We start from the raw sequence: 60,948 nt of genomic DNA on the forward strand, positions 1-60,948 counted from the left end.
ATTAAAAATAAAATAAAATCATCTTGAGATGATACATACTAAAGCTATTCCACTGGTACTCCAACAAAGTCAGTGACCTTCTCGGACACTCAGAGGCAAGCACACCAGTAGAGTTAACTCATGGCAGAGTCTGTGACATGCTGTAGGTGCCTATAACAGGCTGCAGAACTGTAAGCAATCCCTAGAGGGAGGTTTGCCAGCAAAACAGGATTCCTGAACAGCCTATTTATATTTAAATTTCTGCTTAATGCATTGCTTAAAGCTGCTGGTTTTTAGGCCACCACTCATGGTAGGTTACATTGGAACCCCCTCCCATGGAGGCAAAAATAAACTATTAAACAGTTGATTTTTAAGGAAGTTGCGGGACCGCTTTTTTAAAATTCTTTTTTTTTTAACTAGATTTTATGAGCGTATAGTTGTTTTACAATGTTGTGCTAGTCTCTACAAAGTGAAACAGCTATACGTATACATATAACACCTATTTTTGGATTTCCTTCCCCTTTAGGTCACCACAGAGCACTGAGGAGAGTTCCCTGTGATCCACAGGAGGTTCTCAATACTTCCCTATTTCATCCATAGTATTAATAGTATACTTATGTCCATCCCAGTCTCCCAGTTTGTCCCACCCCTCCCTTTTCCCCTTAGTGTCCATATGTTTGTTCTCTCTGTCTGTGTCTCTATTTCTCTTTTGCAAAGAAGATCATCTATACCATTTTTCTAGATTCTACATAGATGTGTTAACTGTGGGACTGCTTCATTGGTAAAAGTAGCCACCGCACAGTCCTCCCTTTCTAGATTTTCTCAAGAAATTATTTAGAGACAGGGCATGCAGAGAATTGTCCCCCCATATCTTTAAACCCACAATTCCCTGATAGAAATTTCCATGTTATTTGGACTCATAGACTTGGAGAATGAGTCCTAGTTTTCCATCCTCCTTCCCATTACCTGTGGCCACGTGTGAGTTCTGGCCAGTGCATTGTAAGCAGAACTGCTGTGTGCAGCTTCTAGAAGGTGGTCTTGGATCCTTCTTTCTGCTTCCTCTTTCCTGCTGATGGAAGGCAAACATGAAAGCTGGAACTCCAGCAGTCAGATTGGACCTGAGAGGTAAGAACAACGTTGAGGCTACTGCAACAAGATGGGAAAAGTCTGAATCTCTGACACAGTTAAACACCATATCAGCTCCAGGCTTCAACGCAAGAGAGAAATGAAAGTTTGTCTTAGTGAAATCACAATTGTTCTCAGGGTTTTCTGCTTCTCACAGCTCAGTCAATCCGAACCAATATATACAGCATCTCTGGTTCACAATGAAAACAGAACAAGAGTAACTCATGGAAATATAAAACGGAGCTCTGGATGTATATATCACCCTCAGTCATCAGATACAGTCCCAAGGCAGAACCCTGACGAATGTCTCTCTCGGCAGTTTATCTGCGCGGTAATCACACCTCACTTGGTGCCTTGTCAGCAAGACACCCTCCACAGTGCTTGTCAGTAAAGAGCAAGGGAGGGTCTGTGAGCCCTGAAACTGCGGCTGACGGGATGGAGAATGAATCTCAGATGCTGCTGTGTGGGTCTGTGTGCATCTATTGAGCTTGGTGCCATCTCAAAGGATTTGAGAAAGGACCCGGTGTAGATTTCTTTGTGGTAATTAATCAATAAGACCATTCAGCAACTGTTATGCTTTCCAGTATTCCATGTTGCATCCTCATCTGCCAGGTAGGAGACTTAGTATCTTCAAAGTATTTGCAATAGCCATAAAATCAATCTTTAAAAACATAACAGGTGGAACTGGTTATTTCCACCACTAAGTGGTGTCAGGCTTTCTAAGGCAGCTTTTCTTTCATTCAGCTGTTTGTTTTGGCAGTGGGGGGTCTTTGTTGCTGCCCATGGGCTTCCTCTCGTGCGGTGCAGGGTCTTTTCTTGTGGAGCACCAGCTCTCGGTGCAGGGCTTCAGTAGCTGCACACTGGGCTCAGTAGTTGTGGGGCATGGGCTTAGCTGCTCCACAGCATGTGGGATCTTCCTGGGCCAGAGATCCAACTGGTGTCCCTTGCATTGGAAGGCAGATTCTTAACTCTGGACCACCAGGGAAGCGCTAATGCAGCTTTTCTTTTTCGCCCAACGTCATGTTTGACGGTGATATTAACAAAAGCACGACAGCTATAACCAAAACATGTGTTATACTCTAGCCAAAGAAATTCACCCAGTGATGCCATCTCTCGCTGACTTGATGACCAAGCAGAAGCAGAGTTAGGGAGTCCACAACCTTCTGGGATATGTAGTGCTCCCAAGTACAGTTATCTAAGTGGTCCAAATTTTACAGATTGTTCTTTTACCATAAGCCCCTGGTAGCTCAGTTAGTAAAGAGTCTGCCTGCAATGCAGGAGACCCCAGTTCAATTCCTGGGTCAGGAAGATCCCCTGGAGAAGGGATAGGCTACCCACTCCAGTGTTCTTGGGCTTCCCTGTGGATCAGCTGGTAGTAAAGAATCTGCCTGCAATGTGCAAGACCTGGGTTCGATCCCTGGGTTGGGAAGATCCCCTGGAGAAGGGAAAGGCTGCCCACTCCAGTATTCTGGCCTGGAGAATTCCATGGACTGTATAGTCCATGGGGTCACAGAGTTGGACATGACTGAGCGACTTTCACTTTCACAGATGCCACAAATATCAGCTTAAGGCTAAGAAGCAGTCCAAAGTGTGGCAGACTAGAGGACCCATCCCCAGCATTCATACTATATAGTCTTACTGACTTCCCTACTCCAAGTCCCCCCTTCCTAAGCCTGCCAACCTGCTGTTGGCTGTGTGCCTGTGTCTGGAACCCTCACACCCTCCTCCAACCTGGGGGATGAGGGGAGTTGCCTGCAGACAACTCCATCAAAGCACGTACAGTTCCAAATGCCATCAGTAACTCCCTCTTCCTTATTAGGTTCAAGTTAAACCCTTTTGAGAGGCAGCCAAGACATTTCAGAACCCAGGCCCTCCTACAAGAATTTAGGTTCTGACTCAACCAAACCCAAATTCACTCCCCAGGTTTCTGTTTCCCCGTATATATCTCCTCATCACCCCATCTAGAAGCCTCCACCGCCCACAAGCCACTGAAGGTGCCGCCAGCACCCACGTGTCCAGATGCCGGAACACTTGCCCCACCCATGCCCAGCCCCACCCATGCCCAGCCCCACCCCGAAACTTCCACCTCTGAGCCCTGCCCTTGAACTCCCCTCATCCTTTCTTAGAGCCAGGCCCCAGCTTGCTGCAGGGGAACGAGAATCCCCACCGCAAGCAGAGAACTGTGGTCCTGGCGTCCTCGCCTGCAGCTTGGCACGGAATCGCTCATAAAACTGTTATACGGGGTTGCTTGGCATACTAGTTAAAATAGGCTTTTGTGGATTGGCCTGGGGACCTAACCGCCGTGTATAAATGTTATTGGAGTAAATACATGGCTTTGTTTCCTCGGAGAAAAGCCCTCTGAGCTCAGAGCATCTGACCAAAAGTGACCTTTGGGGACACTCCCCTTTGTGCTCCGAGGGCGACCTCTGCGGTTTGGCTCCAGCTGCAGAGAAAGCTCTGGAGAAACCTCGGCTCTGGCCCCAGCTTGGCTGGGAGTGGGTGCGGGCGGGCAGCGTGGGGAGTGTCTATTTAGGTCTAATCGTCTCTTCAGCCGAGGCCTGGGGTTCGGGGGGGCGGGGAGAGAAGGACGTCTGAAGCCGTTGAGATGGAGACGAGAGCGTGGGTGATCCCAGAAACCACATCCATCGCCTGACCCCAAACAGACGGCGTTCAAGGGCTTCCGCCCTTGTGCTGTGGGAGTGAGAGCTCTGCTGGTGACTCCGGAGGGGCGGCGGGCAGGGGTGTTTTGGGGGCTCGGAATCGCTGCGCTTGCGCGCGGGGGCGCCCTGGGCGCTGGCACCAGGGGGCAGCAGAAGCAGAGACGCGCGCCTCCCGGGCGCCCGCGCCGAAAGGGGTCTACACCTGAGCCCGGTTTTCCCGCGCGCCCGCCGCCGCGGCGAGGCTGGGCTTCTGCATGGCGGGGCGCCCTGGGGCTGAGACCGAGCCAGCTCCGGCACTGCAGGGTTTCAGGGATCCGGGCTCTGTCCTCGGGGGCGGGGACGCGGTCCAGGCGGCGTCGTCGGGGATCCCCGGGAGGAGGAGCGAGGGCGCTGCCTCCCGGAACTCCGGCTCGGGGGTGCAAGGCAGCCCCTCTACCGCCGGCTCCCTGGGGTCTGCGGACTGGAAGCCAAGACGCGCGCACACGTGCAGAGGCTCGTACACGCGTGCCCCTCCCGCGCCTGCAGCCGGACATCGGGCGAGGAAAGTGGCCTCGCGACCCGGAGGTCCCGGAAGCGTTCGTCTCCTGCCCAGACGGGCGGGAGGCGGGATGCGCAGCCCGGGAGCCGCCAGGGATGCTCAGCGATGCGGCCAGCCCTGAGCAGAGGGGACACCTGGCCCGGAAGGCTCGGAGCTGCTGAACAAGCCTCGGGATGGTGGGGGTAGGGCGCCGGCGCTGGGGGGCGGCCCGGAGTCGGAGGAGACTCCAGCCGAGCCCTGTGCGTCTTGCCATGGCAGGAAGCCTGGAGGAACGTGAACGCTGATACCCACGAGCCTGGGGAGCCCCGGCCGCAGCCCTGGCTATTAATGACGGGGCAGGCAAGCCTGCACCAAAGGCAGGGGCAGTAAACGCCATCGTGAAAGTCAGCCTCGGTCTCCTCATTCGCAAGGAGCTCAGACCAGGCATCTAAGGCCCCTTCCAGCCTCGAGGGTCCTAAAGGTCTGGAAGGGGTGTCCGTTAAAACCAGGGAGGGTCAGGCGCCCTCACTCTGAACCGCTCAGGCACCAGGGTCACACAGAACCCTGGGCTCCCACCTGATGTCGCTAGGTGGTCTGTTATCAACTCTCTCTGCATCCTAGCACCTCAACAGGACAAGTCCTCCAGGAAACGGATTAAGCCATCCATTTCTGATAACAGCTCAGCCAGGAGTAAGGGGCGTGGTGGGAGGGGGGTCCGGTGAGGATTGAAATAACAACACAAGCAGCAGGCACATACACCCCAGGAGGAGACAATCACATTTTTTAACCACCAGTCAGAGTGGACGCAGATCATAGTGCTGGACGAGGTCCTGGGAGTCCCTTCCATCCAGATCGCATGATAACTGAAGGATCAGGAAGGGTGGGGGTATCCAGGGCAAGGATGGGGCTGGCCAGGATGTTGGTGGGATGCTCAAGGGACTCAGGGCCACCGTGGTTTCCCAACTAATGTGGAAGAATCTCAATATTTCAAGCATCTGCTGACCACTGGCCCTGCACACACCCCTCACTATTCCACGTCTCCCCTGGGGGAGTAGCCGGGTCCCCAAGTAACAGGCGTTCCTGCAAGACCCCAGACTGAGAGAAAGACAGCAGGCAGGCAGGTCAGGGAGCCAGACACCCAGTAGGTAGAGATGAGCGAGCCCCACCTGGGCAGAGAGAGGCAGAGCCCTGAGACAAAGGAGACCGTGTATTCCAGCGTTCACAGTGGGTGCTGCAGGTGGGTGTGAGGGAGGCGGGGGTCGGCCCCCAGCCCCCCACAGTCACTGAGGAAAGCCCTGAGGCAAGGAGGAGGGTGCTGGGGCTCGCCCCTGGAGAGCCCCGTCTCCAAAGTCCGCTGATTTTTGTTGGCATTTCTCTCTTTATCTTTTTTGTCATTTTGTTTTCCACGCTTTAAATAATTAATATAATTACTTTTAAATACAAAATACACAGTGTCCTTTCTCTTCTCTTCCACGTGTTTGGGGTGACTGGGAGGTAAATTTTAAATAAGGGTCTCGGCTGTCGAGCAGGGCCCAGGCTCCAGGGGGGAGGGCCGCGAGGCCCGGGGCGCCCCTCCCCTGCTTTGCCCCTGATGGGGGACTCTCAGTGCCCTGGCTGGAGGCCCCCAGATGGTGAGAAGCCCTCCTTCGAGGTGGCACAGTCCCACGCTGTGGGACTCCAGGTGGGCCTGGTGTCGGCGGACAGGGTCAGATGGAGGAGAAGGTCCTAGCCCATGAAGCAGACAGGCCCCAGCAGCACCCCGCCCCGCCTCGGAGGGGCCCCCAGTTCTGAGAAGGAGGCGTCCAGCACCGGCAGCTGCTCCAGTACAGGCGTGCGAACCTCCAGCACCGTCCGGCCTTGCTGGGTCTTGAGGAGGGGGAGAGACACAAGAGCAAGAGGAGTGAGCGTGGGAAAGGCAAGCGGGAGCCTGGGCCACCCAACCGCAGGCCCAGGCCCCTGCTCCTTTGAGCGCCGCCATGATCCCCTCATCTGCGTCACGAGTTCAAACTGTGCTACATTTCCTTTCTAAAGTTTCTTCCAGAGAGTCAGGACTGGGAAAGCTGGGAAAGTTGGGTGTGTGTGTGTGTGTGTGTGTGTGTGTGTGTACACACATGTGCGTGCGCTCTTGAGCCAATCTGGACAGCTGTGGGTTTGTTTTTGAGATTATCCGTCTGTAGTGGTTTGTGCGAGCTCGTGTGACTCCACAGGGATGTGTGTACCTGTGTTTGCGGCTGTGTGTGATGACAGCCAACATGATTCCGCACGTGTGTGTACCTGTGTGACCCTCTCCAGGCAACTCTGGAGACGCGTGTACAGATTGGGGGTGTCCTCCCTGGGGAGTGAGCAGTGTTAACAGCCCCATGTGTGCAAAGGGGAAAACATGTAAATATGCTTACGAGCCTGCATGCCGGGCTTTGAGTGAATCCGTCCTCCACTGCCCAGCCTTCCTGCCCTTCCCGACACCAGAAGCAGGCTTCCTCCTGCTCAGCCCAGCGCCCCTGCCCCTCCAGCCTGAGTCCGGGCCCACCCCCATCCAGCTCTCCCTGGTGCCCACCTGGCAGCCGTCCCGGATCTCCTTGATGTAGGGGCTGGTCTCCGGGCTCAGCTCGTCCTCGTTGGCCCCCCGGAGCTTCAGGGGGCTGTCCTGGGCCTCCCCAGAGCACGGGTAGGAGATGTTCTGGCGGGCTGAGACGCTGAGCAGGCGCAGGAAGGTGAGCTGCACCACGCCCACTGGGGCGCCCTCGGAGTCCACGTAGGAGAACTGGGGGAGAGGGGGGCTGCGGTCACAGGCAGGGCCGGGGCCAGGGTCACGAGAGCGGAGTGAATGGGGAAGGGCCGGGGGAGAAATAGGGGGCAGGGGTCAAACAGAGGGCAAAGTTTTGCTGCAGGTGGTCAGGGGCAGGAGACGAAGTTAGCAGCAGGAGACTGCCGAGAAGGAACAGAAGCGTCAGCCGGCTCCACGGGGTCAAAGGCCAGGGGACGTCAGAAATCCAGGAGCCTCTAGACCCAGAGGGGGACTGCACAGGGTCAGGGCGGCCAGGGGCCAGCTCTCACCTGAGTGACATCGTCCCTGGGCGTCACACAGGTTTCCCCTCCAGCCGTAAAGTTGCAGAAAACCCGGAAGGCATCCCGAGCACATCCTTGGTTGGGGTCGACCCAGTACTCTCCTGTCAAGTGAGGGGGGACGGTCAGGGCGCCTCGGCCTTGTACGCAAGAGGCTCTCTGCCCCACACGTCCATCTGCGGCTCCCACCGGCCGCCCCCACCCGCCCTGTCCCCCAGGCATAGCCCGCCTCACTTCAGTCTCCCTCGTCACTTTATGCCCCTTCCCGCAGCTGCCACCCCTCCCCCGGGCAGCACCCCAGGCTGGCAGCTGGAGTTGGTAGGAGCGCTGACACCCCCACCCTGGTACAATGTGTGGTCACAGGCTTGCACACGTGTCTGTGTGTGTGAATGCCAGCATGTTGTCCACGGGTGTATGTTTATCTGTTCCTGTAGACACTGGGCAGACGGTGAGCTGACGACCCTGGGAGGACCGTGTGTGTGCGTGTGTGCGTGTGTGCGCGCGCGCGCGTGTATGTGTGCGTGTGTGTGCGCGTGTGCGTGCGCGTGTGTGTATGTGTGCATGTGTGTGCGCGCACACGTGCGCACTCAGTCGTGTCTGACTCTGTGCTACCCCGTGGACTGTAGCCTACCAGGTTCCTCTGTCTGTGGAATTTTCCAGGCGAGAATACTGGAGTGGGCTACCATTTCCCACTACAAGGGATCCTCCCAACCCAGGAACTGAACCTGCATCTGTTGCGTCTCCTGAATTGGCAGGCAGATTCTCTATCACTACCGCCTGGGCAGCTCTTTAAAAACCCTTTCTAACAGTAGCCCACGACCGAATGAGCTATTTTGCGTGTCTGTGATCAGTCACTCAGTCCTGTCCTGCTCTTTCCCTTCCTTGGACTGCAGCCTGCCAGGCTCCTCTGTCCGTGGGATTCTTCAGGCAAGAATACTGGAGTGGGCTGCCGTTTCTTCCTCCAGGGGATCTTCCTGACCCAGGGATCAAACCTGTGTCTCCTGTATCTCCTGCCTTGCAGGCAGATTCTTTACCCACTGAGCCATCACACCAGTTGCTAAATATTGAAATGCTTCTTATCTGGTTGGTAAGAGCTGCCGCCCCAAGCTGGCCCCCCACCTCATCCCCACCCCGACAGCTTCCCCAGGCCTCCCCGACAGCTTCCCCAGGCCTCCCCGACAGCTTCCCCAGGCCTCCCCGACAGCTTCTCCAGGCCTCCCCGACATCCATGCTCCTTGTTCACATCGGTGCTGTGGTTCACAAGCCAAGCTCCTGAGGCTAGCACTGACCGTCAGGCAGCTCTGGGTGGCAGAGCTTCAGGTCCTGGCAGGTGCGAGCAGGGCTGTCCTGGGTCCCCATGGGCCGCCTCATTTGCTCGATCTCCTCCCGCAGGGAGTCCAGGGAGCCAAAGATCTCCTCCAGGCCCCCAGGACTACCCGGGGCACCCCCAGTTGGCACAGCTTCATCTTCCTGCATCAGGCGGCTTCCGTCCACTGAGCGCCGCGTCTTCTTGGGCATCTGGATGGGCAGGGGCTGGATCACCTCTCCAGGGGGTCCCTGGGTGAGAGATGAGGTCAAGGTGAGGGAGACGCGGAGAAATACCCAGACAGAGAGGGGCCAACAGAAACGCGGGCCCTGCCTCGTGACTCACCGGGTGTCCCGGAGGGCCCTGGACGCCCTTCTCTCCCTTAGGTCCGGCCGGGCCCTGCCAAAGGAGGCAATGAGGTCATGGAGGGGTCAAGAGGTCAAGTAGGCGATTAATGTTACAGAGGATGAAATCGGTCAAGGGCTGGGGATGAGGGGATGGGTGGGATGTTTGTCCTGGAGAGACAGTGTCAAGTTCAGTGTGGAGGGGGGCGGTCAGAGCTGCTGGGGGTCACTCACTGTGGCTCCTTTGGCTCCTTTGGGGCCAGCAGGTCCCTGTGAAATGAGGCACGAGAAAGAGGCGGTCACCTCAGGGGAGGGTCAGGACATGGAGAACTGCAGAGGCGAGGTCACGAGTCCACAGGACCCTGAGGCCACCCAGGAGGGGCAGGCGGGGGAGACAAGGGGACACCCAGGAGGCTCTGGAAGGACAGGTTGGAAACTCTGCAGGTGCAGGAACATATGGGGGACACGGGGGCCTCTGCGTGTTAGGCTGGCGGTTGCCGTGGAAACCAGGGGGATTATGGGGGCCTCGGGGTTTAGAGGATTGAGGGGAGGAACAGATGGGATACTCACAGGGAGGCCGGGGGGCCCTCCAGGACCAATGGGGCCAGATGCTCCCGGAATGCCCTAGAAGGGGGGGCCTGGTTCAAGTGCGTCCTCCTCCCCGCCCCGCTGCCCACCCCCACCCCGCCCGCAGCACGCCCCCTGAATCCCCACCCTTCATCTGCCCAGACCTCCCAGCACCACGCCCTGCACTCACCGTCTCTCCCTTTTGCCCGGTGGAGCCCTGAGGACCAGGAAGCCCGCGATCACCCTTCTCCCCCTGCTCCCCAGGGGGGCCGATGAGTCCGATGAGACCTGGGTGACCCTGGAAAAGCGGACAGGTGGTAAGGGGGAGGCACAGAAGACCCATGATGGGGAGAAGGAGGACCACAGGGGTTGGAGTCCAGAGGGCAGGAGGGACTCAGGTGGGGCTGCAGGAAGCCTGGGGCTGCCACAGCCCTGACTGAGGAGGGGCCCCCCGAGAACATGGGGTCCCCGGAGGCTTCAGGGAGGAGGCTGAGACCCCTGGCTGCACATGGTCACTCACCTTCTCGCCCTTGGCCCCAGTGTCGCCCCGGAGGCCAGGCAGCCCTGGGGGTCCCTGTGAGGAGACAGGAAGTCACTCTCTCCTGTGGGGACCACCACTCCAACTTCCTCCAAGGCTTGGACGTCCAGCCCCGGGGGCCCCACCCCATCCCACCCCATCCACAGTCACTCACCACAGGGCCTGGAGGCCCAGCCTGGCCTGTGGCCCCGGGACGGCCTTGCTGACCCTGCAGATTTGAAGGGACCGCAGGCATCAGGAGACGTGTCCCCAGCACCACACCCCTCCCAGCCCGGCCAAACCTCTGCATCATGACATACCACTGAGCCAGGGAGACCTCTCAGGCCATCAGGACCAGGCTTTCCTGCTGGGCCTGCAGGACCCACAGGGCCTGTCTTCCCTGGGGCGCCCACAGCACCAGGATCCCCCTGAAACACACCAAAGGGTGAGGACGAAAGGCAGAGGATGGTATGGTAGGGGCAGCAGATCCAAGGTGGGTGGGGAGAGACAGAGGGGAGGGGCCTAGCCCCCGAGACCCCTGGGGTAGGGAGGACAGGGAACCCCGCCTGGAGGATGGGGCATGGGAGAGGCGTCTAGGGGCTGGAGGGTGAGGACTGGGAGGCGCGGGGCGGTGCAGTGGGCGTCCCAGCATCCAGGAGGCTCTCCCCACCTTGGCGCCCTTCTCTCCTTGTCGCCCTTCAGGACCAGGCGTCCCTGCAGGCCCCTGCAGGTGGAGGAGGGGAGGGGGTGCAGGCGGCCGTGAGCAGCCAGGCTCACCTCCCACCCGAGCATCCTCCTGGTACACACACACACCCCTGTGCGCACACACACCTGCACGCACACACACACACAATCACAGAGGCTGACTCATCTCCCTCCCCAAAGCAGTCCTCCTGGTACACACACAGACACCTGCGCACACACAGACACAATCACAGAGGCTCACTCACAGGTGTGAGAGCTGCTACAACGGTACCAGCTATCAAAATACTGAGAAGTCCTGTGCATTGGGAGAAGAGCCTCCTGCCCACACACCACCAGTAAACAAAGGGTTCATCCCCTGCCAGCCCTTTTCCTCCTAGCCCCCAGACCAAGGATTAAATTTGTGCCCACTGTCCCCCCCGCAGTGGGATCAAAGAGCCGCAACCACTGGACCACCAGGAAATCTGCCCCCACGTCTATTCTGATTGGTTGCTACACACACCACCACCCCTGGCAAGATCAGACAGGACATACAGGAGCAAAGATACCCAAATCTGCACAGCACACTCGCAAACACATGTGATCACACACACACACACCTCCCCCAAGGACGGCTGGGACACCAGGCCTCTCCCCATCCTGCCCCCCCTCACCCCAGCGGCCATCCAGCCTCCCCCAGGACTGCCCGCAAGGTCTGCCTCGCTTACCCTCTTTCCAAGCGGTCCAGGAGGTCCATTCTCCCCCGTAGGACCGGGGGACCCCTGTGGAGGGAGGGAGAGTGGTGGTGAGGGAGCCCTCAGGTGTGGGCACAGCAGAGGGGATTGGGCCTGCGGGTGGGGGGTCACGGGTACTCACAGGCTGTCCTGGCTCCCCGTCCTCTCCACGGTCACCCTTGGCACCATCCTGGCCCTGCAGAGACACAGCACTGTCAGAGGGAGCCCCAGGCCTGGCTGACCTCACCCCCAAACCTGCCGAGCTTCCCATTCTTCCGTCTGCCCCCCACACCCCCAGTTCCCACCCGCCACACAGAGTGCCTCCAAAGCAGACCACCCTCTTCACCCATCCCTCCCCCTGGGTAAGACTCACCCGAGGGCCAACTTCTCCAGGAGGGCCAGGGTCACCAGGAAAACCAACAGGACCCTGATCCGGAGGGAATCCAAGGGTCAGGGTCATAGCTCCTCCTAAGCCCACCCAGCGCCAACACGATCCCCATGGGTACAGGGCTCACGCTCCCTCTCTACAGGCAGTGCCCACCCGCACCGCCCTAGGAAGAGGGCCTCCAGTAGCCCTTCTCCCCACCTCATGCACGGCCTGCCCTCCAAGGCTTTCAGGTCATATTTCATTTTCTCTCTGGATCCTAAACTCCATAATCCCTCCCAGGAGACCCCGTTCCCCCCCACAAGTCTCCCACAGTCTTGCCCCCCGACTCCAAGATCCTCACACACATTCCCAGGTCTCCATGCACAGGGCCCTCCTCCAAGCCCCCTTCCCAAACTCACAGGGTTCCCTTTGGGACCGTCGTCGCCAGTGGGGCCCTTAGGCCCCGGTGGTCCTGCCTCTCCCGCCTGCCCAGTCTCTCCTTTCTCCCCGCGCTCCCCACGTGGACCCTGAAGGATGGGCGGAGGTTACAGATGGTCCCAAAGGAGGAGGATGCAGCCCCCACTTCCAAGACGCCTTCAGCCTCGCCCTCATCCCCCTCCGCCAGCTAACATCAGGGTGCACACAGAAGTCGAACCCATGGGGGGAGTCTGGGCCCCTCTTTCTTTTGAGGAAAGAGGGGTGGAGCCCACTCAGATCCAGGGACCAGGCCCCCTGAGAACGGCTGGGAGCTGCAGCTCCAGGAGGTCACAGAAAAGGTGGGGGTGGGAATGAGGGGGTGGAGGGGGGCTTGGGGAGCCAGGCCCCAGAGCAACCACTCACCTTGACCCCTGGCTCGCCCTGGACTCCCGGAGATCCTGACTCTCCTGGCTCCCCCTGCAAGGAGATGGGGGTCAAGAATCTTCATTCCCCGGCCCCCCCCAAAATCCTGATATTCCCAGTCTTTCTCTCTCTTTTTTCAGTCACACTGCACAGTTCCTCAGACGACTGAGCACAGGCCACGGCAGTGAAAGCACTGACTCCAAGCACGGGACCACCGGGGTCCCCCGCCTTATCAGTCTCCTTTGAGGCCCCCACCGAAACTGGCGGAAACTCACCCCCCAAGACCATCCATGTACCCTTTCCCAGTACCTTCTCTCCAGGGGGACCCAAGTTCCCAACACCTCCTGGGGGGCCTTGTGGACCCTGAAAGAGAACCAGAAATAAAGAGGAGGGGGTGCCCCGTGGGCGCAGAGCCTGGACGACTGCCTGAGGTCATCGCCGTGAGACGGCAGGCCCAGCGGCGTCTCGGCATCTGTGATGAGGCCAGAGGTTACAGTCTAGGGGAAGGGAGGCAGGGCACTTGCCACACCGGGGCCAGAGGACTCACATCTGCTCCGTTGGGTCCAGCTGGGCCTCGAGGTCCTGGGGGGCCAGGTGGTCCCTGGAGAGAAGCAGACGCCCAGAGACAGGCCAGGAGGTGAGAGAAGGTGAGCCAAGGATGCCCGGAGTGGCGGGGCCAGGGGAGCGGGCGGGGAGGGAGGCAGTTAGGCCAGGGCGGGGTGGGCACTGGAAGCAGGGGGGACTAGCAGGTGAGGCTAGAGTCAGGAGGGGTTCACCCCGTCAAGGGGGCCGCACTCACCATCGGGCCCACGTCTCCTGTCTCTCCCTTCTCCCCCGAGGGGCCTGGCAAGCCCTGCACAGGTGTACACGACACGGACCCAGGTGACCAACACACCTGGAGCACACCCTCTCCCGGCCCCTCTCCCCAGATCCCAGCCCCTGCCCCCACCCCCCTGCCCTCCTTCCTGAGCAGGGGCTGGCGAGGGTCCGGGGCAGACACCAGCCCCGCTGTGACCCCCACCTCGCAGCCCCTGCCTCCTCTCTCCAGCTCACCTGCAGACCAATGGGTCCCGGGGGCCCATTGAATCCTCTTGTTCCTTCGTCACCTTTGGCTCCGAAGTGTCCCTGGGGACCCCGAGCTCCAGGCTCCCCATCTGCCCCCTGAGGTCGGGGAGGGCAGGGACGAGGACTCAGAGATGGTCCTGGGTCTGGGGTTTTCTAGTCCCGCCCAGAACCGGGCAGCAGGCCTGGAGCCCCCTACCCCCACCCCCACCTCCGAGGGCAGAATCGGGGCACTGGTCACTCACCGCAGCACCAGGCTGCCCCACAGGCCCGATGGGTCCGGGGGGCCCAGGGGGGCCCTGGGGGAGAAAGAAGAGTCAGAGACACCAAGACAAGGGGTGGGGCCAGGAGGGGCTGAGGTTCAGGGGCAGCGGGGAGAAGTCAGAGGGATGAACACTCACGTGCTCCCCCTTGCTGCCTTTGGCGCCCTTCTGGCCAGGGTCTCCCACCTCGCCCTAGGGGAATGTGGGGGGACGTTAGAGGACGCGGCGGGCGGAGGGCAGAAGGAGCCACGGGCCCTGGGGCTGCCCAGCCCAGCGAGCTCACGTGCACAAAGCTCATTCCGGGGCCTGCGGTTCTCTCACCTTGTCTCCATCCTCTCCCGCCACGCCCGGGGGCCCGGCAGGGCCAGGAAGCCCCACGGGACCCTGCACCCCATCGCGGCCGGTCGGACCAATGGGGCCCTTCTCGCCCTGTGGGAGAGGAAGGCAGGCGTCGTGACCCACAGACGCTGTCACCCTGGAGGCCCCTTGAGACCCAGCAGCTTCCAGACCGCCTACAGCGCCTCCCAAGGACCCCGCACTCACCGGGACCCCTTTCTCTCCCGCTGCTCCAGGCGGACCCTGCGGTCCCGGGCGCCCTGGGGGGCCAATGGGTCCCCCAGATCCTGCCGAACCTCGCTCACCAGGGGATCCCTGCAACAGAGGCAAGCGTCAGACCCGCTAAAGGGGAGACCACAGCCCCCGACACCAGAGCATGCCCAGCCACAGTTCCCAGGAGAAAGGCCCGGCATCAGAGGCCTTATTCCCCCAGCCTCCCTCTGCCAGGTCCCGCAGCCCTACCTGAACCCAGATGCTGCCCCGCACCCTTCCTCCCACCGCCCCCCAGGGGCCCCAGACTCACCGCAGGGCCTGGGGGACCAGCCGGGCCTTCATTCCCCTTCAGACCAGGACCGCCCTGTGAGCCAGAGATTGGGGATAACAGACGTGAGACGGAAGAGGGGGACCTCACAGGCCCGGAGCTTAGGAGACACGCGGGGAAGGGTGGGGGCTGGGATGTGGGCGCAGGGTGACGCTGGGGAGCCAGGAGGTGCAGGGCCTCTTCACAGGCATCTGGGTCGGGGTCACACTCACAGCAGTGCCAGGGAGGCCTCTCTCTCCCGGAAAGCCCCTCAGACCAGCGGGACCATCCTTCCCTGGGGCCCCAGGGGGTCCGGGATCGCCCTAAAAGGAAACCAAGGTGATGAACCACTGCCAGCCTCCCCAGTTGAGCAGAGCGACCTCTGCCCCCTCAAACCCCCAATGGGCTGTCCCTTTAGGCACCGAACCCCGTTCTCCCAAGTGCCCCCTCCCGGGCCCTCTGCTGACCTTCGTGCCTTCTTTTCCAGCTGTTCCAGTCAGTCCCTGCTCTCCAGGGGGGCCGGGGGGGCCTGGGTGACCTCTCTCCCCCATGGGCCCGGTTTCCCCTGCGGCTCCCTGGGAAAGAGGCAAACAGACTCCAGTCTCACCCCCGCCCCCGTCTCACTCTGGTCACCTCACGGTACCCCCCAGGACCCCTTCCTGTCTGCCCCAGGGCTCTCCTAGGCCTCCACGCTGGTCTCCCTTCCCCTGTGTGGGGTAGCCACACCACCCAGTGTCCCTGTCGGGGACCTTCCTCCGCTCCAAGACGCAAGAAGAGGAGAACTGGTCCAGGAAACAGATGGAAATCTGAGATCTCTGCTCCAAACCCAGCCCCTACCATGCACCCCAGTCCCGGGGCCCCACAGGCAAAGGAGGGTTGGGGGCCCCGGATCAGGAGAAGAGAGAAGAAAGGCAGACATTCCAACCCCCAAGGTCTAGGATGCTTTGTCTCTGTGGGGAGGGGTGGGGGGGCAAGCATACCTGGGGTCCCACCACTCCTGGGGGGCCAGGGGGGCCGGTCTTCCCTTGGAAGCCCTGAAAGAGAAAGAGAGGAGAGGGGGGTTGGAACACACAGTCTGGCATGGACACGGCATGGACCCCAGGCTCCCGGGTCACCACCGAGTCCTTGGCTGCGGTATGAGCAGCATTAGGATAGGGGCCACTCCGAGGAGACCCTTCCTTGGGGGCCTTCCAGACAGGACGGGGGGCGGGGATGGGGTCTGCAGGCACCAGAGCACCACTCACCACTTCTCCTCTCTGGCCTGGGTGTCCTGGCAGCCCGTCCTTCCCGGGGGGACCCTGGAAGGGGTTCAGAGGTCAGGTGAGCTCTAGACCGGGCAGGGGGTGAGGAGGAGGGACACTCAGAGCCAAGGCAAGTCAGAGGGCAGCTTACCGGAGGTCCTTTGGGGCCAGGAAATCCGTTGGGGCCCTGAGGCCCAGGGAGACCCTAGAGACAGATCTGGTTGAGCCAGGAGAATGGGGAGCAGGCTGGGCAGGGGATCCGCCCCGTGGAGAGGGAGCCGGCGCCACTGGCCCCTGGACAGCGCCGGGGTGCAGGGGACTCGACCACACTCACCCTCTCTCCAGGAGGCCCATGGGGGCCGTCTCCACCTGAGGTTCCCTGTGGGGGAGATGGTCAGAGAGGAAGAGAGGCTGACTTCTAGCCAACCCCAAGGTCAGAGGAGGGGACGCAGCTGGGCGCCGGAGCAGAGGGGAGATGGAGCCCTGCTGAGACCACCAACCTTGGCTCCAGACTTCCCGGTGGCACCTCGAGGTCCCCGCTGACCACGCGGACCCTAGAGAGAGGACAAGGGAGTTGTCAGAAAGACCCCCAAAGCACCCCCTTGGGCTCCTGAGCCGCACGCCTCTTCCGCTGCACTCACCGTGGGGCCGCGCTCTCCTCGAGGCCCTGATTTCCCTGACAGGCCCTGGTGGTGGCAAAGTGAAGACAAGGCATCAGCTCTGAGCCCCCCAGAGCCACCCCTCCCCCCACAGCCCCCCATTCCCCGGCTTACCCGGGCTCCCTTCTCTCCACTGGCTCCAGGAAAACCCGGAAATCCCAGCGACCCCTGGTGAGGATGGAAAAGGGGGAAACCGAGAAGTCGAGAAGAGGGTGGGCTGGGGAAAGGCCAAGGGGGGTCAGGAGAGGTGACAGAGGCAGGGGGTGGAAGACCCAGGCTCTGCCAATAGCTTGGTGGCCTTAGACAAGCCCTGGTGCTTTCTGAGCCTCTGTTTCCCCATCTGTAGAATGGGCGTGAACTAAATTCTGTCTAGGGTCCCCCCACTGCTCTGTCCGTCTGTGCTTCCTGCAATTAGAGCTCAGGGAAGGAAAAGGAGGAGGGGCGCAGTGGGGCATCGAGTCACCTTGGGGCCCTGGCGTCCGGGGTAGCCAGGCAGACCAGGAACACCCAGCTTGCCCTGTGGACAGACAGAGGGCCATCAGGAACAAGTGGGGCCACGGATCCCACTCCATCCTGGAGACCCAGCCCCCAAACAGCAAACATCTAGCGTGCCCCCAACCCCCACCGCCCTCATCCCCCACCAACCCCACCCCAGGCTGCCTGGCTTTTGTAATCTCTCCTTCCTGAGAGTGGATTTTCCCCAAACTCCAGGGCTGGAATCTCGTCTCCCCTGTATCTTAAAATCAGCAGCTCACGCCCTGCGGGCACTGGGATCCCCTGCCTGCCCAGCACCTCTGCTCCCTCCTCCCCAGCACACACAACCACTCCTCCAAGACCAGCCCCTTTGCAGCCCCCACCCCGCCTTGCTGCAGGCTCAGCTCTGCAGCCCCCATCTCCAGCCCCCCACGCCCTGCCCCCTGAGGCCTCAGGACCTGTCTTGCCAAGGAGTGGATGTGGGGAGCAGGGATCCGGCCGCCTGACTCCTGGGGCTCCAACCCTGGTTCTACCCTGCACTGGCTGTGACGAACAAGCCCCCAAACCTCCTGGTGCTTCAGGACCGTAGAAGTCCCCACCCCGCGGGGCTGACAGGACACCGTTAGCCAGGTTAACCGTGAAGATGTCAGAGCTCACCGCCTCTCCAACTCTTTTCCTTCTCAGAGTACCTACTGGTCTGAGTCTGCACACACTTTCCCTCTGCCTGGCACCCCCAGGAACCCTGTGACAGCCTCTCTGCATGGCCCCACGAATGTGTTGTGAACTCTTTATAACGGGGACTTTCCTAGGCTTCTTGTGTAGCCCCTCTCAACCTGTCAGTGTCTAGGGGGTGCCAGACACAGAGAGGAGCATAATTAATGCACAGTCATCTTTGACTTTCTGACTTCAGCCATTGGCATCCCTGCACCCACTCTGACCCCAGCACCCCAGGCCTCACCCCCTCCACATCCTAGAGCGTGTAGACATTGACCCCCTCCCCCCCGTCACCTTCTCGCCCATGAGCCCCGGGGGCCCAGGGTCCCCCGTGGGTCCAGTGCGCCCCTTCGGCCCCTCAGGACCATCCTCGCCCCTGGAACCGGGGACTCCGACCTCGCCCTGGGGGAGAGGGTTAGAGAGTGAGAGATCGGGACTCGGGGTGGGAGCTGAGCCCCGAGATGGGGGGCAGGCCCTGGTGAGGCTGGTGGGGTCGGTGGGGGTCCCTGAAGGTCCTGCAAGACGAGGAGCCCCGAGGGGCAGGGAGAGGGCGGTGACCAGCCAGCCGGTGGGTCACAGAGCACAGGGCTGGGTCCTGCTTGGATCAGGCTCCAAAGGGAGGTCAGATCCTCGAGGGAGCCTGGAGATGGGCCATCCAGGGGTGTCAGGGGGAGGCTGGTAATTGGGGCTCAAAGGGGAGGGTCACCAGCGCTCGGAGTTGGGGGCAATGAGGAGGTCTCTACTCACCCTGTCGCCTTTCACACCCATGTCCCCTTTGAAGCCGGGAAAGCCATCCTCGCCCTGAGAAATACGGGGCGAGAGGACATCACGGATGACGGAAGGAGGGGTAGACAGAGGTGGGCAGAAGGGGCGGAGGGTGGTGAGGGCGAGAGGACACCACGGATGATGGAAGGAGGGGAAGACAGAGGTGGGCAGAAGGGGCGGAGGGTGGTGAGGGCGAGAGGACACCACGGATGATGGAAGGAGGGGTAGACAGAGGTGGGCAGGAGAAGGGGCGGAGGGTGGTGAGGGCGAGAGGACATCACAGATGATGGAAGGAGGGGTAGACAGAGGTGGGCCGGAGAAGGGGCGGAGGGTGGTGAGGGCGAGAGGACACCACGGATGATGGAAGGAGGGGTAGACAGAGGTGGGCCGGAGAAGGGGCGGAGGGTGGTGAGGGCGAGAGGACATCACGGATGATGGAAGGAGGGGTAGACAGGTGGGCGGCAGAAGGGGCGGAGGGTGGTGAGGGCGAGAGGACATCACGGATGATGGAAGGAGGGGTAGACAGAGGTGGGCAGGAGAAGGGGCGGAGGGTGGTGAGGGCAGATGGGGCTGAGGGCCATTGCTCACCTTTTCACCCTTGTGACCCTTCAGACCCCGAATTCCATCCACGCCCTGGAATTGGAAGGGGAGAGACGGAGTGGTCAGGAGGGGTGGCGAGGCTGGCAGGACCAAGCTCCGGGGCCCAGCTGGCCGCCCTGACCTCAGCCTTCCTCTCCCAGCTGGCTGGTCTCTTACCTTGATGCCCCGAGGTCCTGGGTACCCCAGAGGACCCTGAGGTCCAGATGGACCCTGCAAGAGGACAGAGAGGTGTCAATAAAGGGTCTCAGGGGGTCACTGAGGACGCCCAGGGGTGGGAGAAAGGGAAGTGACCAATTGGAGTCTGGAGAGGGTTGAAGGGGGTGGACTGTTAGAGCCACGTGAAGATACGAGGAGATCCCAAGGACTTGGGTGCCCAGGTCTGGGTGGCGACCCTGCCAGGGGATGTGAGGGGCCATGGAAGAGCTTACCTGGTTTCCTTTGGTTCCGGGAGGGCCTTCCTTGCCCGGGTGACCCTGGGGGTAGGGGAAGGAGAGCGTGACCACTGGTCCCTGTCACTTCCTGCATCCCTCTCTACACTTCTTGGACCCAAATGCCCCCAGGTCCTAATGAAGCTGACTGACCATTGGCGGCATCACCAGTGACTTCCCAGGACAAGGGACACTCTGTAAGGATACTCACTGAGGTGCCTGCAAGTCACTCCCTGGGGTGGAAGGTCAAGGGGGATTTGCATGACGAGGTGGGGGCACTCACCGGGGGTCCATCTGAGCCGGGCATGCCAGGCAGCCCTGGTTTCCCTCGAGGACCCTGCAGGGAGATGAGGACACTCAGTCACAGCCAGACATTTGGGGGCTCCCTGCAACCCGCCTCAGCACACCCACCATCCCCCAGATCCCTTAGTCACTTACCTTCTCTCCATGAGGGCCAATGGCACCCTGGGGCCCGGGGAGACCCTAGACACCGGAGAGAGACATTACAGGGGCCCCCAGGGGTGGGTCCCGCTTTCTCCCCCAGCCAGCACCCCCAGTTCACAGCACAAGCAGCAAAAACTTGAAACCCTTCATTTCCAGTCCCCATGCAGGGTCTGACCCACTGTGGGAGCCCAGGGGGGGCCCCTCAGGTTGGGGGGGGGCAGACAGGACCACTCACCTGGGTCCCGGGGGTGCCCTGCTGTCCCGGAGGTCCTGGTTCTCCCTGGGGTCCCTGGAAACAGGCAGCCAGGCAGGGGTCAGAAGGAAATGGTGACAGAACAAACCGGGCAGGGGAGCTGAGTCCCAGGAGGGACAGACGAGGGGGCAAGTGCCGGAAGCAGGAGGGGGTCAGAGGGGCAAAGGGAGGAGACCTTGGCAGAGACGCGAGGGGCGGAGGGGCGGGCGGGGTCTCCACACCCATCACTCACCAAGCTGCCTTTGGGACCGTGGGGGCCATCCATGCCTCGGACTCCCTGAAACATGAGAGGGGCGTGAGTCCGGACGGACCTGTGGTTTCCCACGCCAGGCCATCCCCGCCGGATAGGGCAGGCGCGCGGCAGCCGCCCTCTGAACCTAAGCAAACATGGCCGCCCGGATCCACAGGGCATGGGGCTCTGGTCTGTGGGTTTGTTTTGTTTTGTTTCTCTTGAGGACCTTTTTTTTGCTATGCCCAAAGTGTTTGATGCATTAGAGGATATGGCCCCGCGTGGGCACCTGCGGGTGCGGCTCAAGGGGCAGTGGGGGCGGGGCGGGGAGGCATTCAGGGAAGGTGGAGAGGGCGGGGTCAGAGTCAGGGACAGTCACTCACCGGGGGTCCAGGAATCCCAGGAGGGCCTTTGGGGCCAAGGAGACCTCGAGGTCCCTGCATTCAGGTGAGGGGAAGACAGGACCACGTAGGTGAGAGAGCGCATCCCTTTCACGCCCACGCCCCTCCTCTGGGGTCCGAGCCACACTTCCTGCCCCCCGACACTCACCGACTCCCCAGGCAGCCCCCGAGGCCCGATCTCTCCGTCGTCTCCCTGGAGGAGGACATGTGAAGCAGCCTCGCCTTCCAGAACCCCCCGCCCCCAGCCCCAGCCCCCACCCCGGACCCCCCCTACCCCCGGCCCCCACCCCACCCGCCCACGCAGGCTGCAACACTTACCCTCTCTCCATCCTCACCAGGGGGCCCAGGAAGGCCCTGGGCACCAGTATCACCCTGAAAAATGGGCCACCAGGTAAGAGGGGTACAGAGCCCCCAACACAGACAGACGCAGACCGTCTTCAGGGTCCAAGGAAGTTCCTCCTCTCAGCTCCTGCTGGGACCGCCAGCCTCCTGCCCTGACCTCGAGATCCCTCCCTCCCTTCCCCTCCAGGGAAGATCCACCCCCATCACAGCACCCTGCGGCCCCCATACTCACTCTGTGTCCCTTCTCCCCAGGCAGCCCCGGGAGGCCATCAAATCCTCGGTCACCCTAAGGAGGAGAGGGGCAGCCCAGGTGAGGTGCCCGCCCTTTCCCATCACGTCATGAGCGGGGCGGGGCTATCCCCAGGAAACAGATGAGTTCCGGGTGGGCACCACAAAGGGGCCCGAGCCTGTTACCTTCACTCCAGGTTCCCCAGGCATCCCTCGGGCTCCGTCAGCACCAGCTCGGCCCTGGGGGTGCAGGGGAGGTGTCAGAGCAAGCAGGGGCCCAGCCCTCCACCCCCTGCACCCTGTTTCCATCTCCCACCCCAGTCACTCACCCTTCGCCCCGCCTTGCCAGGAGGGCCCATGAGGCCCTGAGGTCCTCTGGGGCCCTAGGAGGGAGAAACAGGGGCAGGGTTAGTGAGCACAGGTCGGGGTGGGGGGGGCAGCACTGAGCTGGGGACCAGGTCGGGGGAGGCTGTCACCTGAGGTCCCAGGTCTCCAGACTCTCCTTTCATGCCAGGGCTCCCGGGTTGTCCCTGTGAGGAGAGAGGGGGGCTTGCTGAAGGACACGCCCATCGGTGGCCACAGAGCCCTCCCTCAATGCAGCAAAATATCTCTCAAATTGGTCCTTTTCCAGGACTGTCCATACCCCCACACATGGATAAAGGATCCCCTATCACAACACCCCACGCACTCACCAGGGGGCCAGGGCGGCCTGTGTATCCCATGGGGCCAGGGGGTCCTCGGAGGGCCATCTAGGGAGGGCAGAGGAGACGGCAGAGCTGAGCACAGGCAGCAGGAGCACCCCAGACTCCGGGTCACCTCCCAGATTTACCCTTCTTCCCTGACCTTCATTCCGCTGCCCTGATCGTCCTCAACCTCCATGTCAGCCCCCAATCCAACCCAGACCTCTCCCTGCCCTACAGTCACACCGACCTACCTTTCCAACCCCTCCTAGTGCCTTCCTCCACCTACCACACCCCTCCCATGCCCCCCCAAGACCCCTAGCCCTACTTACCCGTGCCTGCTGCAGAATCGCCTGGGCCTGGGCCTCCTGGGCTGCCACCACAGGGCCCTTGTCACCCCCACCACTGCCGAACCGGAACTGTGGGGCAAGGAGAAGAAGAAAGTCTAGATTCTTCCAGGAAATCCATGAGACCCCCGAAACCAGAGGGATCATCCAGCACTTGGGCCCCCATGTCCCAGGTTCCAGATACCCTAAGCCCTCCTCCAGTGTCTCCCCCGGGCTCTGGCTTATCACTCAGAGGTTTTCAGAAATTCAGCTCCTGCCTCCCTCCCTCCCTCTCAGCCTCTTCCTCCTAGATTCCCTGAAATCTAGGATTTTCTGCCTGATTCTAGATGCTCCATGTTTGGTTCTAGATCATTAATGAGGCCTTAGACCCTCCACCCCGATGATCACATTCTTTGGGTGGATCGTCCCGAGAGACTCCTCCTAGGTTTTCCTCCCCTTCTGGTTCCCTGCCCTCCCCTCAGCCTGTTCCACAAAGCCCAGAAGACCACTCACGGGGAGCATGAGGGATGTTCCGGGAGGGCCAGGGGCGCCGTCTGATCCAGGGAGCCCTGCTCGGCCCGGGGGACCCTGGAGAAAGACGGAGTGACAGCGTGTTGTTAGGCCCCTGGCATCATCTTGAAGCCCTCCTCAATGGAACAGATGCAGACTTTCCTAGATCTCCCCACACCCAGTGGAGAAACATGTCATGGAGAAAATCGACAGTGAGACACCAGACTGCTCCCCTCTCCAACCACACGCTGCCTTCTTTTCTGGGTGCTGAGGGCACAGCAGCCCCTCCATCAGTAATCAACCAGCTGATGAGAAGTCACCGAGAATGGTACCCCCCTGGATACCAGCGGCTCCTTTGTAGTCCTCCCCGCCCCCACAGGATGCTCTCATACCCTCTCGCCTGGGTCTCCAACTGGGCCTGGGTTGCCTTGGATACCAGGGGGACCAGGAAATCCCTGAAGAACACAAGAAGGGGGGGTCAGATGTGGGCGGTCAGATGGAAGAGGGGTATGTGGCTGGGGGTGGTCTCCGCAGAAGAAATCTGGGGTTCTGGGAAGCTCTGATTGGAAGGATGCTCCAAGTTCTAAGGAGGCCTGGGCCAATGCTGGGAAGGCACAAGTGAGCAGGTAGGAAGCGTTTCTGCAAAAAGAATGGAGGCTGGGGGGTCACAGCTAGAACTCACCGCAGGGCCTTCTGGACCAGGGGGCCCCTCCACTAGCATGCCCTGCGGAGCCAAAGGTTAAAAGTCAGAGGCTATAGGGCTAGCACCCTGCCTCCTTCCCTTCTTCCCACTGCCCTCTGCTCAGTGACCAGAGTGACTTACAGGTTCCAGCACAGCAGGCTCCCCCTTCTCTCCCTTCAGCCCCCGGGGGCCACGGGCAGCCTGAGGGAGACACACATGTAACCCCCAGTGGGGCCTGTGAGCAGCCCCCACCGGGACTGCCCCCACCCTGGTGCAGTCACAGGTCCTCCAGAGATCTCCCTGACCTAACCCCTCGAACTCCCTGGTCCTCCTCCAACACTCCCTCTTCACAGACCTCCCAGGTCTGCCAAGGGATATCTCAGGGTTCCCCACCCCCCAATTCCCTGCCCCACCTCAGCAAACACACCCTCTGCATCTCCCTGAGAACCTCTCTCAGGAAGGTCCCCAGACAGTTCCTGGGACACCAGTCCCCCAGTCTTCCCAGACCCTCTCCTGGAGGACTGCACCTTATCCCCCACACTTCCTTAGGACCTTAAGAAACCATCAACTTCCTCACCTTTAACCCAACTCGCCAAGTAAGATTCTAAGATTTTAGATAGATTTTTACTTGGGTTTGGGGGAGGTCATGCATCCATATGAGAATCTGACGTAATCTATAGTGTCTTTCTCCAGAAAAGAAAAAGGGTATGCCCTTATGCACAGAATTTTACTTAGAGTTTCAAGGGGTTCACAAGTTTAAAACTCCCCAGAGATTAGACATTCATACTCTAAGTATATTTGGAGAGCAGTCCCCACTGATACCTCCAACTTAGAGCTTATAACTGGATTTTGAAAAAATACAATTCGGGCTCAGTTACTCAAGCCCCAGCACGGAGCCCCTCAGCTCCTTCCAGCGCCGCTCCCAGCATGGAAGCTACACCCTTCCTCTAACCCTCATTTAAACTTCAAGCCTACCAGTAGCCTCCCTTCCACACTTCCAGTCAAATGCCCACCCCCAGCTCTGGGGCCACAACCAAGATAGGGACAGGGAGATTGGGGGATATTTATTCAACACGTCCCCTGACTCTCTCAACAAAGATCTTCAAAATGCCCCCCTCTACCTCCATCCTGACCGAACAGTAACGATCATTTTCCAAACTCTCCCATGTCCCAGATCAATCCTAAGTATCCGGCATAAGGGAAAGGCAGCAGAGGGTCAAGGGTGGCAATATTAGAGCACGGAGGGTGGAATGAGGCAGCAGGGTTGGGGAGAGAGCTCTGACCGCAACGCAGGCAAAAGATGAAGTGAGCACAGGAAATACCCCACTGACAGGGAGTGGCTGAAGACACAGGGCACAATTAAGGGAGACAGAACAAAGGGACAAACTCTTGGAAGCAAGAATGATACCAGGGCCAAGAAAAATCAAACACGGCCAAGATGGTTAGAAAATGAACCAGATAAACAGGAAGTGGTGGGACAGACAGGAAGCAGCCAAGGAAAGAGGATCCAGGAAGTGGACCTTCAAAACAATATGGCTGCCACAACCAAGAAAGAAAAGAAATTCACAAAACAGACAGAAAGTGACTCTGGGAAATGGATAATGACAAAGAAAGACAATTCTTCCAGCAAACACACATCTTCCAGAAAACATACACACAGCAAGTGGCCATGATAAATATCTAGACCCACAATGGAAACTTTATGATTTGGATGATTGGAGACACATACGAAGTGGCTTATTATCAAAGGATAAAACAGCATGAAAAACTAGAGCAGAAACACAAAGAATAAGTCCCCTCCAGTCCAGTCTGACACAGTCACCCAAACGGATGTCATGACTGGGAGCAGAGGGGACAGACAGGAAGTGGCCTGTAGCTTAGAAAATGTGACAGAGAAAGTTAGATTGTTTGGCAGCAACATGGATAAGAAATGGTTTGGATCAAGAAGAAATGATGGAGACAGATTGAAAATGGACATACGACAGGGGCTTATGACCCAAAGGCCTATGAAATCCAGCTTGATGGAGATAGGAAGGGACCAAGAAAGACAGGAAGTGGCCATAGGATTGGAAAAAAAAAACCAAATGCTTCAGACAGAAGGAACCATAAGGAGTCACAGAGTAAGACATTTGACAAGGGAAGGCAGGGAGTAATCTTTTCAAGCAACAGATACAATCCACGTGAACAAAAAATGGTAAATCACCGGTGGGAAGTAGCTCTCAGAAGACAGACAACAACCAAAGAAAACAGGAAGCGATTCCCGCTGGAGGTCAAGCGTGAAAGAGGAGCTTCTCGGACTTACGGCTTCCGAGCGGGCTGTCTCGGCAGACAGGGCAGGGCCAAGCTCCGTCTCCTCGTGGTAATCGTCCCCATAGGCATAGGTGTAATCGTAGGGCCCTGCTGGGGGCTCTGTGCCACCCTCCCCATACTCCTCTGTCAGGAACCTGTCAGCTGTGGGGGGGACCTGGAGATCTGTCTGCTCCTTCCCGGGGGTGGGGAGGGAGAGGGGTAGACGGGGGCGTTAGGGCTAAGAGGAGGTCTCCCCTGGACCCCAGGGTGTGACGACTTCCAGCCCAAGGGGTACTGAGGGTGATGGGGGCCATTTTCCTCCCAAGAAGAGCAAGGGGAGCCATTGTAGAGAAGGGGGATGGCCATCAAAGGCCCCCAACAAGGAGAGAGGTCCAGAAAGTGGGTGTGGTTGGAAGAAATGAGGGGTAACGAGAAGGGTGGCCGGAGGGCTGGACACAGAGTGGACAGTCCATGGACATAACGATGGAAGAAAGGGCCCAAGGAATGACCAAAGAAATTGGTGGAAAGACAAAAAGTGACAGGGTTGGACAAAAAATGGCTCCTGGGAACAGAAATGTGACAGAAGTACAACCATTAACGTCAACATGGAAGGGGATGACCCTAGAGCCAAAGAATCATGGCAGGAGACATGGACACTGGAGAAAAATGGCTGTCCTGAGAGACAAGCAGACTCAAAGATCTGGAGTAACCAGGAGACAGAGCATCGTGAACAAGGTGACAAAGAACCCTCCGGCCAGAAGAGGGGCTGGTTCATCAAGACGACCTAGGGCAAGGGGAGCAGGTCACAGACGCCCACCACCCCTAGCTGGGGCGAGGGTGGGGATGGAGTTACCTCCTCAGGGGGTGGCAAAGGGCTTGACTCCAGGATTCCTTCCTCTTCACCTGGGGTGGGGTCCTACCCCCAAGGGGAAGCGAGGGGAGAGGAGCAGAGGGCGGGAAGGAGGAAAGAGGTTAGCGGTAAGGGAGGCCAAGCAGCAGCCCGTCCTGGCCCGTCCTGAGGGCAGCATCTGTCTGTGCTGGGGGGTGGGGGCAATCTCAGATCTTGCAGCCCCTTTGGAGGGGGTACAGTTTAGGGAGAGTGAATCTCTGAGGTCAGAGAGGTTCGGGGGCAGAGATCTGGATGCCCCGGCTCTACCTGCCGGTAACCGCTGCCTCTGGTCCTGGGGGGGCCCCGGGCAGTGGGGGGAGCTGCCTGCTGAGCTGGGTGCCGGGAGAGGGGAGGCTGGCCCCGGGCTGGGCTGGAACCTCCACTTCGAGAAGGCCTCTGGCCTGGTGAGGGGGACGCCTGCCGGGCTGCTGACCTCTTGGCAGGAGGGGCAGGCTTTCGGGGAGGGGTCCGACGCCCCCTGGGGGGAGGGGGAGCCCTGTGGTTGGGGCTTGGAGGTCGCTGCAGTGGAGAGACACGGGAGGGCCAGTGAGCACACGCCCTTAATCTAGATACAAGGTGGCTCTCCCCAAAGTGGGAAGGGGAGGACCGTGTCTTAGATGTTTGCAAGGGGTTGGTGGGGAGAACAGGGCAAGGGAAGGGGTCCCTCAAGTTTACCTGATAATCAGGGGTGGTGCCCGTAGTCATCACATCATAATAGGGGGGCTCGTAGTCATAGTAGAGAGACTCAGTGGACTGGGGTTGGGGGAGGGGCAGTGGGAAGGGGTGGGGGGAGGAGGGGGAAGAGGAGGTGGATGGGAGTTGGGGATGATGGAGGGATAGGAGTCAGGAGAGAGATGGGGGTGAGGAGGGGGGTGGGGAGGAGGATGGGAAGGGGAGTGGGGAGGAGGATGGGAAGCAGGGTGGGGAGGAGGATGGGAAGGGGGGTGGGGAGGAGGATGGGAAGGGGGGTGGGGAAGCGGGGTGGGAAGGGGGGTGAGTCCCGAATGTGGGACAGAAGCAGACATGATTAAGAGATTGAGCCTCCAACCTTCAGACCACTGACCCCAGATCACACTTGTCACTCTAGCTGTCAGGACTCCACCCCACTCAGAGCCTCCCTGCCCTTCCCTCCACCCCCACCAACAGCCCCCGATCCTGCCCCTCCTGGGGCAAGCAGGGGCCAGAGACAGGGCCCTGCCCGCTAGCTTGCACAGGCCTCTACCTCCTACTCCTTCTCCACATCTCTTCCTGGGTCTCCTCAGTTCAACTTCTCCTGTCTCTGTCTCTCCCTCCTCAGCTCTCCCAACCTCTGCCCACATCCCCCAATTCTCACCCCCACCCTCCATGGCCTCCCAATCTCTTAATTCAAGGAAGAGATGGAAAACCCAAGGACACAGTTCCAGGAAGACTAGCAGAGGAGGAGACACAAGCAGGGGACACAGTGCCCAGCCACGAATTCTTCATAACGACTTTTTATTTTTAAATGAAAATAAAAAGGTTGATGAATGAGGACTGGGAGGAGGGCAGGGTGATGGCAATAGAGGGGATGGTTGGGGAGGGGGTACTGGGGGGGAGAACAGGAGCCCAACATTGGACGGGGGCTCTGGGCCATTGGGGGAATTCCCCTGGGGCACTGTGGTGGCGGCTTCCCTCCCCGGGGCGTGCTGCAGTTTGGGGTGCACCCAGCTCCCTCACCTGTGCCTGGGGTTCCTGGTTTTGTGGCCTGTGAAGTCTTGGTGGTTGCTGCTTCGGAGATCTCTGCGTTCTGTGAGATGGCTGTCTCTGAGGTCTCTCCCTCCAACCCCCCTCGCACTCCAGCTCCTTCTGGTCACAGGATTCGTAGGCAGCTTGCACTCCCGGGATGATGGAAAGCTCCTGAATATCACCCTGCAAAGAGGAAGGGACAGGAATGGAGGCAGGTGGAGAGGGCTTCAGAGAGACGCAGCATAGAGCCTGGGACATGGGTCAGAGGTTAGACTACATGATGGAGACAGCCAGCACCAGCCCGCCCACATGCATGGTTTCTTTCCAGGTCTCAAAGGACCTTCTCTCATAATCCCATTGAACCTTCACAACAACTAGACAGCTGGACAAGGATCAGAGTCAGCAGGACAAGGATCTTCATGCTCATTTTCCAAGCACAGTGAATTCATAAAGTTCCAAGGGATGATGACTGGCCCAAGGTCACGCCAAGTGGTAGAATCAGGACTAGACTTCAAGCCTTCCACCCTAAGTTCAGCTCTTGGCCTACACCCTGCTCATGTGATCATGCATGAGCCTGTTTACAGTGGCTTCTGGAGACCTAAGGTTGGAGACCCAACCTTAGTTGCTTTGACCTTCCAATGCAGTGATGATAAGAATTCTCTGGACCTCTAGAAATGGGAGGAAGCCAATTATGATTTCCAATGGCATATACTTGTGCCCACATGTGGTACTGAGCAAACCCTGTTCGGGGGTGGGTTATAGCTTGGGAATACTGTCTCAACTCCAGAGCAGAACTTGGGATGATAGAGATCTGATGATATTCTTCGGCGTTCCCCTTGGCTCTGAGCCAGCAGGTATTCAGAAAACATTGACTGGCTGGGTGGGTGCCTGGACGGATGGATGGGTAGATGGATAGATGGCTGGGTGGGTGAATGGGGGCTCAGACACTTGACTGAATGAGAGGGTGGATGGATGATGAGTGAGTGAATGTATGTATGGGTGGACTGATACAGAGGAAAATGAGAGGCATAGAGTAGATAGAAATGGAAGTAGATGGAAGAAGTGAAGAAATGGCTGGATGGAGAGTCGGGGGTTGAAGAGATGGGTGGGTAAACGGGATGCCTGCATGTGTCCTTCCATGCACATGCAGATAGGGTGGATGAGCAGATGGATGAATGAGTAGATGGATGCATGACTTCGGATGGATGGATGGACGGAAGGACAGATGAATAGATGGGTGGTTTAGAGGAAGGAGTGGCTAAGCAGGGGAAGAACAGGCAGGTGGGAGAATACAAGCCCAAATGCTTGAGTAGGTGGGTGAGTATGTAAATGAACAGATGGGTGGATGGATGGGTGGATGGATCAGTTGAGGGAGTGGATGGATGGGTAGACTAATGAAAACGGCCTGACGGAATAAATGACTATGGACAATCCTGCCATATAAACGGGCACTTAATTCTACAAAAAAAAAAAGTAGTCCTAAAGAGAGGAAGTAGAAATAGACATTTATGAAAGGAAAAGTGAAGGGTCAAGACACAGGAAGATGGAGTACTGAGGTCAGGAGGGGAGTGAACGCAGATACAGGACCAGCGTCCTCTCTCTAGTTGCTGCGGTTACCTCAAAGACTTCCTCATCCAGGATCCGAGCACCGAAGATGATCACGCCCCGGGTGTCCAGTACTGGACGGGCGCTCCGGGGGAGGGGTCGAGTGACTCGCTTCTTACAGTCAATTATGAGGGTGACAGACTGGCCCTTCACAGCCACAGCCACACGGTGCCACCTGGTCATGGGAGTGGGGAGAGGTTCCAGTGACTGACTGACGGGAGGAAAGTCACGAGAGCTGGGGAGCTGCTGATGAAAAGGCTGACAAACCAATGGTAACACAGTAGCAGTCACAGTAGCTACCATTTACTGGGTGCTTACAACACCCCAGGCACCATGCAATCACTTTCTCATTTGATTTTCATAATTCTACTATCCCTATTTTTCAGACATAGAAACCAAGTCTCAAAAAAGTCAAGCAGATATGTATGGCTGAGTCCCTTTGCTATCTACCGGAAACTATCACAACATTGTTAATTGGCTATACTCCAATATAAAATCAAAAGTTTGTTTAATAAAAATGAATAAAAGAAAAAAAAAACACTCGAGTAACTTGCCCAAGGTACAAGGTAGTCCTACGCACCAGGATTTAATCTCTGAAGCCCAAACTCTGGGCTAGAAGAGACTTGACTAAAGTTTGGGCAGTGGGTAAGCGAGTGGTGGCCCAAAGGGATTTCCTAGATTAGGGGGCGGAAATTGAAGGCAGGAGGAGAAGTGGGTGACAGAGGATGAGATGGTTGGAGGGCATCACCGACTCAATGGACATGAGTTTGAGCAAGCTCCAGGAGATGGTGAAGGACAGGGAAGCCCGGCATGCTGCAGTCAAGGGGTCACAAAGAGTCAGAAACGACTTAGCTACTGAACAACAAGGATTAGGGGGTGGGCGTTCTGGGAGCAGGAACCAGAGGGGAGCTCCTAAGAGACAGTCCTGACAGGCCAGAGGAGTGCACTGACTTACTTGCCATCCGCCAGGCTGAGGCCTCGGAAGACAGGCTGAGCCGGCGGTTGCGGCCGCCCAGTCTGGTCCTCGTACAGGAAGCGGACAGGTCGGCCGAGCTCCAGGCCCAGCTGCCGGACGCCCTGGGCACTGTAGAGGGTCAGGAGGGGCGCCTGGAGGCCCGGGCGGGCCCGGACCGCAGTCAGCAGAGAGAAATCTTTGGGAAAGCCTCCTGGGACACAGACACACAGCGGGAGGGAGAGGCAAGGTGAGCCATCAACCCCTTCCCCTCTGATCCCACCCCCCGGCCTCGCCCGCAGTTATCCCTGCTTCGGTAGGTCACCCATACCTGGAAAGAGCTGACGGGTGGGTGCACTGAGCTGGGCGGGTCGGGACACTCGGTAGGCCACATCAGCTGGACAGATACCTCTTGCCCTCCGGACACCGTCAGGGAGGGCGGGGAACCTCAGGGCCCGAAGCACGTCCACGGGGGCTGTGCCTGGGAGAGTTTGTGAGGGTCAGGGCAAGGCGCGCACTCCCAGGGGGGCACGCACAGGGGACTTTGGGGGTCTAGAGATCAGGTTCCTGGGGCTCAAACTCCCTGCAGGATGTAAGTCAACCTCGCCCTTCCACGCTTCTGAAAAGAGCATGCATGGATGGGAAACCAAGTCACCTGTACAAAGGCAGCACTGGGCCTGCACTCAGCTCCATGCCCACCACCACCCCTCCTCCCAGCCTCGGCCTTCCTCACGCTCTCCCTGTCTCCATCTCTCAGCCTATGAATCTCTATTCTGTCTTTCTTTTTTTTTTAAAGAAAGCCCGAGTAACTATTTTAATCAGTTTATTATTTACTTTCTGGCTGTGCCGCTTGGCATGTAGGACCCTATTTGCCCAGCGGGGATCAAACCCGTGCCCCCTTAACCACGGGACCACCAGGGAAGTCTCTCTATTCATCTCTCTCCTCCAACTCTCCACCTGCCTCCCCTTCACGTGCTCTGTCGGTCTCCGTATCTGTTGGTCTCTCTCTCTGGTTCTTCCATCTTCCTCTGCTTCCCTCGCCCTCTACCCATCTTTTCCTTTCTCTGGCTCTTCCTTCCTCTCGGTCTCTGGGTCTCTGGCCTCTGTCCAGTGTCTCCAGCATAAACAACATCTGGGCAAGCCATCATCCTGGGCACGGGAGGGGCTGGGGGCCACCAGGGAGGGGGTAGACAGGCAGCTCTATGGAGAGGGGGCGTCAAGCTGCTGCAGGCCCCGTGTTTGGGGGAGGCGGGGGCCACTCCGACCACACAGAGAAAGGAGATACAAGAAGGAGCCAGCCCCGGAGCCTGTGCCCCTGGCTGGGGAGATGGGCTGGGGTGGGGGGGCACACGGGGAGCCTGAAGCTGCCACGCAGAGCCGGAGCAGATCCAGGGCCCAGAGCCACACATCTGCAGATCCCATCAGAGTCCTCTGCCCAAAACCCGGGCAAGCTCCCCACACCTGGATCTTCGACCCTGCCCTACCACCCCCGCCACCCGTGGCCCAAAGATTCTAGAGCCAGGCCACCAGCCCTGTCCACCTAGAACTCGGCTTCCGAGGGCTCAAACTCCCCAGGAGACAGAGGTCACCTCTTTCTCCCTCACTCCCCCAAACACACGCTGCTCACACCATCAGTTCCAGATTGGAAGAAAACCAAAGAAAGTTCCAGCAAAACTTTCAGAGAAGTGTGGGGCAGGGCAGGGGCCAGAGAGATCAGGAGCGCAGAGCTGGGTGGGGTGGGTGAGGTGGGGCGGGCAGGCAGAGAAAAGGCCCTTTGAGTCCAGAAGCCGGGAAACCACGGCCTTGCCCCCTCCCACCTCCCTGCCCTAGCCTGGCCCCCGCGTGTGGCAGCTCCGCAAACATCAACACACAAGGGCCGCTTTGAGAGACGAAGGGTAAGTAAGACAGAGACACAGAGACTCACAGAGACCCCAGGCCAAGGAGACCTCAGGGGCCCCCACCCTCTACCAAACCCCAGGAGAGTCCAGCTCAACCCTATAGACGGCCTAGCCACAGGTCTGCCCACCCGGCTTCCTACTTCATGTCACATAGGGGCCCCCCTGGCTCTGGCCTCAGTCTGCCCCAATCTCCCCACTGGTGACCCCATCACCCCCACCACTCTGCCCAGTTCTGATGAATTCCACACTAACCCACTTCCCTCCAGAGTCCCACCTCTACCCACTCAGCCCCCAAATAAGAGAGAGTCATCTCAGCCACCTCCCTGCCTCCACGTTAAAGGATCCCTTTTCTCTCTAAAAAAAACTCCTAGGGTCTACAGACATCCCGTACTTCAATTTTCTGTCCCTGAGCTCCTCCTGTCTTGAAAGTTCTTCCTTCCGAAATCTAATCTAAATCCTTGATGCTGCTTTTCTGACCAGAAGAAATAAATAGTCAAGTTATATGCCAATCAGTCTCCAGGGTTTGCGGTGGGGGGGCTTACTCCAGCCTGCCTAGTACCCAGGTACTCTCAGCCTCCTCCTCTCCGACGTCAAACCCCCTTTCCCCAGAGCCAGGACTTCTGGATCCCGGGGAAAAGAAGGAAAAGGTTGGGATTGTGGAGGCCAGAGTCCCAGGGGAGCCCGGCTGGGCAGAGGGGGAGGGGCAGGGCAGGAATGCAGAGCGTTGGCTCCCGCCTCAGACACCTGATCCTGGCCTGTCCAGCGGCCGTCCTGTTGGCAGTCAGCCCCACGGCTCCCCAGAGCCAGCCGCGTGGCAGGATCGAGGGCACGGAGGGGGAAGGGGATCCTGTCGGGGGAACCAGTGAGACAAACAGTCCAGGTACCCCTTCTTTCTCTACCTACTGGGCTCTGCTCCTATCCAAGGATGCTCGCCCTCACACCCCACAGATGTGGGCAGGAAGAAGACAGACATGCACCTCCCATCCATCAACACTCGCATCTGCCCCTGACTCCAGCACCTGGCTGGACCACACTGGCCCTGCTGGAGGACCCCAGCATCCAGCCCCACTCAGTGACCCTCCACCATTCAGCCTTACCTGCCCTCCCCTGGTCACTTCAGAGAGGAAAACAAATCTCCATTCTGGCTCCAAGGGACCCAGGTGTCCTGCCCTCCAGCCTGGACCCTTGACCGCCCCAAATCCCATTCTCAGACCCAGAAGCGTCCCCCCTCGTCCCTACATATCCGCTGTCCCCTGTCCCGAGGACATGCGGACCTCCAGCCTGATTCCGACGACCCAGGCGTTGGGACTCCGCTTACCTGCCCAGGCGGGGGCGGCGCTCAGCCACAGCAATAGCAGCACCAGCAGCAGGAGGTGATGGCAGCGGCTGCACCGCTCCATGGCTGGCACCCGGAACGCCCGGTCCCGGGGACCAGGGGACGCCGGTGGCGCTGGGTACCCCGAGGCTGCAAGAGAGCGAGCACGCCGGGCTCCTGGGGAAGTCGGAGGCTGCCGGGTGGCCACGGCTCTCAGGGACCCAGCTCCATTAAGTGGGGCGCCGTCGGGGCTCCGGCGCTGTTCCCTCCTCGGTGGCCGCCGCTCCTGTGTGTCCCCGGCCACCCTAGCGGCCCAGAGCCCCCAGCTCGCTCCCGCCCCCGGCCCAGCCCCCGCCTCCAACCGCCCGCCCACAGCCACCAAGGGAAACCCCACCCCCTATCTCCACCTGGTTGGGGGGGGGCGCGAACGGGAACCCTCCCTCGCAGCCCTCGGGCTGCTCTCCTCTGCTTCTCGCAGGGACTCAGTGGCCTGTACTTTAGGATGCTCTTTTCGGGGAACCCCAATATCTCTTCCCTAGTCTACTTTGGGGGGACCCAGAGGTCCAGTCACAAGACCCCTCCCCCAATCCTCCCCCTTGGAGACCCAGAGCCCCTTTTCAGCAGAGTCCGGGGCGGGATGTAGTGGGAGGGGAGAGACGGGCCCAGGGGTCGCTACCTCCCCTCACCCCATCTGGTCTCCATAATTATTTCCCCTCTGCCCGGCCCGCCCGCTGTAATTACAGAGCCCGGCCCGGAGCTGGGTATTTATAGACACCGCTATAGATAGCGACTGGGGACCTGCAACCCGACGGCCGCGGGCAGCGTGGGGGGCGGGGGCGTCAAGGCTGGGCGGGGGTGCGCTAGAGGGGAGGCCCGAGACTGGACAGACACACATACAGGCTGATCGGGTCCCAGGGGATGGAGGGGAGGGCACCACGTAAGGGCGTCCTGGAGCCCAGGTGGAGAGGCATCCAGTCGGGGAGGGGGGCGGCGGGGGGCGGCCACACGGGTTGGCAGAGTCCGGGAATCGGGGTCACTCGGGGACGAGGCCGCCTCCAGGCGGGCAACGCCGGAGGAGGCCTCGGCGCTCTACGCCCAGGGCGCCCCCACGGGCGGGCACGGCGCCGGGTCTGCCCGGAGCCCGTGGCGTGGCCGGAGGGCCGCCCGGAGCGAGCCGAGGCGCCGCCGCCCGCTGGCGCTGGGAGGGCGCCGGGGAACAAGGAGCCTTTGAGAGCCGGCCGCCCTCCTCCACGGCCGCCCCGCCCCGGCCGGCGCACCCTCGGCCCCCTCCCTCGCCACAAAGCGCGCCTTGTGTCCCCCCACCCCCGCGCCCGCCTCCCAGCCCCAGGGAACTACGGCGGCGGCCGCAGCGGCGTCCAGGGAGCACGCCCCACCGGATACCCTCCCACCCGCGGCCAGGGGCGGCGTTCCTCCCCACCCCCAAGACAGTCACCTCGGTCCAGAAAACAGCGATTTTAATTTGAAAGCGATTTTATGTGAGTGAAAGACAGGGGAAGAGAACCCCGGAGAGAAGAGCCGCCGGGCAGAAGTCATGCAGCCCCAGCACCCCACCTCCGCAGGCCGGCCATCTCCCCTCAATCAGGCCCTGACACTCAGTGTCCCAGGCTCTGCGGGGTGAGCCCGGGGCTGCAGGGGGAGCTGAAACGGGAAAGGCCTGAGGACAACTCACCACCCCGGCCCTGCCCTCAGCCCAGGCCCCTTCCCCAAGACAGACATAAGAGCCGCAGAGAACCCAGAGCACCCCGGCCCCTGCCTTTCCCAGACACCACCTCCACCACTGGCATCTCTTAGTCAACCTGGGGAAGTACAGTACTTCTTTGAGTCTAACTGCAAGTCTCTGTCCTCGAGGAAATTAAAAATAGCAGATGGGTTCCCACCACCCCTTCACCACCACCACCTTTTTCAGTCTGACTGCTGGAGGTGGGGAAGTGTGAGACAGGACTCTGGCCAGGAGACAGTGACAGGGTCCCTTCCTTCCAGAGAAGCCCCCATCTGCCAGGCTGGGTTAGAGGAAGGCCTGTCAGAGCTTGCCTCCCATGTCCATCAGTTTGGGGGGCCTGCCCCCCAACGTCCATCTCTGCGGGAGTTCTCTTTCCATTCTTCGGATGGGGATGCCGAGTCAGGCAAGACGACAAGAAGCAAGGACCTGGGAGCAAGGCCAGGGCTTTGTGCTGGGGGAGGAGAGGCCACTCCAGGCTGGAGTTCTGAAAGCCCCCCAGACCATGGCAGAGCCAAACTCGGAGACTCGAGGCCGCCGCAGGGAGAGGCCCACCAGGTCTGGGTCCCTCTGACTTGGGACCTCAAGCAAACCCTTGCAGGGTTTAGGGACACCCCCTGGAGGCCTCAGTTCTGCCCTGTGCTCCTCCTTCCCATCAAGATTCTAGGAACACAGTCCCTCCCCACCCGGCCCCAAGGCCCAGAATCCCTCGCCGCTGTGCCCTCCCCCAGCATGAGGAACAGCACGTCTGTGAGTGGGCTCAGGCCAGTTGGTGGGGAGCCTCAAGCATCTCCATGAGGAAGGTGTCGATGGGGGTGTCGCCGATGAGCTTGAAGAAAAACAGATGCTCTAGACACTTAAGGCCTATGGACCTGAGAGCAGGAAGACGCAGCAGCAGCTTGGCAAACCTGAGGGCATGGGAGATGCTGAGTAAGAGCTGGGGCCACGCAGGCCCTGAACACGCCCCGGTGGCACCCCCACCCCAGCGCGGGCCCGGGGCCCCTCAGCGCTATCTCACCGGCCCTGTTGCTCAGGGTACTTCTGTTTGCAGTAGGTCTCCAGGGATGCATATACTTTCTCTCGCAGGACCTCAACCTCGCTGGGGTTGGAGAGGCCCTTGGCATCTGGGATGGCAGGAAGAGAGGAGGAAGAGGAAGGAGGGCCAATCAAACCAGGACAAATGCGGAGACAGGGCCCACACGATGCTCCTTCTGGGCCCCACCTGCACACCTTTCACCAAATGCCTGGCCAGGGGAGCGGGGCACAAAGGGTCTCGGGGATGGGACTGGAAAGGGGATGTTTTTCAACGAATGTGGGTTCCTCTTGGTCAGCTGGGAGATTTCTAGGTTGAGGGGGGCAGCTGGGTAACTGAGGAGTCTCCGAAGAAGAGGCGGCTGCAAGGCTGCCTGGGTCTTGAGGAACAGGGGCAGCCCTCCTCTTACCTGGATTGAACAGAATGATTGCCCGCAGGCAGCCAAGTTCTGTCTTGTCCATCCTCATGTCCCGCATTTTGGACACTAGCTCTGTCAGCACCCTGGAGAGGGACCTGCAGGTCACTCAAAGGTCACAGCTCAGCCAGCCTTGGACACGGACCAGCCTATAGCCCCGCCCCCTCGACCACCAGGCCAGCCCAGCTGAGGGCCACTGACCTATCGAAGATGGCTCCCACGCCTGCGGAATGGGCTGAGTTGCGGTGCACGTGGAGACCTGTGGCGAGGAGGATGCCGTCTCGGACATCGATGGATCGGTGAGAGAAGGAGGCGATGAGCAGCTCGTTCCACCCTGGGGGGGCGGGGGGTGGGGTGCCACAAGGGTCAGGGGCCAGGGACGAGGCCACGGGATGGAGAGCACATTGAGGGAAGGGGAGAAGAGGGGGTGAGGTCAACGAGACTGGCTCCCTGAAAATGCAAGGTAAGGTCTCTGGGGTCCCTGAAGGTCAGGAGGTCCAAGAGGGGTCCAAAGACAAGAGGTCTGAGGGGTCCATGGTCACTGACCTGCCCGTAGCAATATGACCTGGTCATCCAGAGGCAAGGAGGAAAAGTGGGGGATCCTCTTTGCCCACTCAACAAGCGTGAAGAGCTGTTTGTCAGCTGCCTGGCAGATGTTGGTCACAGGGTCATTTGGCTGCAGGGATGAGGGCTCAGAGTTACAGGAGGTTTGAAGCACACTGGGAAACCCCCCACCATAAACCCTTTGGACAGTTCCCTGGTGGCTCAGTTGATAAAGAATCCACCTGCAAAGCAGGAGACCCAGGTTCAGTGCCTGGGTGGGGAAGATCCTCTGGAGAAGGAAATGACAACCCACTCCAGTACTCTTGCTTGGAAAATCCCATGGACAGAGGAGCCCGGGGGGCTACAGTCCATGGGGTCGCAAAGTCGGACACAACTTAGCGACTAAACCAGCACCTTATCTCTTCAAGCCCCTTCTGAACCCACTCCTGCTCTTCTGGCATTCAGGAAGACAACTGTTAATTTGGGACTTGCCTGTGGCTGTTTTGGGAGTGAGAACAGAGAATGCTACCATGCCCACCTCAGATGTGAGAGACCATGTCTGGGGGCACTTCCAGCCCCCGGCAGTGTGAAGTCGTGGTGAGGGGAAGGGATGGGAGCAGGAGACAGCACAGACCTAGCCCGCGGCCCCCCACCCCCAGCAGGAAGGAGCGCACTCACGCTGCTGCCGCTGCCCCCGGTCCCCCCGGGACCCTCCACGCCCTGGTCGCTCTTCTGCTCCACAGCAAGCTCTGCCTCCAGGATCCTGTCCACAGGCATCTCCTCGGGGGCTCCCCCAGCACCCTCCCCATCCCCGTCTTTGTCTTTCCCCCGCTGACGCTCCTCCTGTACAGCTAAGGGGGAGGGGGAAGGAGGAGAGAAAAATGGAGAGTCAGTAGCCAGCCGTGAGGAGATTCCAAAGTGTCCTTAGGGCCATATCGGGGTCTCCTGGCCTAACTCAGAAGATATTTATAGAAATTTGGGAAGTCACTTGAAACCACGGCATATTTGTGGCAGTCTAGACACAGGAGTTATGAAAGAACAGATGACTACTCCAAGAAGTAAAAGAGGTGGACAGAGAAATTAGCAGAAAACTAACATTTAAACAGAAGGCCTTCTACATACTAAAAAACATGCCAAGCGTGCTTTAACATTCATTCCAGTATTTATAACCACCCTGTGAGCTCTTGACCCCGTTTTTAAAGATATTGATTTTGAGGCAGTTCATTAAAACAGTTTGTCCAAGTTCACACAATACATGGCACATCATACATGTAAACCTAAGTGTTCCTAACTGCAAATCTGGTGTTCTTCCGACTCAACCAAGTGGCAGGAGAAGGCGCACTGGGCCTGGGTCTTCAGGGACATGGATTCTGATCCCAGACCTGTCACTCTTTTGTTGCATGACCTTGGGAAAGCCAGGCTTCAAGCTCATCTTCTCTAAAATGAGGCAGGTGACCAACATAAACTCCCTAAAGCATCTCTCTCAGGATTTCAGAATCAGACTAAGATAAAACAGAGAGAAAAAAGAGGAAAGATGTTTTGGGAGTCTTTTAGTAAAGGCTGCAGTTTAAGAGAGCACAGTCCCAGAGTTTGGAGAAGCCAACACAGATACCACGGAGACAGAGGCCAGAGTGGAAGGTGGGTTCAAAGAGAAGAAAAGCTAATCCGGTTAGAGAGGGGGAGCTAGAGAAACCATCCTGGAGAAGTAAAAGTGATCCTAGCACCAGCCTGGGGTGAGGGGGGTGGGTGGTGGTCAGAGGTTCAGGCCAGAGTGGCAGAACCATTAAGAAGGAAACTCAAGGGACCAGATCGGGGTACCAGGGAGGAGAGCGAATGTGCATGGGAGAGATGAGTGAAACAGCGCCCTCTGGAGGAGAGAGAGGGGCCCCGCCTTCCAGAGAGGGCGGACCCGGAAGTGCTCCCTCCCCCTCCTCCCACAGGACACAAGGGGAGGCCTGGGGCAGGCCCTTACCCTCCCTCTTCATGCCAGTAGCCAGGCACTTCTGGTAGCGGCAGTACTGACAGCGGTTCCGCTGGCGCTTGTCCACCGTGCAGTCCTTGTTGTCCCGGCACGAGTAGGTCAGGTCCTTACGGATGGTGCGCTTGAAGAAGCCTTTGCAGCCCTCGCAGCTGTAAACCCCGTAGTGTTTGCCTGTGAGACGACAGGAGGGACAGTGAGACTGCACGCACACCCTGGGCCACTAGGGCTCCTGTCCACCTCCTCCTGCCCACCCTACCCCCAGCAAACTTAGTGAACCAGGATGTGAGGGATGATACAGTTCCATTCTTCTCAGGGTTCAAAAACCCTAGCCCAGTCCCCTTCCCCCTCTGACCAACCCCCACCCCAAATCTAAGCTGGAGGTTCCTCAATTCTCATCACGCCTCTCCCAGTTCACTAGCTCAAACAAAACCTCACGAGCCCCTGGGAATCCCCCAGATGATGGTACGTGGTACACACACTCTCTTCCTTCCTGCTAGTCCTCTGAGCCCCATACCTGAGCTTCGGTCCCCGCAGATTGCACATAGCCGTTTGCCAGCCCCAGGGCCACCTGGAGGGGGTGGACAGTGCAGGCCCCGGACCCCTAAGACTGGTGGCTTCACATCTTCAGGGGGGCCAGACCCACCCCCAGGGAGCGACACTGTTGAGTTAATCTGGGATGGGGGAAATAGGGAAGTCACAGGGAGACTCATTGGGAAGGATAATCTCTCAGAGGGGACGGACATCATTCTCTACCACCTAGGCAGGGCCCTGCACCGCACGTTACAAAGAACACTACACTGCCGTGCCTGGGAAAGGCCACCCCTGGAGCACAACCCCGAAGAGATAAGACATAACGGTCCCCTGAAACTGTGCAACACAGCGGCCCCAAAGGGCTTTTATCTCAGAAGGGCAGATGGGACCAAAAAGGCAAAAAAATCACTGATAGACAAAACGGACATCAAGAATAGTAGGTTCTTTTATAGCACTGGCGAGGAGGCGTGCACTGAAAGCTCAGTGGCACCTCAGGAAGGGCCAGGGGTTTCACAAGGACCACAAGCCTGCCAAGACTAGAAGTTCAGTGCACCAGGGAAGTTCATACAAGGATCTAGGGTCAGGAAGAAAACAAGGAAACGAAAGTGGAGAGGCAGTTAAGTGGTCACGACCTCTCACCTGGGGACTGCTGACAGGCCCGGAGAATCCTGGGGGAGCTGGAGGGGGCAGGCCGGGGGACCCCATGGAAGAGCTGATAACTGGGAAGGGGGAGCCCAGTGGTGGGGGTGGCATCGAGGGTGGTGGTGGAGCCCCAGAACCTCCAAGGGACGCAGCTGCTGAAGGGGGCAAGGGTGGTCCTGGAGGAGAAGGGGGAGCGGCCCCCTGGGGAAGGGGATTTGGGGAGGAACTGTCTGGGCTCCGGGAGTCTGGGGGGCGAGGGAGGGTACACACAGGCACAGACACACAGAGACAGGAGAGACAAAAAGAGAAAATGAGTCTTGGATCACCCAACGGGAGACTTCATTCTCTCTCTCTGATTTCCCCACCGCGCCCCCATCTCACCCCTTCCCAAGTCCAGACAGCCTACTGCCAAACAAGGGCTGAACCCCTAATCGTGGTGGGAGGAGGGGGCTGACAAACGAGAGGAGAGCTGACGAGAGGCAAGCTCCAAGTAGTGAATTTGGCCACCCCAGGCCGGACGCGTCTCGTGTGGGTGGGGCAGCACGTGGGGGGAACCCGCCAGCCTCTGCACTCCCAGCTCGCCGCCCGAACGTGCAGGGGAGAGACCCCGCCGAGGGCGCGGAACTCGCCTCCCAACGTCCAGGGTCCTCAGGCTCGAGGACTGGGGCCCTGCGCCGGGGACCGCGGGGGAGCCGGGCCTCCGGCGGCCGCCACTAGGAGAGCGGAAGCGCCCCCTGGCCGCCCCGCCCCGGGGGCAGGGCACTGCGGCCCCCGGGAGGAGGGGACGCGTGTTTACAAACAAGGGGGCGGGGGCGCCCGGGAGAGCGCCCGGGAGGGGGAAGGGGCCGCCGGCGTCGGGGTCTCGGCGCCCGGGCCCGTCTGCGGGCTCACTCACCCCGCCCGCTGTCGCCCATCCCGTCCCGTCCAGCCTCCCCCGGCTCCGGCTCCGGGGCCTGCTGTCCTCCGGCCGCCGCCGCCGCCGCCGCCGCCGCGGGATCCAGCCAGGGCCGCCGCCGCCGCCACCGGGACGCGACCCCACAATGCATTTCTTTTCGCACCCCCACCGGCCCACACTGCCCTGCGGCATGCCGCTGGGGGAGGAAGGGCGGGCGCGCAGCCCAAGACATGACTCCCGGCAGAGTGTAAGGACGCCGAGCGGCACCAGGGATTCCCGAGGACCGCTCGGGGGGACGAGCCGAGCACGAGGAAGCCCCAGAGAAAACGACTCTGGCTTCAACCAGGTCAAACTAAGCGCTTCGCCCGGCCCTGTACCAAAATGACAGCGCCAATGTGGCAGCCATCTTGGTATAGACGGGAAGTCTTCGCGCTAGTTCCCGCCCCCTCGTCCAGTTGGAAACGGAGGAGGCGGTCTTCTCCCGCCTGTTGCCAGTCTCGCCCGGCATCCCCTCAAATAACCTCCACGTCCGCGCATGCGCGCCAGGGCTGGCCCGCATCCCCGCAGCCCGGAGTGCGGCCATATTGGTAAAGGTACTGGGACCGAGGTAGAACGGGACTTCCCAGTTCTCGCGGGAGCTAGGGGCGGGACTGCCACGTCCGAGCAAACCGGGAGAGGAGAGGATCCCGGAGCCGGTGAGAATTCTCTGCTTTTCTCTACTGTCCTTTCCAGGCCCTTTTCCTCACCTTGCGGGTCATAGAGACGAGAGCCCAGAGAGTCCATAAAGTGGAGGATCAAAGCCTAGAGCGGAGCCCCGGGGGCCCTGTATCAGGGAAGGGGTTCGGGGATAAAGAGAGTCTCGGGAACAATGTGGGTGGGGACAGAACGGAATGGGGGAGCGGCCCATAGAAGTGGACGGTGGGCGCGGACGGAGTAAAGCGGACCCCGCATGGGTGTAGAAGTGAGGGCCAAGTGGAGTCACTCTCTCTGTCCCTCTGGTCAGCGTGATGGCCAGAGGCCTGGGGGCCCCCCGCTGGGTGGCCGTGGGACTGCTGACCTGGGCGGCCTTGGGGCTGCTAGTGGCCGGACACGGGGGTCATGGAGACCTGTACGAAGACCTGCACGAGGACTTCCACGGCCACAGCCACAGGCACTCACATGAGGATTTCCACCACGGACACAGCCATGCCCATGGCCACGGCCACACTCACGAGAGCATCTGGCATGGGCATACCCACGGTCACGACCACGGACATTTACACGAGGATTTGCACCACGGACATAGTCACGGCCACTCCCATGAGAGCCTCCACCACCGAGGACACGGACATGACCATGAGCACAGCCATGGAGGCTCTGGGGAGTCTGGGGCTCCAGGCGTCAAGCAGGACCTGGACACTGTCACTCTCTGGGCCTATGTGAGTCCCCTGGGGATGGGGCAGAGGGAGGCTAATGCTGTATTGTTGGGAAACCCCACACCTCTTAACCCCTGACTCTCCCTCACCAGGCACTGGGGGCCACGGTGCTGATCTCTGCAGCTCCATTTTTTGTCCTCTTTCTTATTCCTGTGGAGTCAAATTCCCCTCGCCACCGCTCTCTGCTCCAGATCTTGCTGAGTTTTGCTTCTGGTGGGCTCTTGGGAGATGCTTTCCTGCACCTCATCCCTCATGCTTTGGGTAAGTGATCTTTCGCTTCTACCTTAAATCTTAATGAATTTTAGTCTTTGGGCAAGACTGTTCTTTCCCCTTTGTGACCCCTGACCTTCCATTGTACCTGCAAATACACACCCCTTGCTTGGTTCCCTCACCTGGCCTTTTCTCTCTTTTCTTCCAGAACCTCATTCTCACCACCCTCCAGAGCAGCCAGGACATGGACATTCCCACAGTGGTGAGGAAGGGGCGGGTAGGGACATGGGTTGGGGTGCTGGAGAAGGTCTCTCTCTCCTGTTCTTCTCCTATGCTTGGGGAGGAAGAGTTTGGCATCCACGTCTCCCTTAATGTCTCAATGCATCTATTCCCAGGCCAGGGCCCCATTCTCTCTGTGGGACTGTGGGTCCTCAGTGGAATTGTCGCCTTTCTTGTGGTGGAGAAATTTGTGAGACATGTAAAAGGAGGACATGGACACAGTCACGGACATGGACATGCTCATGGTCACACACATGGAAGTCATGAACATGGAAGACAGGGTGAGCCCAGGAACAGTCTTTCTGAAAGCCATATTGCCTACCTTTGGATCTCCTCATTTTAAGGTTCTGAAGTGGGAGACTATCCTCGTGAGGATACATTGGCAGATCTTTGTTCTCTGCTTACACCAATTCCTTTCTTCACGTACAGAGCGTTCTTCGAAGGAGAAACAGAGCTCAGAGGAAGAAGAAAAGGAGGCAGGGGCGTTGAGGAAGAGGAGAGGGGGGAGTACAAGGCCCAAAGATGGGCCAGTGAGACCTCAGAATGCTGAAGAGGAGAAAGCAGGGTCAGGTGAGAGCCAGGGTTCCATAGGCTTGGGCAAGAGACATAGTTGTGGATTGCTGGAAATAGTGCTGTGGGTGATGGCAGGTGTCTGGGAAATACTGGAGCTGGATATGAAGTGGTTTCTTGGGGAGATGTGATAATGGCTGATCATGGCTGGGACTAGGGGTGATGAATGCCTCTAACTGTTTCATCTTCCTTTTCTCCTGTAAAAGACCTGCGTGTATCAGGGTACCTGAACTTGGCTGCAGACCTGGCACACAACTTCACAGATGGTCTAGCCATTGGTGCTTCATTTCGAGGGGGCCGGGGGCTGGGGATCCTGACCACAATGACTGTTCTGCTCCATGAGGTGCCCCATGAAGTCGGAGACTTTGCCATCTTGGTCCAGTCTGGCTGCAGCAAAAAGCAGGTTGGTGATGGCGTACACCAAACATGGTTGCCTCAAGCCCTTTACCCTCTCTCACCTAGCCCCAACCCAGACTGCCACTCATGAGTTCCAAAGAAATTGTACTACAGGCATACTTTGTTTTATTGTGTTTCTGTATTGCACTTAGCAGATACTGCATTTTTTACAGATTTGTAGCAACCCTCTGTTGAGCAAGCCTTTTGATACCTTTCTTCCAACACTGTTTGTTTACTTCACATCTGTGTCACAGTTTGGTAGTTCTTGCAACATTTCAAGCATTTTCATTATTGTTTGTTACGTTGATCTGTGATCTTTGATGTTGCTGCTGCTGCCGCTGCTAAGTCACTTCACTCGTGTCAGACTCTGTGCGACCCCATAGATGGCAGCCCACCAGGCTCCCCCGTCCTTGGGATTCTCCAGGCAAGAATACTGGAGTGGGTTGCCATCTCCTTCTCCAATGCATGAAAGTGAAAAGTGAAAGCAAAAAGTGAAAATGAAGTCGCTCAGTCGTGTCCGACTCTTTGCGACCCCATGGACTGCAGCCCATCAGGCTCCTCCGTCCATGGGATTTCCAGGCAAGAGTACTGGAGTGGGGTGCCATTGCCTTGTTCCAACTTGCTGAAGGCTTAGGTGATGGAGAAGGCAATGGCACCCCACTCCAGTACTCTTGCCTGGAAAATCCCATGGAGGGAGGAGCCTGGTGGGCTTCAGTCCATGGGGTGGCTAAGAGTCAGACACGACTGAGCGACTTCACTTTCATTTTTCACTTTCATGCATTGGAGAAGGAAATGGCAGCCCACTCCAGTGTTCTTGCCTGGAGAATCCCAGGGACGGGGGAGCCTGGTGGGCTGCCGTCTGTGGGGTCGCACAGAGTCAGACACGACTGAAGCGACTTAGCAGCAGCAGCAGCCTTTTTTAATCAGTAGAGTATTTTTTAATTAGCTCTTACATTGTAGGTATAATGCTATGCACACTTACAGGATAGTATAAATATATGCACTGGGAAACTAAAAAATTCATGTGACTTGCTTTATTGTGATGGTCTCACAGTATCTCTGAGGTATGCCTGTATTGGTGACAGTGGATTCTCTAGTAGTGAAAAGAAGTTACGTTTGTCTTGCAGTTCAGTAGTTCTTGAACTGTGATGCAGAAACCATTTGAATAGTATAAGGGTCTTTCACACCGTGCCCCCTACCCTGACCTGTTGAGTCAGAAGGTCTGTGGAAAAGGAACTCTTTGTTATAAGATCTTTCAGAAAGTGTCTATTCTAGCCCCCCCTCTTTTTGCTTTACTCTTTAGTTTCCAAGGACATGCACCCAATTCATGTACACCTAGACCATTCCAGCCATGTCTAAACCACTGATAACCTTTAGACGTTGATGAGTGCCTCTCTCTCTTTTCTGCCCACCAGGCGATGCGTCTGCAACTACTGACGGCAGTAGGGGCACTGGCAGGCACAGCCTGTGCCCTTCTAACTGAAGGAGGGGCAGTGGGCAGTGAAGTTGCAGGTGGCGCAGGTCCTGGCTGGATTCTGCCATTCACTGCTGGTGGCTTTATCTATGTAGCAACGGTGTCGGTGTTGCCTGAGCTGTTGAGGGAGGCATCACCATTGCAGTCACTTCTGGAGGTGCTGGGGCTGCTGGGGGGAGTTGTCATGATGGTGTTGATTGCCCACCTCGAGTGAGAGATGGGGTAAACCAGCCGCAAACCTCTAGCCTCTAAGCCCTCCAGGTCAGGGGTCTGTGGAAGCTGGGGGTCCTGGCCTGGGACATCTACCAAAGGAGAGAGTTGTATCCTAGGGAAATGGTGACTTTGGCTTGAGGGCTGTCAAGATCTGGCATACAGGGGCTGCAGGGGTGAGGATGACGCCCAGAGGGACCATAGTGTTGGGCACGTGCTGACCATGTTGTTGGGTTTGAGGACTAAAGCCAGAAGGCTGAGAGAGGAGTCATGGCAGCCTGCCCCACGTCCCCCACCCCACCTGTTCACAGAGGACCAAGCTGCCACACACAGGCTTCTCCAGGGCCCACCTCCCTCTCTCCCGCCTGTTGGTGGAGGCTCCAGGGAAGACCAGAGCCCTCGACAAAGGGAGTAGCAGAAGTCGGGGATAAACGTCAATCGTGTGACCTGATTTGGGAGTGATTGGGGGGTGGGGCGGGGACGGCTAGTTGCTAATCTCACGGCCTAATTTTTTTTTGTTTGTTTCTATTCTTTTATATTACTTTGAATAGAGGAGTGGTGGGGACCGGAAATAAAGCCCTCGGACCTTTCGTTCCACGCGCAGTGTTTGTCTTTTTCGGGGGGTTGGGGGCTCCCTTCCCTCGGCTCCCCAGGTCCCCCAAGCAGCGGCGCCTGGCCACGCCCCCGCGGCGGGGTCCGGCCCCGCCCGTGGCCGCCGGCGGGGATTCGATTGGCTCGGCTTCGCGCTAGCCGCGCCCCCTCTGCGCTCGGAGTGGCCCAGCGTGGAGCCCCGCCTGGCCGCCGGCCGTCATGGCGTCTCCGCTCCGATTGCGCTCCGCGCTGGCCCTGGTTACAGGTGAGGGGCTCCTCTACCGGGCGGGTTGGGGCGCCACAGTGACGTCCGGGGCTTGCCGTCCGGCCGCGCAGTCGCCCTGATCTCCGGCCCGGGTCTTACTACCTCTGCGCCCCACTGACCTCTGACCCCGCGCCCGCTTGTCCTCTCCCGTCCCAGGTGCGGGCGGCGGCATTGGCCGCGCCATCAGCGTGCGCCTCGCCGCTGAGGGGGCCGCCGTAGCCGCTTGCGACCTGGACGGGGCAGCAGCGCGGGAGACGGTGCAGCTGCTGGGAGGGCCGGGGACCGAGGAGGGGGCGCCCCGCGGAGCCCACGCCGCCTTCCAGGCTGATGTGTCTGAGGCAGGGGCCGCTAGGCGCCTGCTGGAGCAAGTGCAGGTGAAAGCAAGACGCCCTCGCCCTTTTAAAGCCCTATAGCGTTGCCTCCACGGCCCTCGGCTCTACACGGTTTCTCGGTGTGTAACCCCCGACCCCCTCCTCCACAGGCCTGCTTTTCTCGCCCGCCGTCTGTCGTTGTGTCCTGTGCGGGCATCACCAGAGATGAATTTCTACTCCACATGTCTGAGGACAACTGGGACAAAGTCATAGCTGTCAACCTCAAGGTGGTGGTGACCTCTGAACCGGTGACTTCTGGGTCCTCTAGCCTGGGGAAAGAGTTGGAGGACCGTCACCCCAACTGATCCTTCCTGCCTTGTGACTTTCCCTCTCCACCACCAGGGCATCTTTCTAGTCACTCAGGCTGCAGCCCAAGCCCTCGTGTCCAGCGGCTGTCCTGGCTCCATCATCAACATCAGTAGCATCATAGGCAAGGTCAGGCTGAGCTGGGAGGAGGTGAGCCAGTCAAGTGGGCACAGAGAGGAGAGCCCCTCCTTGTGACCCCTGACTCATCCCACATCTCCGGCGCACCCATAGGTGGGGAACATGGGACAGACAAACTATGCAGCATCCAAGGCTGGAGTGATTGGGCTGACCCAGTCTGCAGCCCGGGAACTTGGACGGTTGGTCAGACGCCTGGGGGCATGTGAAAAGTCAGAGGAAGGGGTCAGTGTTCAGTCCTTTCTGGAGTCAGCAGACACTCTCCTTTCCACAGACACGGGATCCGCTGTAACAGTGTCCTCCCAGGATTCATTAGAACACCCATGACCCAGAAAGTGCCACAGAAAGTGCTGGACAAGGTAGGAGACTGTGGGTGGAGGGCAGAACCATTCAGAGACCAGCCTCTCTGGGCTTCAGAGAGAGGATGCTGGGCCCAGTGCAAGGCAAACAGCAGATAGTCAACAACTGCACAGGGAATGAAGACCGCCCCCCGCCCCCCCCAAAAATCACACCTTTTCCTACAGAAAACCCACAAAAGAAACTTTCACTCACACATGAGTGTTTCCTTACAGGTTACTGGAATGATCCCAATGGCACATATGGGGAACCCTGAGGGTGAGCACTGAATGAAGATACCAAAGTCTGTGGTATCTGAGGGGGGGGTCTCACCAAGATTGGTAGTGGGGGGTTAGGGAGGATTCTGGTGGGAGGTGACAGCTACTTTGGGTCTGTGAGTGAGGATTCTGCCCACTCCCCTCCACTCCCATAGATGTGGCAGATGTCGTCGCATTCTTGGCATCTGAAGACAGTGGATACATCACAGGGGCATCAGTGGAAGTCACTGGTATGAGGCCATCGTGGGGAGAAAGAGGGCAGAGAAGTCGAACCCAGACGATAGGAGAAAGCTAAGGAGAGGAGCCTGGCGCCACCGAGGGAAGGGAAGGGCAGGGCAGGAGTTCCCAGAGGCCAGGGACAGAAGTGGGCGCCTCCCCTGCTGCCGGCTTGTCTCCACCTACACATCTGTCCAAATGTTTCTGCCCCTCCCAGGAGGTCTTTTCATGTAACTGCCTCAAGGACCCTGGACTCTGCTCACCCCCCCACTGCTCTGCTGGCCTCCTGCTGATGAGGACTCGGAGTTCCCAGGCTACAAAAGGGGTGGCTGTGTATGGCTCAGGAATGCTGAATATGGGAGGCAGGGGTGCTTGTGACCCTAATAAATTCCAAAACCTCTTCCCTGCCACCTCCGGTTCTTCTTGTGTCCAAGTCCTCAGACCCTTCCCCACCTCCCCCTCCTTTCCCTTTTGCGAAGGATTGTTCCCTTTCACTGCCTGGTCTCCCAGGGCAACCCCCGCCGCCGGGTGTGAGAGGCTAGAGTGTGTGTCCCTGTGTGTGCCTGTGTGTGCGTGACACTCTGGGTCTTTTGGAGGGAGGGGTCTCTGTCCCACCCCTGCCACTGATCCTGTAGCCCTAGTCCCTTCCCCCCAATTCCCTGGGTCCTTACAGTCCCCAAGGGTGATTTGTTCACGGTCCCATCCTGGTGTCCAGTCTAGCCTTGAGAGGGGGTCTTGGAACAGGTGGCCCTCCCCCACCCCTCTCCTTTCTCTGAGTTCCCCCTCCCCTTTCTCTCCACCTTACAATAGCTGCAGCCGGCCAGGGGTCGGATGGGGGGATTAGGGGAGGGGGCCAGGATTAGGGGAGTGGGCCAGCCGATGAAAGGGGCTGGAGGAGAGCAGAAGGAAGGGAGGGGGCTGGGAGGAGGAGGAGGAAGGGGAGGGGGTCCGCGCTAATCGACTCTGGAGCCCACATAAGGACTGGCCACGGACTGAAGGAGAGGACAGGGAAGTAGGGGGAACCGGGGGAGGGGGTGAGGGGACCCACTGCGGCCTTGCCCCAGACACAGGCCACCCCCTGGCAGTTGCAGCCCAAGTCCTGGAACCCCAGTTCAGGCTGGAGGAGACGGGACGCCTATCACGATCTTTTCCCCCCACCCCGCCCCCCGTACCCCTCTCATCCCCTGCCCTCAATGGGGACCGGTCTGCCCCAACCTCTTCTCTTCCTTCCCCGACCCTTCCTTTACTGCGAAGTCCTGGAGGAGGCTTATGCCCGCTTCCCGCTCCAGACATTCGGCCCCTGGCGGGCCCCCCGCCCCCGCCACGACACGCGCACACCCGGTCCCCGAGAGGGGCCCCACCTCGTGCGGGTGCGTGTGTGTCCCTGCTTCCGCGTGGTGCCTCCATCCCCCCGTACCTCCCGGGCGCCTCCCTCCCCCGCCCCGGGCCGCGGCTCCTGATTGTCCAAACGCAATTCTCGAGTCTCTAGCTCTGGCCGAGAGTTGAGTCTGGACGTCCCGAGCCGTCGCCCCCAAACCTCGAGGGGGAGAGCGGGTCGGAGGGTGTAGGGAGAGCCAAGGCGGAGGGCGGCGCAGGTCCCCCGGGTGGTAAGGGGATCCTGGGCAAGTCGGGACTCGGCAGTGTTCACGGGGCCGGAGGACGGCAGCGGCAGAGACTCCTCTGCGGCTTTCCCCGCCTCCGCCTGGGGATCCCGGGCTGGGACTGCGGAGAAGCCGTGCGGGGGAAGCGGGCACGCAGGCCCCCAGAGCCGCCGGGGGGAGGCGGCCCCTCTCCCCACGCCCGCCGTCCCCTCCCAGGGGTTCAGCGACACCGGGCCCCGCCCTGCGGAGCGGAGGCCTCCACGGGGGCTTCGGGGAGGGGACGGCGCCAGCCCGGGGACAGGAGCGCGGTCCCCGCGCGGCGCGGGCCCCGGGGGCGGGGAACCGGCGTCCACGGCGCTGCCACCCGCGCGCGCCTCCGGGTGACGTCCCCGCCGCCGGGCGGGGGGGCGCGGGCGGGCGGAAGTGACGCAGGGCCCAGCGCCCGGACCATGGCGGCGGCGGTGGCGGGGGACCGGCGTCCACGGCGCTGCCACCCGCGCGCGCCTCCGGGTGACGTCCCCGCCGCCGGGGGGGGCGCGGGCGGGCGGAAGTGACGCAGGGCCCAGCGCCCGGGCCATGGCGGCGGCGGCGGCGGCGGCGCCAGCTGCTGTCTGAGTGGCGGCTGGGGACCGGACGGCCTCGGCCGGGGAGCCCGGCCCCGGGAGCGGCGCTGCGGCAGCTGGGGCGCCGACGGCGGGACCTGGGTGAGGGGCCGCGCGGGGGCGCGGTGCGGGGAGCCCTCGAGGGCGGGGTCCGCGCGAGGGCCGGGCCCCCTGACACCCTTCCCCCATCCGCCAGCCCACCTCTCCGGCGCGGCGGCGGGGCAGCCCTGGTGCGGTCACCATGACGACGCCGGCGAACGCCCAGAACGCCAGCAAAACGTGGGAACTGAGCCTGTATGAGCTCCACCGGACCCCGCAGGTGACAGGGGTTCTCCAACTGCAACTTACTGCCTTTCACTAGACCGCTCCATCCGCAGACCCCCTTCTCACAGCCTCTTTCCCACTTTTGGCCCCTTTCTGCCCAGCTTCTCACTCCCTGCCCTGCTTTGGAATCACTTTTCACATTTAGCTCGTTTAATCCTCAAAACTGACGTGCCAGAGAGGTAGAGCCAAGTATTATTGTCTTCGCTTGAAAGATAGTAAACAGGCTGAAATTAACTTACCTAGTCTTCAGTTCCGCATAAGTCAGTGCATTTACTACTCCCCTTGGGAGTTCATTGAAAATGGAATTCTGGGCCGGATCTCACACACACACCGCCCCCCCTCCCCTCGCCACTAACAGTAATGGGATGGGACCCCAGACTCTGCGTTTTTAGCATGCACCATAGGGGATTCTGATATAGGCAGTACCAGGACCGAACTGGAAGAGATTCTGTTGACTTAAGTCTTTCCTAGAAGGAAAATCTGTGCCGTGCCCATCTCCAGGCCTATCGCCAAACCTCAGATGATCCTATTTCAAAGCATCTACTCTTAGGATTTCTCTCTTCCTCAAGTAGCCAAATGGGATACCCAGATTCTGCCATCTCACTGTATTTCTCAAGACAACAGTTTCATGAACCAGTTGTTTCTAAGATCCTTTTTACCTCTTTACACCACCACCTTTCCACTCATTGCCGTCTCCAGGAAGCCATCATGGATGGCACCGAGATTGCGGTTTCCCCCCGGTCACTGCACTCAGAGCTCATGTGCCCCATCTGCCTGGACATGCTGAAGAATACCATGACAACCAAGGAGTGCCTCCACCGGTTCTGCTCTGACTGCATCGTCACGGCACTGCGTAGCGGGTAACAGGAGGGACGTGTTTGAGGTTGGGGGCAGAGGGAGAGAGTGGGGCCTCTGTCCCCTGTGACTAAAGGCTCAGGGCCGCCTTTCTCCCACCCCAGGAATAAGGAGTGCCCTACCTGCCGAAAGAAGCTGGTATCCAAGCGGTCTCTGCGGCCAGACCCCAACTTTGATGCTCTGATCTCTAAGATCTACCCCAGCCGGGAGGAGTACGAGGCCCACCAAGACCGGGTGCTCATCCGCCTCAGCCGCCTGCACAACCAGCAGGCGCTGAGCTCCAGCATCGAGGAGGGGCTGCGCATGCAGGCCATGCACAGGTTTGGGGGCCACAGGGAGGTGGACGCGGGGCGATGGGACGGAGCCACGGGTCAGACACCTGGGGGTCTCTGCTTCTAGGCCTCAGCATCGTGAGCGTCGACCACCATCTAACTGTCATGCCTGGAGGTCGTGGATGTGAACCATAGCTTTTTCGTTGGCAACTAGCACTACTATTGTTTTTTTCTTAATACTTACTTATCTGGCTGCAGAGGGTCTTAGTGATAGCATGTGGAATCTAGTTCCTTGACTAGGGATCAGCCCAGGTCCCCTGCAGTGGGAGTGCAGAGTCTTAGCCGCTGGACCACCAGAGAAGTCCCTGGCACTGTTCTTAATTCCTCACCTTCTAACTTTCTAGAAGTTAGAGCAGTAGAGTGATTTTTGAGCATAAGCTTTGGGTTCACACTGCCGGGAATTAAATCACCTCCTAGGGCAGCATCACTCAGTCTTTAATGTGTATTTGAATTACCTGAGAGTTTTGTTTAAAATGTAAATTCTAATTCGGTAGGTCAGGAGTTGGGCCTGGATTCTGTTTCTCCAAGCCTGTGCTCCTGGGCCTCAAACCACACTTTGAGCGGCAAAGGGACTATGATCTCAGACTAATTATTTAACCTCTCTAAGCCTCAGTTTCGTCAGCCATTAAAAAAATGGTATAACTATCTGTGTCTGTAGGATTTGTATAATTTGGGGCAATCAGTGCAAACACTTGGCAACGTGCTTGGCACATAATTAGTATGGAATAAATATTAGGGATCATCGTTAAGATTGCCCTGGTTTCTTAACTCTCTGAAGTTTAAAGTCTAAAGCCCTTATCCTTGGTGCTTTCTAATTTCGACCACTTGCTCCCACAGGGCCCAGCGTGTGAGGCGGCCGATGCCCGGCTCAGATCAGACCACTACGATGAGTGGGGGCGAAGGAGAGCCCGGGGAGGGAGAGGGGGATGGAGAGGACGTGAGCTCAGACTCGGCCCCGGACTCTGCCCCAGGCCCTGCTCCCAAGCGACCCCGCGGAGGGGGTGCAGGGGGCAGCAGTGTAGGGACAGGGGGGGGTGGCACTGGTGGGGTGGGTGGGGGCGCCGGCTCTGAAGACTCGGGTGACCGGGGAGGAACCCTGGGAGGGGGGACCCTGGGCCCCCCAAGCCCTCCCGGGGCTCCCAGCCCCCCAGAGCCAGGCGGAGAAATCGAGCTCGTGTTCCGGCCGCACCCCCTGCTCGTGGAGAAGGGAGAATACTGCCAGACTAGGTGAGAGCCTCGTCCTCCCCAGACCACTGAGAGACCAAGGGTCATGGTCTCCATCACGAGTGGGCCTCGCCCAGACCCAGAAAGAGTCCCCAGCCCAGAGGCCCTGTGCGCATCTCCCACTTTGCTGCTCCATTTGAGGCGTCTGTGCCCTCAGTCTGCCCCCTTTCCTACCGCAGGTATGTGAAGACCACTGGGAATGCCACAGTGGACCATCTCTCCAAGTACTTGGCCCTGCGCATTGCTCTCGAGCGGAGGCAGCAGCAAGAGGCGGGGGAACCGGGAGGGCCTGGAGGGGGCACCTCTGACCCCACCGCGGGACCTGACGGGGGCGGTGGGGAGGGTGGGGGTGCCGGAGGAGCCGACGGCCCTGAGGAGCCTGCCTTGCCCAGTCTGGAGGGCGTCAGCGAAAAGCAGTACACCATCTACATCGCTCCCGGGGGCGGGGCGTTCACGGTGAGCGCCCCTGAGTGTCGGGGGGCGGGGAGGGGGGCGGGGTGCGCAGCCGCAGACCCGACCCCCTCACCCATCTGCCCTCTTCTCTGCATCCCTGTCTCCTTTCTGTGTCCCTCCTTCCCCATCATCCGGGTCCTCGCTTTACCCCGTTTATTGTTTCTTTGTCTTTCCTCTCCCTTTGGTCCTTTTTGTCTCATCTCACTTTTCTGCTCCCCCTTCCGCCGCCTCTGTAGACACTGAATGGCTCACTGACCCTGGAGCTGGTAAATGAGAAGTTCTGGAAGGTGTCCCGACCACTGGAGCTCTGCTACGCCCCTACCAAGGATCCAAAGTGACCCCACAAGGGACGGCCAGAGAATGGGGGCCAGGGGGTGTCCCAGAGTCCTGGCCCACCCCTTGCCTGGCTTCTTTGTCCCCCAGAGCCCCCCAGCCTGACCAGCCAGCAAGACGACACAAACAGGACAAGTGGCTTTTATACAAAGTATCTATATCAGATTCTTCTATATTGTACAGAGTGGGGCTTGGCCCCCGTCTGCTGCCTTTTCTATTGCCCTCAACCTCCCGTCCACAAGATGCTGGGGAGAGTGAAAAGCCCTCCCCTCTGTGCCCTCCTACCAACAACAACAAATTTGCTTTTTTTCCTCTTTGAAACCTGCGGTTCTGTGTCTCTTTATCAGGGGTGTACTAGAAGGAGATGGAAACAACGATTGGGGAGAGAACCCTAGAAATCATGTAGTCTTGGAAATGGGGAGGAGATGTCAAAGGCTATTCATGGTGTGTAGGGCCCATTTTCCTGAATCTTCAAATCAGCAAATACGTAGGAAAATAGAAACAATCTGTGAAGCTGGAAGAGTGGAGAGGTGTGAAGTCAGTTCCCAAGCTTGCCCCTGTGACCTGAATGCCCAGGCTGGGATCAGGGGTGTCAGTACCACAGGAAAAGTAACTTAAGAGAGGAAGGTATGTCTGTAGACATGGCGGGCCTTGATGTTTGGAAGGGGGATGATTCCTTGACCCTGCCAGAGAAGCTGGTTCTAAATCTGGAGAGAAAATGTGCGGAGGTGGGGAGGGCTGCGACCCCGCCTCCCTACCCAGGATTGTAGTTCCACACCGTCTCAGAGGTGGCTGAGAGCAGAGGGCTGGGGGTGTTCGGTGAAGCGCTCGCTGCCCGCTCACCTCGAGAGCGGGGCTGCATCTGGGCAGTGTGGCGCCGGGCTGCGGAGGGGTCCCTCTCCAGGAGGGACCAAAGCTGCCCCCGGCCGCGCTTCGGCCTCTCTGACCCTCACACTTACTGTTTCTGTCGCCATATGCGCCCCCAGCTCCTGCGGCTGGCTCAGCCTCGGCCCTCCTAGCGGAGGGGTCAGCCTGGGGGTCTGACCTGCTGACCCAAAGGGCACCCCACTGCACGCTTAGCATTTCTCGCTGGCGCCCTCTCGTGCCCACCACCCTCTGTGCGGCGGACACGGGGAGTCCTCTGCAGCCCTGGTGGCCGGGCGCCCACCCCTGAAACCGCTCACCCTGCAGAAATAGACAACACCGGCTTCCTCCTCCCGGGAGGAGCCCCGTCTCCCCTTTCCTGGAGCCTCCATCCTGGCTCCCTTTCTCTCCTACTTCAGGCATCCTGGGGGGAGACGCCCCCGGGATGTGAAGGCGACAGGAAGGTAGGCATCTCTCCCGGGGTTTCGAAGGAGAGAAACCCGATGGGGAGGAGTCGAGGGAGTACCGAGTTGGGAGCCGAAGAAGAAGAATCTGGAATGAAGCCGGCTTGTTTTTGCTTCCAGGGGCTGCCTGCAGCGACCGCCCCCCCCGCCCCCTCAGCCAGCCCGCCCGCCAGCCTGCTCCCCGCCCTCTTGCTTCGCCCTGGAGCTGCAGCGGCCCCCGGTCCCTTCCCTCCTCGGGCCCCAGGCCCCACCGCCCCACCCTCGCCCTCTGCCTCTCCCGCTCCGCTCGCCCGCCCTGCCCTCCTCCGCCCCCGAGCCGCTCAACTTCACAGGCCTGCCTTCTCTGTGATGACTGCATGTGAGTGCCGGGCAGAGCTGTCGCCCCAGGGACATCTTCCTTGCCCACAACAAAGAAAAAGTGACTCCCAGCCCTGATCCCACGCCTCTCTTCCCCAGTGTGGGTGGAAGAGGGTGCAGGAGGTGCCAGTTCTGTCCCTTCCACCCCCTGGGTTAGTGCCCCAAGTCCTTCAGCCTCTGCCAGTTTGACCCGCACCTGTGGGTGAGGCGGAGTGAGCACCAAGTATACAAAAGGAAGCTTGACTTTTGTTAAACGAGAAGATACAGAGGAAAGGAGGCGAATAACAGATTGTGGTGCAGATCCCTGACGGCTGCTTACAAACCATGCAACCTTGCTTCAGAAAGGGCCTTGTGAGGCGGGACCTGCATGTGTACAAGGCGGGACCCTCCTTGTCCAGTCTGATGTGCACGGGGTGTGTGTTGGGGGATGCAGAACCCCTGTGGTAGATTGCTCTGGTGCTTAGAGGATGAATGACAAGTGGTCCCTGCAGGAGGGGTCCCAGACGTGGTGCAGAGTGATTAAGAAGAGCTGGAAACTTCAGGGTGGTTAAGGAGAGCTTCACAGAGAAGGTGCCTCCAGGGAGGGGACCTGGGGGGAACGGAGGAGCGAGGGGAGCCTCTCTCTCCCCTCTTCTTCCTCTCATTTTATCGTTTCCAGGCTTCTTGGTCCCCAGACCATAGCAGATTATGTATCTACGTGCAGAAGCTGAGCCCCCGAGCCCAGGGCTGCAGGAGACCCCTGCCCAGCTGAGGCCCAACCCTGAGGCCTCTGTTGTTGCCTGGCTGCCGCCCAAACCCTGGCAAACTCCTCACAGGAACCCGGGGCTCCTCGGGACAAGGCAGAAGTCACTGAGGCCCTCGGCCACCCACTTGGCGGGGGGCGGGGCTCAGCCTGCCTGTACCACCTCTGTCCCTCTGCCCACCCCCACAAGCAGCTGCTCTCACCTTCACCCCCCTCCTGGGGGCCCAGGCAGAGGAGGAGGAGGCAGGACAGACACCCGGCCCCCCATCTGCTGTCACCCCCCAGCTAACCCTGCCCCACCACGAGGCCCTGTCCAGCCTGGCCTGCGGACCTCCTCTTCGCTTGCCCCAGCCCTCCCAGCACTGCCTGGCGCATGTGAGTGAGCGGCCCTTTCCCTGCCCCCTCCCACAGGAGACAGGCCCTACCGCTCGCTCAGCCTCCATGCCTCCACGGCTGTGGCTTCGCTCCAAATACCCTTCTGCCTTGGCGACCATCCACGCCCAGTGGGAGGGACAGAGGAGGGCCCTGGGGACAGACCCCCCCAACAGAGTGAGAGCGACTGCCTCCTCGTGGGGGGCATGATGCAGCACGCTCCCCACTGCACCCCATTCTGGCCAGAGCCGCCACATCAGGCAACTGACTTGGAACTGCAGCGGCCCGGTCCACCTCACTTCTAGTTCACAATCTAATCCCCTGGGAAAAGTTTTTCTTAGGAAGGAATCTGTACTTTCAATCTCTTGTCCTCCATCTGAGAAGTTTAACCAGGCTGCCTGGGACCTGCTGTCATCTCGGATGGATTCGATTCCCTGTGATTTTTTTTGAAAGCATAACTTTATAGAGACAACTGAATCCCCAGAGATCTCCATGACAACACCCACCATCAAAATCCTTGTCGCCAAAAAAATCCCAACCAGCCCCATCACTCCCCTCAGAGGCTGCTGGGTGCTTCTTGCCCCCAGAGCTAAAGCTCCACCCAGCACCCCATCGGACGAGGCCATCTTCCTGTGCCCGCTCCTGGCCCCACAGGCCATGTCAGGGTTTTTTCTATGAGCTTCACCACACTTCTTGCTAAGAATAAAGCCCAGACAAAGGCTGCTCTTTCCAGCAGCACCGGGGGCTCAGGCACATATCCAGGGAGGCAGCAGGGAAATGGAGGAGATGGAGACCAGAGGAGGAAGGAGCCAAGGGAGGTTGGAGGACAAAGTGGGAGGTTCTGGATGTGGAAAAAGTAGAACAGGGCTGTGTAGAAGACAGGCAAGAGACCCCTGGCCAACGCAAGCACTTCCTGGCGTTTGTACTTCTTCCACAAGACTACTCGCTTACTGTCTTGTTCATGTGCTAGGAAACTGGTTTTGAACAAGAATCAGCAGGGAGTCCCAGGAGCATCCCTCAAGATGGGCACCCTTGGGCCCAGCCTAGCCCTGCGAAGGGCACCATCATCACTAACTTTTTTTTTTTTTTTAAGATTTATTTATTTATGTTTGGCTGCGCTGGGTCTTCGTTGCTGCGCTTGGGTTTTCTCTAGTTGCGGCAATCTAGGGCTACTCCAGCGGCAGTGCACACTGAGCTGACTTCTCGTTTCCAGGCACAGGCTCTAGGCTCCAGGGCGTCAGTAGCTGTGGCTTCAGTAGTCGAGGCTCTAAAGCACTGGATCAGTAGTTGTGGCACATGGGCTTAGTTACTCCGAGGCATGTGGGATCTTCTTGGACCAGGGATTGAACCTGTGTCCCCTGAATTAGCAGGTGGACTCTTAACCACTCGACCACCCGGGAAGCTGTGTCATCACTGACCCTTGTAAAAGTTTCTGCTGGGGGAGTTACCCCTTGGGCAGCACCTTCAATAAATGTATTCTTACTGTTCATGTTCTAGGATAAGGTAGACCTTCATTCTTGTATTAACTTCCTCTTTACAAAGAATACTCTTTAGAACTTGGCAGATTTCTCCCAGTGATGTATCAGAGAAGCTGGTTATTGCCACACATAAGAAGGGATTACAGCTTCCTGGTGGTCTAGTGGCTAGGATTCTGCGCTTTCACCGCCATGGCCCGGGTTCGATTCCTGGTCAGGGAAAACTTTCTTGGAGAAGGAAATGGCAACCCACTCCAGTACTTTTGCCTGGAAAATCCCATGGACGGAGGAGCCTGGTATGCTACAGTCTATGGGGTCACAAAGAGTCAGACACGACTGAGCGACTTCACGTCACTTCAAGAAGAGATTAAAAAACCTTAGCAGTGAAAGGATCACTTGAGAGGCTGCTGGTCAGTTTCACCATTTCAGGAATTATGTGTTGAGTCCACCACATGTCACAACCTGGGTACCACAGACAGGTGTGTGATGTGGCCCCTGCCTTCAAAGAATTTGATCTCAGGGGTTCATACTGTCTCAGTATTGAATCTAGGATCAAGTCCTATCGGGGGTAGCCATTATAATATCTCTCAAGTCTGTTCACTCTTCTCCATCCCTCCACCTCCCTGATCCATCCGCCACCTGGACAGTCTGGCTCTTCTTTGAATCACGGAGATCGCTGGAGAGGCTGGGAAAGGCCTTCAATAAACAAGCAGAGGGCTGTGTGAGACAGACCTTTCTGAAATGCAAATCTGATGGTTTGGGGCACCTTGCTGAAGCACAGTCAATGGCTTCCCACTGACCTTAGGTTAAAGACCCAAGTCGTTAACCTGGCCGCTAAGGCTCTGGGAGGTCTGCCCCGCTGGCCTCCGCTCAACCCGCCTTCACTCAGCGCTTCACTCTGCCGCGTCCTCCTTTCTCCCGCTGCCTGGACCCTCTGCCTGAAAGTCTCCTTCCATTTCTCTTCTAAGTTAGCTCCTGTTCATTCTTAAGTCTCCGCTCCTTTACCTTTACCATAACCTCAGGGAAGGTACCCAGACCCTCCTTTCGGGTTAAATTCCCCTCTTCAGAGCGCCCAAGCCGAGGCGCGCTCCTCCTCCAAGGCGCTGGGCGAGGTCGCAGGTCTACATTTTGGGGGGATTATTTGACTGGAGTCTGGCTCCCCTGGAACGTAAGCTCCCTGAGGGCAGGAGCCGTGACTGCGCCTGCTCCTTCTCAGCATTCCTGGGACCCGGAACTGGACACTGTGAATACTGAGTTGAAATGCCGGTTGGAAGGGTGCATGCGCGCCTGAATCTGGGGCAGGGGCTTGCGTATTTCAGGATCTTAGAATGGACTGAGGCAGTGATTGTCCAGCAGCTGCAGCCCAGAAGTCTCATTTCCCCAACACCGTTCCTTCCTGCATGTTTCCTGGCATCATCCATCTCCACCCTAGGGTCCCCGTTCCAGCCTTCTCCACCTTGCCCGTGAGATCCCTTCCTCCTTTAACTTAAAAATAATAATAATAATAATTATTGGAGTATGATTGCTTTAGCGTTGTGTTAGTTTCTGCTGTGCAACAAAGTGAATCAGCTGTGTTTGTGTGTGTGTATGCTTACTCAGTCGTAGCCGCTC

At 59.0% G+C, this 60,948-nt stretch overlaps 5 protein-coding genes across 11 annotated transcripts; 3 read left to right on the forward strand and 2 right to left on the reverse strand.

Moving 5' to 3' along the window:
* Positions 1–5,035: 5,035 nt before the first annotated feature.
* Positions 5,036–34,805, reverse strand: COL11A2 (collagen type XI alpha 2 chain). 4 transcript variants are annotated; one of them, XM_027525114.1, is made up of 66 exons: positions 34,513–34,805; positions 31,628–31,777; positions 31,300–31,510; positions 30,357–30,519; positions 28,731–28,922; positions 27,711–27,788; positions 27,000–27,062; positions 26,160–26,339; positions 23,999–24,058; positions 23,858–23,899; positions 23,568–23,630; positions 23,179–23,253; positions 22,672–22,758; positions 22,352–22,408; positions 22,136–22,189; positions 21,989–22,042; positions 21,846–21,899; positions 21,664–21,717; positions 21,408–21,461; positions 21,238–21,282; positions 21,072–21,125; positions 20,692–20,736; positions 20,442–20,495; positions 20,201–20,245; positions 20,046–20,099; positions 19,763–19,807; positions 19,491–19,544; positions 19,323–19,367; positions 18,717–18,770; positions 18,264–18,371; positions 17,245–17,298; positions 16,896–16,949; positions 16,764–16,808; positions 16,623–16,676; positions 16,457–16,501; positions 16,274–16,327; positions 16,126–16,179; positions 15,862–15,915; positions 15,349–15,456; positions 15,115–15,204; positions 14,885–14,938; positions 14,569–14,676; positions 14,347–14,454; positions 14,164–14,217; positions 14,008–14,061; positions 13,754–13,861; positions 13,500–13,553; positions 13,248–13,301; positions 13,010–13,063; positions 12,701–12,754; positions 12,280–12,387; positions 11,867–11,920; positions 11,636–11,689; positions 11,488–11,541; positions 10,749–10,802; positions 10,399–10,506; positions 10,254–10,307; positions 10,082–10,135; positions 9,752–9,859; positions 9,565–9,618; positions 9,229–9,264; positions 8,996–9,049; positions 8,634–8,901; positions 7,336–7,448; positions 6,836–7,042; positions 5,036–6,147 (listed from the first exon to the last, which is right to left on the reverse strand). In XM_027525114.1, exons 1-66 carry the CDS (start codon positions 34,592–34,594, stop codon positions 6,007–6,009), a joined length of 5,211 nt encoding a protein of 1,736 aa, XP_027380915.1. In that variant the 5' UTR covers positions 34,595–34,805; the 3' UTR covers positions 5,036–6,006. The 4 variants fall into 4 exon arrangements, with proteins under 4 accessions (XP_027380915.1, XP_027380916.1, XP_027380917.1 ...); XM_027525115.1 differs by lacking the exon at positions 27,711–27,788; XM_027525116.1 differs by lacking the exons at positions 26,160–26,339; positions 27,000–27,062 and having other exon boundaries at positions 34,513–34,804.
* Positions 34,806–35,967: 1,162 nt separating this feature from the next.
* Positions 35,968–42,703, reverse strand: RXRB (retinoid X receptor beta). Of its 2 annotated transcripts, none has more exons than XM_027525160.1 (10): positions 42,288–42,703; positions 41,390–41,637; positions 40,734–40,890; positions 40,211–40,390; positions 38,917–39,089; positions 38,242–38,371; positions 37,897–38,029; positions 37,690–37,781; positions 37,266–37,371; positions 35,968–37,155 (listed from the first exon to the last, which is right to left on the reverse strand). In XM_027525160.1, the coding sequence occupies exons 1-10, from the start codon at positions 42,517–42,519 to the stop codon at positions 37,008–37,010; spliced, it is 1,599 nt and encodes a 532-aa protein (XP_027380961.1). In that variant the 5' UTR covers positions 42,520–42,703; the 3' UTR covers positions 35,968–37,007. The 2 variants fall into 2 exon arrangements, with proteins under 2 accessions (XP_027380961.1, XP_027380960.1); XM_027525159.1 differs by having other exon boundaries at positions 37,690–37,793.
* A 53-nt stretch (positions 42,704–42,756) lies between these two features.
* SLC39A7 (solute carrier family 39 member 7) lies at positions 42,757–47,438 on the forward strand. Of its 2 annotated transcripts, XM_027525161.1 has the most exons (8): positions 42,757–42,982; positions 43,291–43,705; positions 43,795–43,963; positions 44,121–44,174; positions 44,308–44,472; positions 44,621–44,761; positions 44,968–45,164; positions 46,573–47,438. In XM_027525161.1, the coding sequence occupies exons 2-8, from the start codon at positions 43,295–43,297 to the stop codon at positions 46,843–46,845; spliced, it is 1,410 nt and encodes a 469-aa protein (XP_027380962.1). In that variant the 5' UTR covers positions 42,757–42,982; positions 43,291–43,294; the 3' UTR covers positions 46,846–47,438. The 2 variants fall into 2 exon arrangements, with proteins under 2 accessions (XP_027380962.1, XP_027380963.1); XM_027525162.1 differs by having other exon boundaries at positions 42,933–43,705.
* On the forward strand, positions 47,333–49,749 carry HSD17B8 (hydroxysteroid 17-beta dehydrogenase 8). Of its 2 annotated transcripts, none has more exons than XM_027525172.1 (9): positions 47,333–47,697; positions 47,854–48,071; positions 48,179–48,295; positions 48,411–48,524; positions 48,606–48,691; positions 48,784–48,868; positions 49,082–49,124; positions 49,279–49,353; positions 49,557–49,749. In XM_027525172.1, the coding sequence occupies exons 1-9, from the start codon at positions 47,652–47,654 to the stop codon at positions 49,571–49,573; spliced, it is 801 nt and encodes a 266-aa protein (XP_027380973.1). In that variant the 5' UTR covers positions 47,333–47,651; the 3' UTR covers positions 49,574–49,749. The 2 variants fall into 2 exon arrangements, with proteins under 2 accessions (XP_027380973.1, XP_027380974.1); XM_027525173.1 differs by having other exon boundaries at positions 48,411–48,503.
* Positions 49,750–51,402: 1,653 nt separating this feature from the next.
* Positions 51,403–55,384, forward strand: RING1 (ring finger protein 1). Its single transcript, XM_027525167.1, has 7 exons — positions 51,403–51,644; positions 51,739–51,861; positions 52,566–52,726; positions 52,826–53,041; positions 53,891–54,280; positions 54,457–54,733; positions 54,967–55,384. The coding sequence occupies exons 2-7, from the start codon at positions 51,784–51,786 to the stop codon at positions 55,066–55,068; spliced, it is 1,224 nt and encodes a 407-aa protein (XP_027380968.1). The 5' UTR covers positions 51,403–51,644; positions 51,739–51,783; the 3' UTR covers positions 55,069–55,384.
* The last annotated feature ends 5,564 nt before the right edge of the window (positions 55,385–60,948 follow it).

Source organism: Bos indicus x Bos taurus, chromosome 23, assembly GCF_003369695.1.
Source record: "Bos indicus x Bos taurus breed Angus x Brahman F1 hybrid chromosome 23, Bos_hybrid_MaternalHap_v2.0, whole genome shotgun sequence".
NCBI lineage: Eukaryota > Metazoa > Chordata > Mammalia > Artiodactyla > Bovidae > Bos > Bos indicus x Bos taurus.

Excerpts from the sequence above, each read along its gene's own strand:
- COL11A2 (XM_027525114.1), bottom strand. The coding sequence starts at position 34,594 with ATGGAGCGGTGCAGCCGCTGCCATCACCTCCTGCTGCTGGTGCTGCTA. Across the intron at positions 19,368-19,490 it reads CAGGACCTCGGGGCATCAAG|GGCGTGGATGGAATTCGGGG; the intron begins GTAAGAGACCAG and ends TTCCAATTCCAG. Across the intron at positions 14,939-15,114 it reads GAGGCCTCCCTGGCACTGCT|GGCGGTCCTGGTCTGAAGGG; the intron begins GTGAGTGTGACC and ends TCTGGCTCACAG.
- RXRB (XM_027525159.1), bottom strand. The coding sequence starts at position 42,519 with ATGTCTTGGGCTGCGCGCCCGCCCTTCCTCCCCCAGCGGCATGCCGCA. Across the intron at positions 40,891-41,389 it reads GGCCTGTCAGCAGTCCCCAG|ATTAACTCAACAGTGTCGCT; the intron begins GTGAGAGGTCGT and ends CCCCCATCCCAG. Across the intron at positions 39,090-40,210 it reads TACTGGCATGAAGAGGGAGG|CTGTACAGGAGGAGCGTCAG; the intron begins GTAAGGGCCTGC and ends CCTCCCCCTTAG.
- SLC39A7 (XM_027525161.1), top strand. The coding sequence starts at position 43,295 with ATGGCCAGAGGCCTGGGGGCCCCCCGCTGGGTGGCCGTGGGACTGCTG. Across the intron at positions 43,964-44,120 it reads CCTCATCCCTCATGCTTTGG|AACCTCATTCTCACCACCCT; the intron begins GTAAGTGATCTT and ends CTTTTCTTCCAG. Across the intron at positions 44,473-44,620 it reads TCATGAACATGGAAGACAGG|AGCGTTCTTCGAAGGAGAAA; the intron begins GTGAGCCCAGGA and ends CTTCACGTACAG.
- HSD17B8 (XM_027525172.1), top strand. The coding sequence starts at position 47,652 with ATGGCGTCTCCGCTCCGATTGCGCTCCGCGCTGGCCCTGGTTACAG. Across the intron at positions 48,296-48,410 it reads TCATAGCTGTCAACCTCAAG|GGCATCTTTCTAGTCACTCA; the intron begins GTGGTGGTGACC and ends CTCCACCACCAG. Across the intron at positions 48,869-49,081 it reads CACAGAAAGTGCTGGACAAG|GTTACTGGAATGATCCCAAT; the intron begins GTAGGAGACTGT and ends GTTTCCTTACAG.
- RING1 (XM_027525167.1), top strand. The coding sequence starts at position 51,784 with ATGACGACGCCGGCGAACGCCCAGAACGCCAGCAAAACGTGGGAACTG. Across the intron at positions 53,042-53,890 it reads CGCATGCAGGCCATGCACAG|GGCCCAGCGTGTGAGGCGGC; the intron begins GTTTGGGGGCCA and ends TTGCTCCCACAG. Across the intron at positions 54,734-54,966 it reads CCGGGGGCGGGGCGTTCACG|ACACTGAATGGCTCACTGAC; the intron begins GTGAGCGCCCCT and ends CCGCCTCTGTAG.